The sequence below is a fragment of the Canis lupus genome, chromosome 2 (genome assembly GCF_003254725.2).
Source record: "Canis lupus dingo isolate Sandy chromosome 2, ASM325472v2, whole genome shotgun sequence".
Classification (NCBI taxonomy): Eukaryota; Metazoa; Chordata; class Mammalia; order Carnivora; family Canidae; genus Canis; species Canis lupus.
The window spans coordinates 35,362,968-35,427,655 of NC_064244.1; the positions used below are offsets into that span (position 1 = coordinate 35,362,968).

The following is a 64,688-nucleotide window of genomic DNA, read 5'->3' on the forward strand; positions in this document are numbered from 1 at the left end:
GTCATCTTGGTGATCTCTAACTGGCTTTTGGCCTGAAATGGAATACCATTTTACTAACTCCTGGAGTTTTTCTTCCACTATCTAATGAATGCTAGTCATAGTGCCAGGCATTGAGGATTCTAGAAAGGCAAGTTCCTGCACTCACAGAGCTCACAGCCTTGAGAGGCAAAAGGCTAAACAGTTACAACACAGAGTGATCAGAGCTGGGAGGCAAAAACCACAGGCTAGGGGAGTGGGGGAAGGAGGCCCCGGGGCCCAAAGGTGGAATCTTTACTAGCTTAGAGGGGTGGTCTGAGAAAGTTTGCTTCCGGATGTCAGAGACCTAAAGAATGAGGAAGAAGGGTAGGGTGTGGAGCTAGGCCAGCCAAGGGAACAACAGCGGGAGGAACCCTGGAGGTCTTAGGTGGAGGGGTGTCAATGTAGAGGAGGCGGGAGGGTGGACAGAGGTCCTGTCATTCATGTTTGAGAGTTTGTACTGGATGCTGAGGACACTGAGGAGCTATAGAAAGATTGGGGGAGGGGTGCCTGGGTGGCTCAGTGAGTTAAGCATCTGCCTTTTAGCTCAGGTCATGATCCCAGGGTCCTGGGATCAAGCCCCACGTCAGGCTCCCTGCTTAGTGGGGAGTCTGTTTCTCCCCATGCTTTTCCCCTCTGCTGTCTCTGGCTCACTCTCTTTCAAATAAATAAAATCTTTAAAAAAAAAAAAAAAAAAAAGACTGGGGGGCCAGAGGGTGAGATGGCTGCCATACAGAGAAAAGATTGGAGACCAGGGGTGAGGGCAGGAGACCTTCCAGGAAGCTCCGAACCAACTATCTATCTTACCTTCCATACAAGTGAGAACAACCTCTTCATCCCCAGTACAAAGGAAGGCAAGACTTTCCTCCTTCCTCAACTTTTTTTCCCAAATAGTCTCCCTCTCCCCAGAACACACACACACACACACACACACACACACACACACACACAGAGTACAGGAGCCAGACCTGCTGTACATCCCCTAAGGGGGAAGGTCAGAGGCTGGGGAGGCACCTGGAGCCATGAGCCCTAGGAAGGAGCTAGAGGGAAGGTGTCTGGAAGTTTGACAACCAGCTGAAGCTCCAGGAGGGAGAGCTTTTGGTCACTTCCAGCACAGCAGTACTCCTGCCCTCTCCCTGAGGGTTAACCTCCGCTTGAGCCAGGGAGGCTGCAGCTGGGAGTATCTTCCCTACCCAGTCCAGTCCCTCTTTTCCCTCCTCCTCCTGTGCTGCCTCCTCTCCTGGATGCTCAAGGGCCCTGCCCCTCGCTCTCACCCCCTGCCAACCCATTTCCCCCTGAGCTCATCCCCAGCCTGAAAACACTGTGTGTGTCTGCATCTGTGTGTGTGCACATGCGCACATGGGTGGGCTAGAGGGTGTGTGTGTGTTTATGAAGCACAAGGGAGGTGCCATTAGCCCTGCCACGGGGCTGCCATCGGGAAGTACATTTAGGGGCCACTCAAGGCTCAAAAGGGATTTCCAGAGGATTCAGAGATTAGGAAACTAAAGGTCCAGCTGCAGCCTCTGGTAAGCCTGGAATCCTTGTGGCCCCAGCTGCGTAGAGCCCTGAGCGGGGCCAGGCCAGGGTGACCTGAGACCCCTGGGCTCCTGCTCTAAGCCCTGTCTCCCCCAGGCAGCTTCTTAGATGGAGACCTGGGCAACAGAATTCCCCTACCCGGGCCCAGGCATGCAGTGTACCATTCTGTCCCTGGTCCTTGTACTTCTACTGGCCCCTACCCCAAACCTCTACTGGCTCAAGCCACACTGCAGCCAACCGTCATTTCCACTACCCTGACTGTCCGTCAGGATGGCCCTGCCCAGGATTGCCTCTGTGATGCACACATCCACTTTTCTCCAGCTCCTTCCCCGGCCCGGGCCCCACCCACATTCTCACTATCTCCCCACATCAGCCCTTGCCCCCTGGTCCCCACACTGCAACCAAATAGATGTTTCTCTAAGAAAACTTAGACACCTGGGTGGCTCAGTGGTTGAGCACCTGCCTTTGGCTCAGGGCCTGATCCCGGAGTCCTGGGATCCAGTCCTGCATCAGGTTCCCTGCAGGGAGGCTGCTTCTCCCTCTGCCTGTGTCTCTGCCTCTCTCTGTGTGTCTCTCATGAATAAATAAATAAAATCTTAAAAAGAAGAAGAAAGAAAGAAAACTCAGGTCATTCCTTTCCTCAGTGTCCTTCATTGGCTCCACGTTGCCCTCAGGATAAATGCCAAACTCCCTCTCACGGCTCACCATGCCGGGTTTACCCCTCTGGGCTCGGCTCCTGACGGCCCCTCAGCACCTCTGCAGAAAGAGCACTCCGCTAGGAGCTCTCACCTCCAGGCCTTTGCCCTGACAGTTTCCATCCTCAGTACCTCCTACTTATCATCTCCAGGCAAACTCCTCATTGCTCAGCTCTCAACACAAGTCAGCTCCTGCCAGACCCTCTGATTTCACACAGGCATCCCATTTGGGTTCCCATATCCCTGGAACTTTGCCTGTCATAGCTCTGATCACACTGCAAAGGCCTGTGTAACATACTCATCATCCACACTTCACTGTACCAATAAGCAGTCTTTATATTCCAACTGGATGAAGGAAGGAAAAAGGTGAGAGAAAGGATGGTGGGGGGATCCCTGGGTGGCTCAGCAGTTTGGCGCCTGCCTTCTGCCCAGGGCATGATCCTGGAGTCCTGGGATCGAGTCCCACATCAGGCTTCCTACATGGAGCCTGCTTCTCCTCTGTCTGTGTCTCTGCCTCTCTCATGAATAAATAAAAACTTTTTTTTTTTTTTTTAAGGATGGTGGGTACCATGGTGCAGGATTCAAGTGCAAGAGACCCTATAACCAGCAGTGTGCTTGTAATAATCCATATCAGGCACTGTGCTAAACGTTACCTCCTTTCATCCCCTCAGTGGCCTTGAGAGGAGCATTACTGCTATGATCCCCATTTTACAGGTAAGGAAACTGAAACCCAGAAAAATTAAGTTATCCAGGGTCATAGAGGCAGAAAGTGGTATAGGCTAAATCTTCCTAAGTGAGGTGCCTGGGTGGCTCAGCAGTTGAGCATCTGCCTTTGGCTCCAGGGCATGATCCCGGCATCCTGGGATCAAGTCTCACATCGGGCTCCCTGCAGGAGCCTGCTTTCTCCCTCTGCCTATGTCTCTGCCTCTCTCTGTGTGTCTCTGATGAATAAATAAATAAAATCTTTTAAATCAATCAATCAATCAATCTTCCTAAGTGCTGGGGTACGGGGCCATTCGGCAGTCCTGAGGAAGAGATTGCCAGGGCCCTCGTCTTCCGCTGCACCAGAAGTCCTGCCTCCCTGGCCACGGAGTAAGGAGTTGCTGAGTCCCTAGGGGAAAATGTGTCAGCCCACTTTGGAACCTTCCAGGAGGTGTGAGACAGCCAGGCCCTCATGATACCACCGCTCCTGCTCACATCTCTTTCAGAAGCAGGAGAGGTCCAGAAAGTCTGGAGCACATCCCTTCATCATCAGGGCAGAAGTAGGTGCTGAATTTAATAGGAAAGTAAATTTTGCTTGAGAGGAAATGAGATTTCTTGGTCAAGGTGAGTGTGTCTGAGAGTGCCAGGAATGGGATAGAGTGGGGAGGATGGCGGCCTTTTTTTGCGGGGGGAGGCTGCAAAATTGGGGGAGTGCAGATCTGGAATTATTAGAATGTTGATTATGTCCTCTTGATTGTTAATGAAATTCTTCACCTTGGATTTCTGGACTAGGGGGAAAGCTCCCAGAGCTCATTTTCCTGCTGATGAGAGCAAAAGAGAGGGCAGGGGGGCACAGAAGACTCTCAGCTCAGGGAAAAATTAAATTCCACCTAAACAAATGGGACTGAACAAGCCTGGCCACTGCCATTTGGAGGCAGAGGCTTGGGCTGACCCAAGGTCCCCTGTGGAAATGGGATGGAGACTCCTGGATGGGGAGTAACCGAGGAGCCCCCCTAACACAGCACAGTATAGTTCCCAGAATAACAAGAGCCAACAGTATTGAGCATCTTCTGTGCAGTTCAAGCTAATGGCATGTACTGTGCCATTTAATTCTTCTAACAGCCCTTGGATGTGGGTACTGTGATTGTACCCATTTTGTAGATGAGGACATAGAGGCACAGGAAAGACAAATCTTGTCCAAGGTCCTGTAGACGGTAAATGGAGGCACCAGGCATCAGCCCACACGATCTGGCACCAGCGCCTGTCCTGAGATCAGCAGGATGTCCAGCTCTCCCACCTCCCCTTCCACCTACCTGAGCCTCAGCTGTGCCATCTGGAATATGAGCCCAACAATAGTTTTCACCATGAAGGGCTATTGTGAGGAGCCAAAGAAATCACAAGAATTAAATTAAGAACAAGTCATCCCAGAAGTAGTATTCCCTTTGGCACCTTGCTCCTTACTCCCAGCATTGGGAGGTATCCCTTCTTATCCAGCTAACTAAAGCACCCATGATGGCCTAGGCACTGTTGTAGCCAAAGGGGATGTAACCGTGAACAAAATGGACAAAATCTCCACCCTGTGGAGCTTACATTTAGAGAGGGGAGGCAGACCACAAGCAAAGTAAATAAGTACGTTATACCTGTATTAGGAGTGAGAAATGCCATGGAACACAAGCAGGCAGCAATGGGTGGGGGGCTGGTGGGGAGGACCGCAGTGCAAACAGGGTGGTCAGAGAAAGTGACTCTGAGCAGAGACTGGAAGCAAGTGAAGGAGCGAGCAAGCACATATATCGAGGGAAGAGCACTGCAGTGAGTGGGAACAGCAAGTAAAAAGTGCGAAGGTGCTGAGGAGGGACCATGGCCGGCAAGTGGCTGCCACAGCAAGCAGGCCCGAGTAACTGCGCTAGCAACGGTGGAGCAGAAGGACTTAGAGCCACAGAGGAGTGGGGAGACTGTAAGGCCTCGTGGGCCTCTGTAAGAACTAGCTTTTGTCTGAGTGAGACAAGAATCTACCAGAGGGTTTTAGGCATGATGTGCTTTATGTTTTAAAGGGATCACTCGGGCTGCGGTGTTGAGAATAGAAGGTAGGGGGTCAAGGACAAAGGCAGAGACAAGAGGAAGGAGGCTCCTGGGTAATCTGGGGGAGAGCAGCTGCTGGCTTAGTTCAGGGACGTGGCCGTGGCCGGCGGGTAGAGGTCTGATTCAGGATGGACTGCCGAGGTAAGCCGGCAGGATGAGCTGACGGATCAAGTGTAGGGCGGTTTGAGGAAGAGGAGAATCCCACATGATTCCAGGGTTTTGCCTTCTCTGGCTCTAAATTCCCTGAGGCCGATCCCCATCTTTAGCGTCCACTGCATCCTCCCGAGTCCTCCTGAAACAGCCTCAGCTCATGGGGCTTTGTTTCACGTTCACTACTTCCCACCCCTGTCTCCTGGCACAGCCTGGGAATGTGCCTTCCAGAGCCCAGGCTTGAGGACACCAGATACATAGAAGTTAATCCAGAGTATACATCTGCCTCATGGCCCTCTAGGGCCCCCCCAAGTCGTTCCTCAGCTCAAGGGGTCCCATCATCCCTGCTGTCCACCTCAGCGGCCCCTGAGGTCCCTGGCTCCTCCCAACTTTGTTTTCTTCTCTTGCTCCCTAGAACCAACCATCTCTTGCTCCTAGGAACAAGGCTCCGTGCTTCCTAGTCAAGCAGCTGCCTCCCATGCTTCCCCTCGCTGGTGGCACGTCCCCACCCGGCACAGGAAGCCTGCCCCTCTAGATGAAGCCCCCCGTCCCAGCCCTAACCCCTACCATAGATGGTAGGTTCATGTTGACTTGTGTGATTATTGATGAGAGCCTGTCATCCCACTTGACTGTAACCTCCACCAGGGCAGGGGCTCACCTGTTTCCCCAGAAGCAGGCAATTCACTAAAAGAGACATTCAGTAGATTTGACATGGAGCCTTAGGCTTTTGGTAAATTAGCTTTCATTGACCAAAATTCTCCAGCTGCTAGGTAAATGCCTGGCACATAGCAGGTGTTTGACATATATTTCTTGAGTGAATCAGTCAATGAGTCAGAGTTCTCCTGGAAGACTGTGGGCATGTGACAAATTTTCCGAGCCTCAGTTTCCCCATATGTGATGATGGGAATAAGAATGTCTACTTCGTGAATTGTGAGGATTAAAAAACATAAGGCATAAGCTGTGCCTCACACTAGTAGCTGCTCAATAATTGTTCCTCTGATGCGTGTTCAATCACCACCTTCCAGCTCCCCCATGCTTCCTCTTCCCCTCCCCCATCCCAGCCTGTCCTCCCTTCTTCAGCCCCCTCCCCCACTCCCCTCTCAAGGACTCCCAGTGGTGGAATCACCACAGCCTCCAAACACTCCCCTTCTCCCCCCAGATCCCCAAATTCACCACTGGTTACATATTGATCCTGTTTAACTTTCCCAATGGATGATAAACATGAAATTAAAATGACTTCCTGGAATATTAATATAGTAAATGGCCCTATTAAAAGAAAGAAAATACAGCTGAGAAAATTTGCTTTGATGTAGCATTTCTGCAGGAGGCTCATTTATCTGCAGCTCAGACTCTCAAAATGAGATTCTGAAGGTTTCTCTGATGTCTCTTATTTTTCCCTCACCCAGAATTTAAACAGAAAATAGAATCACAAGCTGGTGTCATAAAAACCCAGGCCTTTTCCCTTCTCAACTAGAAAGCAAATGAAAACAGGGCCAGGTAGGTGTCAGTCTCTGTAAACACTGGTCGGAGCACTACACCTGCCTTTCCTGGTGGCGCCAGCATCTGGCCTACAGGAGCCTGGTCCAGGCTGCCAGGCTAACCTTCGAGGCTCAGCAGGTGCTCGGAGACCCATGCAGCTGCTGCTGAAATCAGGAAGGGGGCAGAGCGGCACACAAGGCTGCATCCTGGGGTGGGCCAATAACTCTGGTGGTCTTGAAATCTTGGCTCTGTCACTTACTAGTGATTCGTTGTCGGGCACCTTTCTGAGTCTCCATTTCCTCACCTGTAAGATGAGGGTTATAAAGCTGAGAAGATCTATCTGGCATTTGGGAAGTTTCTCGGGGTTGCTATTGTCTGTTGCTATGATTACAAGTAATTATTTGTGTTATTATTACAACCAGTCATTCAGGCCTGGGCTGAGACACCACCCTCTCCGAGAAACCTTCCCTAAGCTGGGTGATGTGCTTCATTTGGACAGCCACCTCCCTGAGCTCCCATTCCCTTTCCCAGTGCTGGCTCTTCCCCTGCAATCCCAGCAGCCTGCTGCTCCATGGGGGGCTGCCCCCCGGTCTTGCTCACGTTGATGTCCCAAGGGCACGCAGGAGAACTTGAATGTCTTGGAATCAGAGCCAAGGTTCTGGTAGGTGAGGTCCCTGCCACCTGGCATGGTCTACAGATTTGCGTCGTGGCATAGGGTCCTTCCACACGGCCACCAGAGCTCAGAGCACCCAGCTTGGAGGTGGCTGTCCACCCACCTCCCTCAGACCTGGGGTCCCTTGTCTGCACCTACCCTGGGCTTCATCTGGAATCTCTGGAGCCCACTCCTTTCTTCCTGGCCTCAGGGAGGTGGCAGGCAGAGCAGTTCAAATCAAGGCCTCCTGGGATTAACTCCTTCCTTCACCCTTCTCTCACCTATCCTCCTGCTTCCCCCTCTCCTCAGCCACCTCGGTTGAGATCCTGGAGCTTCTTTACCTGGATGGGGCCCTTTGAGCAGAGAGGGGACGCTACATGCCCTCTGCCCAGGCTGAGCTTCCCTCGTTGCCCTCGGATAAGCCTCGGGTGGACCCATGACTTCCCCAGCTGGGAAAAGCCACTTTAGACTATTTGGGCCCTTCTGTGCTGCCAGGGGAGCTCAGGACCCAGGTGCTGCGACCCTAAAACTGAGAGAGCATCCCCACCCCTCCCAGGCAGCCAGGGCCCTGTCACAGTGCTTCTGATCCATTCCCATCCTAGAGCCAGTCCCTTCCTCTCCCACCTGATGTGTCACACACGCATGTGCACAAACACACACATGCACATACACACAAACACACATGCAGTCACAAGAGCAAACTGATACCCAATCATACTATCCCTGTCCTCCACAGCAACAGGAATGAAGAAAGAAAAGGAATCCCAGTGGACTGGGGGGTGGGGGGGGCTGGGGTCCGTGAAAGATCAGCTTGCCTGCTGGGGGACTGCCCTCCCGAGACCCCTCCCCAGCCAGCCCAAGGTCCCCCAGCAGGAAAATGAGAAGATGAAGCAGAGGGGTTAATTTGGGGGAAAGCAGCAGCTGCTTGAAACAGTGAGGGCGGGACCCAGGGCAAGAGCTGCTCCTGCTGAGATAATGATGGTGAGGGATGCTGGGGTGGGGGCCACCCGCACACCATCCCCCAAGCCAGCACACCCCCCAAAGCCCTCATGTTCAGGCAAGTTATCTGTTGGGGCATGCACACATGCATGTACACACACACACAGAAAAAAAGAAGCATCATAACCGTCTGGGCAGAAAGCACAGTCCCTTACACACAATTATACCAGCACTGCGGTTGCTCCCTGTGTTTGAACATAAACCCATTCAGACACAAGCTGCAGGCAGGCCTGGCACTCAGAAGCCTGTAACGGACACACACACACACACACGGAGCTACACCTTCCCAGTGTCCTTGTGCCAGGTCTGACAGCATGCCAGGGTGACCCCCCATCACTTACAGGGCAGAGGATGCCTCTATGTGACAGACAGCCAGCAGAGAGTTGGGGACCAATTGGCTGGGTCCTCCTGCTGGAGCTCAGGGGACTGGCCAGGGCTGTCTCTGGATGTTCTTGGGTCTTCTTCCTCCTGGATGCTATCCATTCCATTTCATTTTTTTTTTAAGATTTTATTTATTTACTCATGAGAGACACAGAGAGAGAGGCAGAGACATAGGCAGAGGGAGAAGCAGGCTCCCCGCAAAGAGCCTGAGGTAGGACTCAATCCTGGAACTCCAGGATCATGCCCTGGGCCAAAGGGAGGTGCCAAACCGCTGAGCCCCCCAGGCGTCCCTATCCGTCCCATTTCAAACACAAGAAAGCACAGCCAGATCCCCCATCACAGATCATTTCTATATAACCCATATGAGCTGAGCAGCTTTGCAGGTGGCACAATGTTACATTTTGGAGACATATAATTAAGCATTTATTACTTGCAGCCTCTTCATGTGATTTCTTTTCATATTTGAGGGCCTAGCTATTTTTCAGCAGAACCCTCAAAAGCCTTTGGGCTCTGGGTCTTGGGCCTCTGGCGTGTGGGTGGGCAAGTGTGGGCCCCCGTGAAGAGAGAGGGGGGATGGAGTGGGGAATGCCCAGCCCGGCTTTGGTGGCAGCTAGCATGGATAGACCAGGGACTCATGGGTGGGAGGCCCTCTTACTCCAGGACCCAACTTAATCGTTACCAGTTCCTATCTCTTGAAGCCAGAGAGAAAGCCAGATAAGGATTACGGGCCAGAGGCCTCCACCCTGAGCCATGCTCTACTCACCTGCAGACACCTGCTGCAGCCTGAGCCTAGACAGCTGTGTGCAGACAGCAAAGAGTACACTCTTTGACAGATGCATAGCCCCGCCACTTGGATGCATATCCCAACGGATTTACATCACCCGGTACCTAGGTACACACCTGTGCAGAAACTCTGACTCAGCAGATTCACTCCAGATTCACCCCAAAACACAGAGAGTTGCATGGAGTGGAACAGAGGTACTCCTTGAGGAAGCTTACCTGTGGACACCCCAGTCCGACTTTTGAATCCATACGGTAAGATGTAATATGGTGGTGGCAAATCATTAGAGAGACACCCATTTACCCATCCTTCCTCCTCCTCTGTGTGACGCCCACCTGTACATGTTCCCTGTCCTGTCATGGGGAGATGGAGCATCCCAGCTCCACAGAGCCCAAGGGGCCTGATTAACAGGAAATTCTACGAATGCCAATTAGAGCAAAGTTTACTGAACAAATTGTTTGCAGTTGTGCCCCGGAACCATCATGAATTTTAATCTTGCATTGATTTACACTGATGGGAGGTTTGCAGATGCCAGGGCCTTTTGTGCCTCCTGCCCCTCCCCCTGATCTGGGAGGAGTCATCAGGCTTCAGACTCAGGAGCTTGGTCCAGAGGTACCAGCGTGGGGCCAGCACTCCCAGAGAGACCCAAGATGCCCAGAAGATGGGCAAGAATTTTGGAAACACACAGAGTATACATATGTGGTACGGAGGAAGAGATCCTAGGTTTTTAAGGATCCCAGTAATCTGGGAAGGGGCTGGGGACTGGAGTTTCTGGCGCTGGACACAAAAGCAAGGACAGAGATATGGATATGGACACAGAAGTAGCAAAGACATGGGAATCCCTGGGTGGTTCAGTGGTTGAGCGTCTGCCTTTGGCCCGGGGTGTGATTCTGGAGACCCAGGATCAAGTCCTGCATTGGGCTCCCTGCGTGGAGCCTGCTTCTCCCTCTGCCTGTGTCTCTGCCTCTCTCACTCTCTGTGTCTCTCATGAATAAATAAATAAAATCTTTAAAAAAAAAAAAAAAAAGAAGAAGTAGCAGAGACAAAGAGATGGGCACAGATGTAACAGTTCCAGTACCACCTCAATTAGCATAACTACCAGGATGTATTCAACCTCAGTCCAAATGACCTCTTCCTAAGTGAATTTCATTGTGTCCTCTTCTGTCTTTGACTAAACCTTCCCAAAGCTTCCCATCACTTTAAAAAAAATCCTTGCCTGATCTACAGCTCCCACCTCATCTCACACTTGTCTCTCTGTTATCCAGCCCCCTTGTAGGAGCCATGGTCCCTCCCAGCTTCAGGGCCTTTGCACATTCCATTCCTTTGTCTGGAGTTTACCTAGTTAACTCTGTTCATCTTTCAGGTCTCAATTCAAGTGTCACTTCCTCAAGGAAGCTTCTTTGACCCTCTACCTAGATCAACCCTCCTTGCCTCCCTGCTCTCCTAGACTTTTGATCATTAAGAGTATAAACTCCATGAAGGCAGGGACTGCATTTGGTTTACTTACTATTGTAGCCTCTGTACCTAGCACAGGGCCTGCCATAGAGTTTTTATAAATCAGCTTTTGTCATAATAATGTTGTATAATAAACCACTCCAAAACTCAGGGTTAGGGCAGCCTGGGTGGCTCAGCAGTTTAGCGCTGCCTTCAGCCCAGGGCCTGATCCTGGAGACCCGGGATCGAGTCCCACGTCAGGCTCCCTGCATGGAGGCTGCTTCTCCCTCTGCCTGTGTCTCTGCCTCTCTCTCTCTCTCTCTGTGTCTCTCACAAATAAATAAAATATTAAAAATAATCCCCCCAGCATTTGATTAAAAAAAAACCTCAGGGTTATACCACAGTAAGTATTTCTTGCAAGCTGACTAGATTTCAGTTGATCTGGACTAGGCTCAGGTAGGCTTGGTTTTAAACTGTGGATGGTGGGACACCTGGGTGGCTCAGCAGTTGAGCATCTGCCTTCGGCTCAGGGATGATTCTGGGATCGAGTCCTGCGTCGGACTCCCTGCAGGGAGCCTGCTTCTCCCTCTGCCTGTGTCTCTGCCTCTCTTTGTGTGTTTCTCGTTAATACATAGATAAAATTAAAAAAAAAAAAAAAACTGTGGATAGAGGGGTGTCTGGCTGGCTCAGTAGGTGGAACATGTGACTATTGATTTTGGGGTAGTTTTTGTTTTGTTTTGTTTTTAAAGATTTAATTTATTTATTCATGAGAGATACAGAGAGAGAGAGAGAGAGGCAGAGACACAGGCAGAGGGAGAAGCAGGCTCCATGCAGGGAGCCCGACGTTGGACTCGATTCCGGGTCTCCAGGATCAGGCCCTGGGCTGAAGGCAGCGCTAAACCGCTGAGCAACCCAGGGATCCCCTGATTTGGGGGTTGTGAGTTCAAGTCCCATACTGGGTTAAGAGATTACTTAAAGATAAAAGCTTTAAAAAACTGTGGATTGAATACAAATCCGCTGCATATTTCTCTAACCATTGCTGGACCAGCAGCTACTTAAGGCATGTTCTTCTGCAAAAGGCAAAAATGCAAGAGAACGTGGCTAAGCACGCCAGCACCCTCTCTGCCAAAGCAAGACATGAGGTTATGGCAAGGGTGTGGATATAGTAGAGGGGGAAAGAATTGGGGCCAATTAGAACTACAACATGCTCAGTAAATATCATGGTGCAGAACTGAGTGCTTGCTCTGTGCTACGTACTTTACATGTATTAATTTATTTAATCCTTGAGTCAACCCTGTAAATCTGATTAACCTCATTAAGAAAAACTCTAATTGAAAAAATAGAACTTGCACAAAGTAAACACTTCAAATAGTACCAACGGTAGTCAATGAAAAGTAACTGTTCTACTCCCACCCCTCACTCTCTGCCCCAAAGGGAAAGCACAGTTTCCACTGTCTTGTGGACTTTCCAATATAATCTATTCATAACAGGCACACACGTATATGAGGACCCCTTTTTAAAAATTCAAAAAATTTTCCTCGGTGCATAGTTTTGGGGCACCTGGGTAGCTCGCTCTAGTTAAGCATCTGAGTCTTGATCTCAGCTCTGGTCTTGATCTCAGCGTCGTGAGCTCAAGCCCAGCAATGGGCATAGAGCCTACTTTAAAAAACAAAACAAAAACCTGTTCTGCATTTTGGTTTCTTCTGTTCTGCATTTTCTTTTCAATGAGTAATGTATCTTGGAGCTCCTTTACAGGTTGCTTTCTCTACATTATTTTTTACTTCTTTCCAGACTTTTACAGATGAGAAAACTGAGGCTTAGATGAGTTAAGAAATTTGCCCAGAGTATTATACCAGGAAAGAGGCAGGGCTGGGATGGAAATTCAAACCCGCCTGACTTCAGAGCCTGTGTTCACAGCAGCTCTGTCCTGTTGCGGCTAGGTCTGGGCTCTAGCTGGGGGGCATCCTCAGGGGGCGGGGATGGCAGTGGGGGCCCTTGTGGGGGTGGGCCTACCCAGAGTCACAGGGGACCCTATGAGTAGTAGGGCTGAGGAGTTGAGCCCTGGGCCTCATAGTTCACCTGAGACCACCCACCCATGTCGGTGGCCCAGCTCTGGGCAGCTGTCCCCACCCCAGTCAAGCCTCATTTTCCCCTCCATCCCCTGTGCAAGAAGAAATTGCCTTAGGCAGGGAGCAAGGGGGCCCAGGGCCCTTCTTGACTCTCTCTCACTTGTGTCCAAGGGCAGGCTGCTTCCCGTGGCTATGAATGCGAGCACCCCTCCCGCCTCCTCTTTGCTTGGGAGGAGCAGGAAGGCCCCACTGCACGGGTCAGAACTCAGAATGCTGTGGTCTGACGCGAGCCTGGGGTGTGGTAAAGACTCTCAGGCTTGGTCGGGGGCTCTGATCCCCGTGCCCCACCTGGGTTCCCCTCGGTGCACCCACAGGGACACCTCCGGATCCAGCATCTCTCCACGGAGCTCGTCTCTGTGTAATGGCTGGAATCCTGGCTCCGCCGCTTACTGACTCGGGGACTGTGGCTCTGCTAATATTGGTTGTGATAGATGGAACTCTTAGCATGTTCAGGATGTGGGCAAACCTGCCACATTTCACTCTCCTGATGATTCTATACAAATGCCATCCCCAGTTAATATAGAAACAGACTCAAAGAGACTTAAGTGATTTCATCAGGGCCAGGAAGTAGGGAAGCAAAACCTTTGAGCCTGTTTGCTCCTCTGTAAAGTGGGTGCAAGTAAGACCCATCTCTCACAGTTGTGGTGAGGATGAAACTAGTATCAGCCAATTAAACTGGCATAGTAGGTGCTCAGAAGTGTGACTTCTCGCCGTCTTGGAGATGGAGCCTGGAACAGTACATTGGGGTCACCTGGGATGTTTTACGAAGCACTGGTGCTAGGTCCTACCCTCTGGGACTCTGATTTAAGTAGTCTGGGGTGCAACCAGGGTACCAGGATTCTTAAAACTCCCCAAGTGAGAGAATCTTAAAAGCCACTATATTCTAGATCCTAAGGGGGTAGAAGATGGACATTGAGGGAGGCTGTCTACCCTGTTAGCTCCTGAAATAACCTGCTCACCACTTGCTGCTTGCACTCTCGTCCCTCTCCCTAATCCATTCTTCCATTCTTTACTCAACTGCCAGAGAGGTCATTAAAAACTTAAATTGGATCACTTTTCTTCAGTAACTTCCCATTCATGCCTGGGTCCTGCTGACTCTGTCAGTGGGTCTACTTAGAACCTTCCCTCCCCAACCGGCCCTTGGCCAATTCCTGCTCAGCCTTGATACTTTATCTTAACCAGCATTCCCACGAGGAGGCCTCCCTGGCCAGCTGTCTAGAGTTGTACTCCTTAGTTTTGCTCTTCCAGATATTGTCAAATGCATGATGGAATGAAGAAGATGCTTTTGAAATCATTTCTTTATTTGTGTGTTTGCCTATTTAAAGTCTTGGCTCCCTCACTGGACTCTATTTTTTTTTTAAGATACTTATTTATTGGGATCCCTGGGTGGCGCAGCGGTTTGGCGCCTGCCTTTGGCCCAGGGCGCGATCCTGGAGACCCGGGATCGAATCCCACGTCGGGCTCCCGGTGCATGGAGCCTGCTTCTCCCTCTGCCTTTGTCTCTGCTCGCCTCTCTCTCTCTCTGTGACTATCATAAATTAAAAAAAAAAAAAAAAAGTAAAAATAAAAAAATAAAAACGCTCAAGTGTTGTTTAAAAAAAAGATATTTATTTATTTATTTGTTTGTTTATTTATTTATTTATTTATGAGAGAGAGAGAGAGAGGGCATGAGCAAGCGGTAGGGAGGACAGAAAGAAGCAGGCTCCTCACTGAGCAGGGAGCAGGATGTGGGGCTCTGTCCCAGGATCCAGTGATTATGATCTGAGCTAAAGGCAGACTCAACTGAGAGAGTCATGCAGGCACCCCTCTCACTGGAATCTAAACTCTATGAGGGCAGGGTCCGTATGTGTTATTGTTCATTGCTGTACCTCAGTGCCTTGCAGAGGGTCTGGCACAGAGCCAGTGCTTAATAAATATTTATTGAATGAATGAATGGTAGATGAAATGGATGGATGGGTGGATGGATGGGTGGATGTATGTTAGGTAGGTACCAGTTCTACAATGTCTTAAGAGGGCTTGGTGTTTGGGGAATTTCTTAATTAATTAATTAATTAATTATTTAATTTCTTAATTATTTAAAAAACATTCGTAGAAAAAAATGTGTGTGTGTGTGTGTATGTGTGTGTGTGTAATAGCTCCCATCTAGTGGGTACCTACTATGTCTTATGTCAGTAGGAAGATGTGGAGAGCACTCCAGGGCCTCCCCCCTCTCAAATTCTCTCTCCATTCTTGAAAGCTTCTCTGCTCTCTCTCTAGCTTCTCACTGTCCTGAATTATACTGTCCCTCCTCCCTGATCTCCCCTTCACACTCTGGTCTGCAACATTACTTCCACCTCCTATGTCTTCCTTTGGGCTCCTTGGAGGATACCCCACACCTGTCAAAGCAGCAGGAGCCCCAGGCCTCCTCTAAAGACTGAGCCCACTAAGCAGCCTTGTTAGAGCCCCAGTGGACACTCAGGGAGAGGTGCTGGTGGGAAGCTGGAGCAGGATGCAGCCAGCTGGTACCTCAGGACCAGTTAAGCTTGCAGGGGAATCTTTTTTTTTTTTTTTTTTAATTTATTCATAGACACAGAGAGAGAGGCAGAGACACAGACAGAGGGAGAAGCAGGCTCCATGCAGGGAGCCCGATGTGGGACTTGATCCTGGGTCTCCAGGATCACACCCCAGGCCGCAGGTGGTGCCAAACCACTGCGCCACCGGGGCTGCCCCCTTGCAGGGGAATCTAAGGGTCCTGGGGAGAGAGCAGCCAAGGGGATTAGGATAAGAGCCATGGTCTGGTAGGCCTAGTTTGGGGACAAGATGAAGAATATGTGCCTCAAAGACCATCATGCTGGGTTTCTGGCCTCTGCCTCACCCTCCCCACCCAAATCCGCGGCCTGCCACTTGCCCTTGAGGGAAGACAGGTCTTTAGAAGAAGCTCAAGGAGCAGTGTCTGGTTGTCTCAGTCCCTGGAGCATGTGACTCTGGATCTTAGGTTTGTGAGTTCAAGCCCCATGTTGGGTGTAGAGACTACTTAAAAATAAAATTGTAAAATCTTTAAAAAAAAAAAATTAGAAGAGGGCACCTTAAGTGTCTGACTCTTGATTTTGGCTCAGGTCAAGATCTCGGGAGTCATGAGATCGAGAACCCCCTCAGTTCAGGCTCCACACTCAGCAAGATGTGATGTTTGAGATTCTCTCTTTCCAGCTCTCTCTGCCCCTCCCCCATGTGTTTTTTCTCTTTCTCAAATAAATAAATAAATCTTTTTTTAAAAGACAGTTTTTTATTTTTTTATTTTTAAAGATTTTATTTATTCACTCATGAAAGACAGAGAGAGAGAGAGAGAGAGGCAGAGACACAGGCAGAGGGAGAAGCAGGCTCTATGCAGGGAGCCTGACGCGGGACTGGATCCTGGGTCTCCAGGATGGTGCCCTGGGCCAAAGGCAGGCACTAAACCGCTGAGCCACCCAGGGATCCCCTAAATAAATCTTAAAAAAATAAAAGAAGCTCAAGGCAAAGGTAGCCTTATAAAGGGTTCTAAACCCAATTCCAATACAGGAAAGGGGCTTTTCCCACACCAACAATTCTCTGACGTAGCGGGGTATCCTGCAATTCAACTGAATTCTGACAGGATCAAGCTGGAGACAGCATCATATTCCACAGGTTAAGGCCTCAGTGCTACAGGAGAGGCTCACAGAGCTCAGAGAAACATTTTACTTACTAGATTACTGTTTTATTATAAAAGGATATACAATTGATCCTTGAAGAATACAGGAGGTTAAGGGCACCAACCCCGCCCCGCTATTGCAATTGAAAATCTATGCATAATTTTGGACTCCTTGAAAACTTAACTAGTAGCCTACTGTTAATCACAAATTCTACCGGTAACATAGTCAATTAACACATCTTTTGTATGTTGTATGTATTATATAAGTATTTTATACTCTATTCTTACAAAAAAGTAAGCTAGAGAAAAGAAAATCATAAGAAAATCATAAGGGAAATACATTTACAGTACTATCCTGTATCTATCCCAAAAAATGTACACGTAAGTGGACCTGTGTTGAAACTGTGTTGTGGGACACCTGGGTGGCTCAGCGGTTGAGCGTCTGCCTTTAGCTCAGGGCCTGATCCAGGGTCTGGGGATTGAGTCCCGCATCAGGCTCCCTGCATGGAGCCTGCTTCTCCCTCTGCCTGTGTCTCTGCCTCTCTCTGTGTCTCTCATGAATAAATAAAATCTTAAAAAAAAAAGAAAGAAAGAAAGAAAGAAAGAAAGAAAGAAAGAAAGAAAGAAAGAGAAAGAAAGAAACTGTTGTTCAAGGGTCACCTGTAACACAGGAACAGATGGAGGACACAGAGGTACAGGGCAAGGGAACAGCGGTGGGGGTGGGTCTTCCAGGCCACTCCCCAAGCACCTCCCCCATGTTCACCAACTAGGAAGTTCCCAGAACCCTGTCTTCTTGGGTTCTATGGAGGTGTCATCAGCTAGGCACAATTCATTAAATCATTGGCCTTTGGTGATTGGAATCATTCTCCAGCCCTTCCCCCTTCCCCAGAGCTGGAGGTGGTTGGGGGTGGGGGAAGACCCAAAGTTCCTATCCCCTAATCACAGGATTGGTTCCCCTGGCAACCAGCCCCCATCCTTAGGGACTTTCCAAAAGTCACTTCATTAACATAACAAACAACACCTTTGTGCCACTCCTCACTTCAGAAATTCCAAAGGTTTTAGGAACTCTGTGCCAGAAATGGACAAAGACCAAAGATTTATTTTAAATCGCAATGGCATACCACATCGTCAGCATCATCGTCCCCTCCTCTTCCTCTTCGCCACCTTCATGGCTGACTGTGGCAGACACTTCGCAGACATCCTCTCAGTTCATCCCCAAGCCTCCACAGAAACCAGGCACTACCACTATCCTTGAACAGATGAGGAAATTGAGGCTCATGGTGTTCATGTCCTTTGCCCCAGGTCACTGCACTGTCTGACCTGAGTCCAGCTCTTCAGCACAATACTTTACTGGGTCTCTAAAAGGCTATATAGCCTACAACCATCAGGAATCCCTAATCCTAAAAGGACAGCCTCAAACAGGGTGGGGTCTGCATGCTTTCTTCTCAGGAAAAGAATGGCAATACAGTAGAGCTCTCCTGTCATTTTGATAGTAGCTTGCCCTTCCCGCTTAGTGAAGGTGCTGCAGTTACTGTGGCCACCTCTGGCAAGGGGAAATTTAAAGGAAGACAGAGAGTCGTAGGATATCAGGCTGGGAGAGCCCTAATGCCACACCTCTCAGCTTGCAAGTTTAAAAAAAAAAAAAAAAAAAAAAAGTCCACAGAGACTTCCCACACCCACCTAAGAGCAGATACCTAAATTTGCAGTTTGGGTTCTCTGGATATTTCTGCCCATGTTCTCATGCCTGAGCAGCCGGCCTAGCGGCTGCTTTGGCAGATTTCCATTTTGAATTTCAGCTCTCTTACCCGCAAGCCCCTGGGAGCCTCCTGCTTCCTCTCATTTCTTGTGTCTTTAAAGAAAACTCTCCTTGCCTGAGCTTCCTCCCATTGGATTTTGTCCTTTGGAGTGGGGCCTGACTCTCTCCCTCGCTCCCTCCCTCTTGTCCTTCCCCTCTCCCTCTTCCCACCCAGACATCATCCTCTCCCTCATTCAGAAGGGGGAGCATGACCTTCAGAGGCTTCTGACTCCAAGCACCCCCAACCCAACCTTGACCACACAGACGCCCTCCCGTCCTTCAGGGCGAGGGGTGTGGGGGTTCTCTGGCTGCACTGCAGTGCCTCTAGCTGCAACTTCTCCCCCTCCCTCAGAGTTGCTGGAAGATTATTAGATAATTTTCAGATTTGTAAAGCGCCTTAAGCTCCTCGGAGGAAAGGTGGTATATGAGTGTAATAACAATAACAATCCTATCTGTCAGAGCCATTGAGAAAATGAATCTTGTTATCCTCAGGAACCAGCGGTAGGAACCTCAGCAAGAAACACGAAAATAAAGCGCAGAGTACAGTCTCCTGATCAATCAGATGAGGGGAAAGTGCCACCCCCGGGGCCAGGGTGGCATTGGAGGACCCCCCCCTCCAGCTCAGCGCTGGTGGAACAGGGCTCTCAGAAAGTTACCCAAATTGCCTCTGATGCTTCACCAATTAAAATGACTTTAGGACAAGTTGAAATCAACTTAGGGAGCAAAGCATTTTGATTCCTGAAACTCTCCGAAGGCAGCAGGGGAAGGCAAGTGTCTGAGCTGGTTGTCACTCATTCAGGAGTAATGATGGGAAAATCCATCACAGTAACGTGATTGAGTTTGGTGAATTAGCGAGGATGTTTACACTGTGCGATGGAAGTCCACGTGGGCCTGGCCAGGCGGCCGGGGCTTTTGACATGTGGCAGCTTCACTCCTAATGAGGTTCTCGGACTCCCCACTCGCCCTGGCTGGACTCACTGTCGCTGACTTCAAGTCAGCCTGTCTCACTCTTCGGGCAAGTGGCTGCGGGCAGGGCAGGGGTGGGCTCTGGTCACAGGGCTGCTTGGGTACTGGCTCTATCAGCAGCAGCCCTGCGACTGCTGGCAGAGCACTGGGCTTCTCCAAGCCTCAGTTTCCCCATGTGTAAGACCTGTGGTGATGTCATCCAACTCATAATGCTACCCAAGGGGGAAATGAGATGAGCTTCCTTTTAATTTTTCCATTCACCTCCCAAGCTCAGCCTGGTCACAGAGAGAAAGGAAAGTGGATTTTATGTCCTCTTACCTGGGGTCTTCATTCCCCTGAGAAGCAAGAGGAGTCAAGGAAGACAGAATCCTATGGGAAAACATAATGCGCTCGTCAAGTCCTGAGGTTGCGTCTTGACAGCTGTGTGATCTCGAACAAATCACTTAACCTCTCTGAGCCTTGGTTTCCTCATCTGTAAAGTGGGGATAATAATACAACGCCTGTGACTGAACAGAATTTCTAACGGTTCCAAACAGATATTTGTCAGTATGCGAGGGAAGACAGCAGGTTGTCCTTCCTGCTCACCGTGGCTGCCTGATGGAAGAAGGAGATTCAAAGGACAACAGGGGAGATTTTGAAACCCAGAGTAGGAAGCAAGAGTGGGAAGGGCCTGTAGAATTCATGGACCGGCTTGCTAAGAACTCTCCAGAGGAAATGACACAGTACTGCAGTATGAAGGATTCAAGTCAGACTGCAGACAGACTTCCAGACAGTCGGGCAGCAACAAGCCCACTCCTTCCTGGGGGTCTTTGGCTATACCTGAGGAAAATCTCTGCCACAGAGATGCTCAACCTGACTGTACCAGAAGCCTGAAGATGCTTCTGTGGGGCCAGAGAGGGGGCACACGGTGGTCCAGCAGGTCCTCCTCCAGGTTCTCTTTCAAGCCATGTCCTCTGGAGGCCTCTCAGAACCTACTCTGACCTTGAAGGGAAGTCACTGGGCCTATTCCGGAGCAAGGGCCATGTTCTTGCAGACAAGCCCAGGTCAGCCCCAGGCCACAACTCTATTATTTAAGGATTTCATAAAAGAGCAAACCTCCGGGCCTGGAAGAATGACCGGGATCCTGACTCTTCCTGCACAGGAAATGCAGCAGCTGTGCCAGAGCCCCGGCTTGACCTGCTGAGGACTCAGAGCCCCTGCAGACCATCCCCAGCCCAACAGGGCCCCACTGTGGCTTAGAGGGTGACACCTGGACTGGACTGGGCTTCTCCCTTCCAGACGGAGCTGGGACCTACCACCAGACCAACTGCTTGTGGACTCTGCAGTGATTTTATTGTAATTTCCTCTTGTCGCAGTTAATAGCATTAGTTTGTTAATTACTGTATATTTTAAAAGTAAGAGAAAAGGGAATTCCCACCGGAGATTTGTTCTTGGCTGAAACAATGTGATGTGAAGGGAGAGAGAGTATACGCAGGGAGGGGCGTATGAGCATATGAGCATGCTCTGCTGGTTTCAGCTCCTCCGACGGGGCCTGGGGCCAGAGATGGGGCTGCTCCTAGAGGCAGGGCTGCCCTCCCATCCTCCCCCCATCCCTCCCCTGCAGAGCCAAGCCCCTCCCTCCTTGCAGCCCAGCTCCTCAGCCCCAAACCTCTGTGGCAGCCCCCTATCCTCTAGCCCTGCACTATTATCAGAATGAGGCATCAGGCAGAAGAGGTTTGATGCTGCAGGAAGAGCCCTTGGGCTGAGGGAACCAGACTTGAGTGAATTTAGACATGAGGAGGGGCGCCTGGGGGGCTCACCTGGTTGAACATCTGACTCTTGATTTCAAATTTGGCTCAGGTCATGATCTCAGGGTCCTGAGATGAGCCCTGGGCCAGGCTCCCCACTCAGTGGGGAATCTGCTCGACCTTTCCCCTGCTCTCAAATAAATAAATAAATCCTAGAAAAATAAAGAAAGAAGAAAAAGAAAAAGAGACACTGAGGAAACCAGGCTGTGACCAGGGGCAACTGGTTAAGATGGAGTTTTTCATTAGGAAACAGAGCTGGATGGGACACCTGGGTGGCTCAGCGGTTGAGCATCTGCCTTTGGCTCAGGGCGTGATCCTGGGGTCCAGGGTCCTACATCTAGCTCCCCTCAGGGAGCCTGCTTCTCCCTCTGCCTGTGTCTCTGCCTCTCTCTGAGTCTCCAATGAATAAATAAATAAAATCTTAAAAAAAAAAAAGGAAACAGAGCTGGAATTTGGGGAGAGGCTCTTGCATTCATCTTGGGCAGGAGACTGCAGGCCTAGGGGGAGAGTGGGGGAGCAGCAGTTGTGATCGTACACGGAGACTCGGCTCAGGGGCCACGCAGGGCCTGATTCTCAGCCCTCCCTCCTCTGGCCACACAGGGACTGGTGAGCCACGTCTGCCCAGAGCAAAGGTGCCTTCTGGTAGCTGGCCCAGCTGGAGGGTTTCACTGCATGTTGCAGGGTTCACTGCCTGCATGTTCAAGCTCCCCCATTCCTCTCACCCAGAGTCCTAGAAGAACGGGAGCAGAGATGGAGCCAGGCAGCCCAGGAGGAGTTGGGGGCAGAGCATGGAGAGGACTGGTTAGTGAGAGACAGGGGAAGGGAGGGAGGGAGACGTAAAGACAGAGAAGGATGGAAGATGAGAAAGAAGTTCATACAATCTAGAGGAGCTGATTAAAATCCTGGAAGAAAATGTGATGGAAAGACTTTCTATCTTCCTATTGAGACATTTAACCTAAAAGAAATGAGTTAAATAATTTATACAGAGAACAAGTGAAATTTGCTTTGATCAAATTAAAAAATATGACTCTGGAAATAAAGTGTCCGCCGCGTCCTTTCCAGGCGGCAGAAAGAGCTGCCGAGAAACAAAATGACAAAGACATAAAAATAACTAACCCTAACCCAGCGAATATTAGTACCATATTTTTTGGGAGATTACAGGGCGTCACTGTGGGGCACGCAGAGAAATCCTCCCTAAGCACCAACAGGAGAGGTTTTGCTCATTGAGGAAGCCCCATAAAAACCAGAAAATGGATAAAATTTTCCTTTGCAAAAGCTATCTGACTTCACTCAGGGGTTGGCCCAGAAACCACGAGGGATCAAGTTAAATTTCCCATTCGTGTATTTCAAAAGAGGAAGAAAGCTGCTCACCTCCCCTCTCCAATTCAGTATATCTCAAAGCCAACCCATGTTCCTCTCATTTCCCCTCTACACACACACACACACACACACACACACACACACACACCTCTAAAGAAGCAACACAGTCTGGGGCACCTGGTTGGCTCAGTTGGTAGAGCATGTGACTCATGATCTCAGGGTTGTAAGTTCAAGCCATACATTGGATGCAGAGATGGGTGGAAGGAAGAGAGGGAGAGAGGGAGGGACGGAGGATGGATTACAGTCAAGCTCCAAGACTCCTGAGGAAGGGGTTAGCATGGATACCATTGACTGAACTGCTCTGAACCTGTTTGCTACTCTTTTAAATAGGGCTAACACCCCTTGTATAACATTGTAGTGAGGAGGGGCAGCCCGGGTGGCTCAGCACTTTAGCGCGGCTTTCAGCCCAGGGCCTGATGCTGGAGACCGGGGGTCAAGTCCCACATCGGGCTCCCCGCATGGAGCCTGCTTCTCCCTCTGCCTGTGTCTCTACCTCTCTCTCTCTCTGTGTGTCTCTCATGAATAAATAAATAAAATCTTAAAAAAAAAAAACATTGTAGTGAGGTTTAAAGAGATGATGGAGCCTGGCATGCATGGGAGCTGTCAGTAAGCATTAGGGGCCATCTCTTCTACCCTGGCCTGAAGAAATGTCTAAAATGTACAAGCAGAGCCTCCAGGAATCCTCCACTTGATCTGTGTCTCTACCTGAAAAGCCCACAGTGAGACACTATTGATCCAATCCTTGAGAGAGAGTTTAGCTTCAGTAACACCAGTCCCTCTGATTTTGGGGGTCCAGTGGGCCAAGAAGATACATTTAGTCCCAAACAGCTGGGAAGAAGATCTGAGGTTAGCCTTCTAGGGCTGCAGTCTCCAGCTGAATTTTTTTTTTAATTTTAATTTTTTAAAGATTTTATTGATTTATTTATTCATGAGAGACACAGAGAAGCAGAGACACAGGCAGAGGGAGAAGCAGGCTCCCTATGGGGAGCCCTATGTGGGACTCCATCCCAGGACCCTGGAACCACACCCTGGGCCAAAGGCAGATGCTCAACCCCTGAGCCACTCAGGTGTCCCTCCAGCTGAATTTAAATGCTTCAGAGTCAGGCAGCATCTGGCTCAGATTCTGGCTTCACCGCTTACTCAACTGTGTGACCATGGCCAAGTTAACTTAATACTTCCAAGTCTGTCTCTTAATCTGCAAAATGGGGACACTGTAGGAGCGGACCTCATAGGATTGAATGAGGTAAAGGATATACATGACATGCCTAGAGTGTAGTAAAAGTTTGATAACTGATGATGGATAGTATTTTTTACAATGACCTTGGAGAGACATTCAAGATCAGAGTGAGTTTTCTTCCCACGCCTTGGGTTATGGTTTATGATCCCCGCTTGGGAGGAGGGTCTAACTGACCGCTGTTCTGGTTGCACCACACAAAGGGCTGCGGTCAGCTTTGGGACCACCTTTAACAGTTCTCTGAGCCCAGGAACCAGGATGAAGAGGGAACTCAAACCCCTGATCCATAAGGGCTAGAGGAACTGTTCAGCCAGTGAGACTGGGGTGTCTGCGGGCTGGAATGGAGGACTTCTGTCACTTGCTAGAGGGGGTCTGGAAGTGAATATGGGCTTCTGCTGAAGGCTCACTTGAGAAATAGGAGCTTTGCAGCAATAAAAGAGACTGCCTCCTGGGGAAGTGAGTTCCCTGTCCCCAGGGGAGTGTAAACAGAGCATGGAGGTAATAGAAAGGGGCACTAAGCATCCCTCAGGACTCACTGGGTGTCTCTGGGCAGCTCTCAGGGTGCGTCAAGGAAGCTCAGGATCAGAAGTGGCCCAGCCTCTGAGCGGGGGGTTGGGGGGGTCTCGGGGGTTTTGCCCCCACTCTTCTTTTCTGTATTCCTTTTTTTTTTTTTCAAGATTTTATTTATTTATTAATGAGAGACACACACAGAAAGGCAGAGACACAGGCAGAGGAAGAAGCAGGCTCCATTCAGGCAGCCCGACTTGGGATTCAATCCTGGGTCTCCAGGATCAGGCCCTGGGCAGAAGGCGGTGCTAAACCGCTGAGCCACCCACCCAGGCCGCCCCCTATACTCCTTCTTTTCCTTCTCGGAGTTCTGTTTCCTTTTCCCCACTCCACCCTGCAGAGGACCCCTGAGAAAAGCCAAGTCCAAATGGGAATGGAGTCTGCATACTGTGGAAGTGTTTGGTTAAATGGAGTGAAGATAAAGGAGAGAGAGGCAGGTGATACACGTGAGGGAGGGTGACAGAGGGAGGAAGGGAAGGCAAGGGGGCAAGAGGAGAAAAAAAAGGAAGAAGGGGAGACAGAGAAACCAGAGCAGTGTGCGGAGAGAGGGAGAAGCAAGACCAACAAAGAGAAAAATCAGGAAAAAAGGCTGAGAGGGAGAAACAGGAATGAGAGACAGAGAGAGAAGGCAAGAAGGAGTGGAGGCCGCCTCCCCACCTGCAGCTCTGCTCCTCTCTCCTGGCTCTGACGCCGGCTGGTGGCTGGTGGGTGGGCCCCAGGCACACGCGTGTGCGCACACAGGCCTGGCCGCTGAGCCACCCTGTGTCACTGCAAGCGTGTCAGCCCTGGGATGGGGATGAGCCGGCTTTTATCTCCTCCGGCTGCACAGGATTTACAAGCTTTTGAAATGCAGGATTAATAAGAAGAGGCCGGTGTTTTAATCTATAATGGAACAGAAAGTATCATTATTGTTAAATAATGCACAGCCTGTCGTTTATTAAGAATTAATGGCTTATCGAGTGCTCAGGTTGCTGCAGCCGCCTCTGCCCTCCCAGGCCTGGGCTCCTAGCTGCTGGCCTGGCCGTGTCTCTTGAGTCCTACTGGCCAGGAGCAGGCGGGAGGGGCAGCAGCCAGGCAGCATGGGCCTGGAAGCCTGTGTTTCATTCCCTGGCTTGGCCTTTCTCAGTGGCCTCCCGCCCCCCCCACCCCCCCACCCACCGGCTATAGAGTTGTGGGGGAGATATGATGGGCAGAGTCCACCTCCTGCCTTCAGCCTGGATACATCTGTGCCTTCCGAGGAGACAAAAAATGTCCTGACCACATGGGGCTTACCCATTCCACCTCTTTTTCTAGGCCTATGCAAATTTGGCTTCCACCTCTCACACTGAGTACTCTGGCAGTGGTGACCATGCAGACACCAGGGAGGAAGGAGGTCCCTTCTCCCCTCTGAGACTTGGAGACAGAGAAGCATCTATGGATGCACCTTGGCCCTAGGAGCAGGGAACCAGCATTTCTGGAGAACTTTCTCCATGCCATTCATGTCACAGATATCTTCTAATCTGCATCACCACCCTAGGATGTACTGTTTCCTCCATTTTATAGATGGGAAAACTGAGGCTTGGGAAATTTAAGTCATCTATCCAAGGCCATACCACAGATGGCAGAGCCAAGTTCTTCTGTTACCCCAAGGCCATTTGTACTCCAAACTTTGGGCACTGGCTCTGGTCTCTGTCTCATGTTGGGTGGCCTCAGGGATGGTACTGCAAGAACTGTTACAGTGTCCGTGTGTCTGTTGCAGGGAGGGAGCTGTGACTGCAGTGATGCCCCATGCAGCAGCAAACCCAGCATCTTTACCAGCTGGGAAAACTGACTCAAGGAGCCAGGGAGTGAGTGGGTCAGGGATGACACCACAGGAGCCGGACACGCAGCTCAGCTATCACAGCCACACTCCATCCTTGAGCCCGTGTGACAGAGAGCTCCCTGTCCTCCCCTGCTACCAATCCCGTATGGTTTGGGTCTCTGGCCAGAAATGCCCATGTCTGGACACAGAGGCTGACCAGGTCTCGACCATATCTGAGACAGGGATCAGAGCTGTGTGACCTTGGGCAAGTTACTCTGTGTCTCTGAACCTCTGTCCAATGGTAATCGTGCCTGCCTCAAAGAATTATTGGAAGTACTGAATGAGAAGCCATCATTACTGATACTGGCAGCTGAGAGTGGCACTGGCAGTCATTGATTCCAATGCGAACACACTTCCAGCACCCACAGCCCACCGGTTTCCACCCTAGCTCTTCATTCCACAGACAAGTTGTGAGTATCAGAGACTATGTGACAAGCCTCTGCTTACTGAGCGCTCTGGCCAGGCTGTGGGGGGTGGGGGGGGCATAGGTGGTGAAGGAGCCAGAGGCTGTACCTGTCCCCACAGCCCCCTGGCCTCACCCTCACGCGCCTGCCCGCCTGCCCATCTCCTCCCACTCCATTCTTGGTCATCCTAGCCTCAGCTCTCTCCTGTCTCCGTCTCTCACTGCCACCTGCTTCCAGCAACCCCATGTGCACCCTCCCCGAGCGCCCCTGCGTTCTCACCCCGGGGCCTCATCTCTGTGTCCACGATCTGCCATCCTCCACCTTCCATTCCATCCCCCTTCCCTCTCCCCCGCCTCCCTGCCAGCTCCTTCCTCATTTCCTTCATCTTCTTCTCCCTTCCCGAGCCAGAGCCCAGCTTCCCTCCCCCCTCATCCCCATCTCACCCAATCGCCTTCCTGATTCCCGTTCCAAGGGCTCACTGCCTCTTCCCTCCTTCACCCCACGTGCACGTCTCTCCGCTTCCCGGTCCCCACCCCCAGGATCCCTGCCATTCCAGATACGGGGTGCCGTGGTCCTGGAGGCCGCGGGGCTACTGCCCCCAGAGGCCGCTGCAGGGAGGTGCACAGCAGGGGGCTGAACCCCCAGCACCCCAGGGCGGGTGCAGCCCCCCCCGAGCCCGCTGTGGCTGGAGTCGCCCGATGGGCTGCCTGGGCGGCGGCCCCTCCCGCTCCCGCTCGCACCCGCAGCCCCCCCCCGCCCCCGCCCCCGCCCCGGGCGGCCACCACGCTGGGACCCCGGCCCGCAGCCGGCCCCTCACGGGGCTCCCGGTTTATTAACCTGCCTGTCGCTGCTCTCGCCGCTGAATAGGGCCTGGGGGGCGGGGGGGGACGCTGGCAAGGGGGCCTCCGGCTTTGCCGGGGTCGCCATGGCAACGGGGCCGCGGCCACCGGCTGGGCGGGCAGCGCCGGGGGCGGCAGGCAGCTCGGTCCTGAAGCCTCGTGCAGCCCGCGGGCTGGCTCCCGCCTGACAGGAGGAGGGGGGCCCGGCCCGAGCCGCGGGAGGCGAGGCCAGAGGGTGTCCGCACCGGCGCCAGGCAGCTCTCCGCGGCACGGGAGCGCGAGCCCCTGCGGCCTCGTCCCCGCTGTCGCCCAGCGGCCACGTGCGGCCTCCAGGCAGCGCCAGCTGTCCCGCGGCGGGCCAAGCGCCCTGGCCGGCCAAGCCCTCCGGGCTGTGGTCGCTGTCGGTGCCGCTTGCTCTCTCAGCCGCTTCCCTGCGGGGAAGAAGGAAGGAAGAGGAAGAGGAAGGGGGAGAGAGAGAAAGGGAGAGGAGGAGGGGCTGAGGAGGGCCCGAGACGGGGATCCCGGCAGGTGGGAGAGCTCCCGGAAGTGCGGATGTGGGAGACGGGTGCCCTAAGGGGGACCCAGGGCTGCCCGGCTAGGCTGCAAGGATTCAATAAAGAGCTCGACATGCGTTTCCTCGTTGAAGTTCCTTCTACCCGGTACTGGCCCTCCCCAGCAGTAGAATCTGTCCTTCCTTCAGGCTCACATTAGGCACCACATCCAAGAAGCCCTCCCTGATTCTCTCACCAGATCCAGTTGCCTCTTTTCCGAGACTCCTTGCCACTTGGCCTCTAGCTCCACCCTAGCACTGCGGTTCCCTCAGAAGAGCAGTAATGGCTTGGACTGGGGTTTCCCATGACATGACGTGCACTGAAGGCTTTACGCCCGTTTTCTCATTTAATTCTCCACACAACTCCATGAGCTAGGTGCCCTTATCATCGCCATTTTACAGAGGAGGAAGCCCAGGTTCAAGTTAAATAAGTTGCCCCACATCACCCAGTTGGAAAGTGAGGGCTCAAGGCCAGGTTTTCATGACTCCAGGGCCACCAGTTTTTCTTGCCACAGGCAAGCAGCCTCCTCCTCCCCTCTTCCCGACTCCCTTCCAATGCCCAGCACAGTGCTGGTGAGGAGTGGGTGCTTGAGAGCTGTTTTAAATTGGTTGGTGGTTAGGGATCCCTGGGTGACTCAGCAGTTTGGCGCCCCCCTTCAACTCAGGGTGCGACCCTGGGGTCCCGGAGTCAAATCCCACATCTGGCTCCCTGCATGGAGCCTGCTTCTCTCTGTGCCTGTGTCTCTGCCTGTCTCTCTCTCTGTGTCTCTCATGAATAAATAAAATCTTTAAAAAAATAAATAAATAAATTGATTGGTGGTCAAAAAAAATTGGTTGGTGGCCAATAAATAAATAAATAAATAAATTGGTTGGTGGTCTCTTTTTTTTTTTTTATTTATTTATGATAGGCACACAGTGAGAGAGAGAGGCAGAGACACAGGCAGAGGGAGAAGCAGGCTCCATGCACCGGGAGCCTGATGTGGGATTCAATCCCGGGTCTTCAGGATCGCGCCGCTGCGCCACCCAGGGATCCCTGGTTGGTGGTCTCTAGAAAGGTCTGAGCATGTGGCTGGGCATCGGGCTTGAGAAGGCCAGGATGGAATGGGCAAGAGCTGGGTGCCCTCAGGTTTTGCTGGGGCCTGAATTAGCTGAGCTAACCTCATGAAAAGCAAATGCCACTGAGCCCTCATTTCCTCCTTACACTGCCTGGAGGCCACCCTGGGTCTCAAAACTACCCCCTCCCTGAATTCCTATGGCTCCTGGGCCATGGCCCCCCCTGGTGGCCAGAGGGTCACAGTGGTGGGTGGTGGGAGAGTACACAGGCTGAGAGCTTGCCTGTAGCCCACTGGGCTTCTCTCTATACCTTCTCTCGCGGGCTCCCTTGGGGAATGGAAGCCAGGAGCCTCAGATAACCAAGTCATTGTGGAGCCTGGCCCTTAACCCAAGCCTAGAAGACAAAGTCCCCTCCCTCCTTCCCCTCCTGCCCCATTTGAAGTGTGCGGGTAGGATGGTGTTGGCAGAGGACCTGCATCACAGCCTCCCCCCAGTGTAGATTCCATCCCCATTCCTGCCTTATATCCAACAAGAGAGGGTTTGAGGCTGAGGGGTGTCTGCCAGGAAACATCACGAGAGCCGCTTCCCTCTCAGGTTAGGGTTTTGATCTGGAATCCAGGAGCTGGAGTCCCAGGGGGGCTCACATCAGTACTGCTCCTCCACCCCAGACGGGTACACGCCATCCACCTCCCCCCGTAGGAACCTGCAACACCCGCACCTCAGCTTTGAAGGCAAGGCTCCTGACAGGCTGCTGTTCCCATGGCAACCCCATCCCAGGCTGCCCTGCCCAACCGTCCCTCCGCCTGCCTTCCCCCAGCCTGAACACACATCACCTTCATTCACAGAACAAGAACTGCTTAACCTGGCAAAGTGGACCGCTTCCTCCTAGCTTTCTCTCCCCCATTCCTCCCATTTTTTCTTCCTTTGCAGTGGAGATCCACCAACCAGAGAGAGAAATGCTGAGAGTGGCAGTGGGAGCAGGCCTGGATTAGAGTGGGTAAAGAGCTGAGATGGGGATGGGAGGAGCCATGGCTCAGTGTCTCCCCACCCCTGGGCCCCCAAGACTTGTACCTCTGCTCTCCCATTCCCAGTTCTGTCTTGATTCTTGGACCTCTGTCTCCGCCAGCCCTAGTTCTGTGACCATCCAGGCCCCAGACAGGCGCCCTGATGAGCCCAAGACCCTAGAGCACAACAGTGCCAGGTCTCAGCCTCCAGCTCAGGTTTTTCTCTCCAGTACCAGCCAAACTGGAGCTCAGCTCTGGAGCTCAGCCCAGGAGCATTAAGGCCCCTCCTGACCCTGTGCCCCTCCTGTATAAGACACTGCCTTGCAAATGCAAGAGGGGTAGGAGGATTTTAGTTTATAGTGTGATTTTTGAAAAGATTTTATTTATTTATTCATGAGAAACACACAGAGAGTCAGAGACACAGGCAGAGGGAGAAGCAGGCTCCATGCAGGGAGCCTGATGCAGAACTCGATCCCAGGACCCCGGCCGGGATCATGACCTGAGCTGAAGGCAGACAGTCAACCACGAGCCACCCAGGTGCCCCTTATAGTATGATTATGACAAGAGCTGGAGGGAATCTCCCACACCCCAGCCCTGGGGAAACAATTCAACTGCCCTGGCTGGGAGAAAAGAATCTTGGTTTCTGGCACTGGCAGGTGCTGTCAGAAAGTCAGGAGGAGTCTGCTTCTAGCAGTCCCATCCCTGCAGGAGGCCCTAAGCATGGTCAGCAGCTCAGCTTCAGAATCAACCAGCCTGGGTTTGAATCATAATGCCCTAATTTACTCACTGTTTGATACTTTCCTTCTCTGAGCCTTGATTTCCTTATCTGAAAAGCAGAGATAATCATATTCAAGTATATGGCGAACATCTATGAGCCCTACATCCCTTCCAGACACAGGGCTTTATATATGATGTTTCATTCTCAGAACAGCTCAGTGAGGTAGACATTATTGCTGTGTCTCTTCTGCAGAAGGTAAACTGAGACTCAGAGAGGTTAAGGTGAGACTGCAAGGGGGAAAGCAGGGTTTTGATTCCAGGCAGTGTGAGATAATGTACATAATAAGTCGGGATATTCTTAGTAGTGAGGTTCTGTGACCAAACTTGGGGCTCTGTCTCTCACTTCCTTCACTCTGAGGAAATGCACGGGCTCCTCTGGGCTACAGGCTGGAGGTCAGGGGGGTACCCAGGCTAGGTGAGGTTGGAGATGTGGTGGCTATAGGAAGGCAACTAGCCTTGGTCCAAGGAATGTCTGAATTGGCTTTGTTGTGAGATTGTCTCTGGGCCCAACCCTCAGCCTTGGAAACAAAGTGAGGAGGTAAGACCTCAAGGAGAAAATGACTAATCCAAGGTCACTTGATAAATAGGCAACTCTACTGCCCCACCCCCACCCCCCATCATATGCAGCCTACGTCTATTTTAGAAGCCTTGGAAAGTTAGAATCCCCAGGGAAGGGTGGGGAGGAGTGGAAGGGAAGCAATTCTTTCTGTTTATGAGGCTTCCCTGGAACTCAGACCCACCCAAGCAGACTTGCAGTTTCCCCACCTTCCTTGTGCCCACCTTCAGCAGCCCACCTCTCAAGAACCTAACTCTCCCTCACCCCCTACCTTGGGTGAATGTGCAGAACAAACAGCATTGTTCTCTATACAATGGACAAAAAGAACTTGGGAATTCACAGAATGGTCCTGAATTTCAGCTTCCTTCCCCTGCAAGCCCTAGAGAGATCTATTGTCTGTAAACTCCACTTAAAATATGCACTATGCTCCAGCTGGGGAGCCACTTAAGATGTCCCGGAAGAGCCTCCCCTACCACTACCCCCTTCCCCTCCTTCCCAGGCCCTGTTAGAACAAAGCAGGGAAGAGGAGGAAGAGCAGCTACCAAGAACCAAGCTGAAAACAACCCTGCCCCCCACTCGGTGCTGTACCCCTTGGTGCCTTGGGCCTCTATTTTGCAGCTGAAAGGACTGTCTAGCCCTGGGGTTGAGGGGCCTGACCCACTGGAAACCCTTCATTGCTGTGCCTTGGCATGGAAATGAAGGCTTCAGGGTCCTTATCCTCTCCTGTCTGCTTACAGGGACCTCCAAGGACAGGGAACTCATCACCTTATAAGGCACCTGTTCCACTCCTGACAAGTCTCACTATCATAAGACTTTCCTTAGAAGGAGCCCCTCCCACCTCCCCAGAAGGAGCCCAGTCCTTCACCTTCTGGCTCCCTATTAATGTGGTCTCCCTCTGGCATGTGACAGGTTTCCTGGAATTTGAAGGCTGCCCCAGCAGCCCCCTGAGGCTTTATTTTTCCTGGGCTGAACACCCCTGCACCCTTCCCCCAGGCCCTCTGAGTCTGTGGTTTTGAGTCACTTCACCATCCTGTTTTCCTCCTCTGTGCAGCCTGGTGTGTCACTTAGGGCTCTTAGTGTTGGAGCCCAGAGCTGACCCCAGCAGCCATAGGCATTTATTCAATAAATATTTGTTAAGTACCTTCCAAGTACCAGGCACTGTGCTCACAGCCGGGGATGCAGACAAGATCCTAACTCTCCCAAGGCTTGTAATTCTGGTGGAGAAGTCAGATACTGATAACAGATAAGCACAAAAATGAATGCATAATTACCAAGTGAGATAGGGATCTGACTAAAGCAACTTGGTAATGTGAAAGCATCTAACAAAAGAATCTGATTTAGTGTGAAAGGGAAAGGAGTGGACCACCCTAGGCTTCCTGACATGTAAAGGATATAGTTTTAACTAGAGAACAAGGATAGGGAACAGAATTTTAGGGGGGGGGAGACTGTGCAAAGGCACTGTGGCCAGAAGGAATTTATCTCATTCAAAGAACTAAAGAAAAAAACAAAAACAAAAACAAAGAACTAAAGAAGCCAGGGGGACACCCCGGTGAGGTGAGGAGTTGCACTTAATTCTAAGAGCAATGGAATGACCCAAATGTATATATGCAATAAAAGCTGATTAAAATTCGCCTAAAAGGGATCCCTGGGTGGCGCAGCTGTTTGGCGCCTGCCTTTGGCCCAGGGCACGATCCTGGAGACCTGGGATCGAATCCCACGTCGGGCTCCCGGTGCATGGAGCCTGCTTCTCCCTCTGCCTGTGTCTCTGCTCCTCTCTCTCTCTCTGTGACTATCATAAATAAATAAATTTTAAAAAAATTAAAATTTGCCTAAAAAAGACACAGATCCCTAGCATGGCTGGTCCTAAAGCAGTTCTCCTAAAGCTTTTGTGTGTGCTGTTCCCTCTGCCAAAGGTGCTCTGTTCCTAGGTTTTTCTGAAGCTGACCTGTTTTCATCATTCAGGGCTTTGCCTAGCCTAGCCAGCCTAAAGGAGCTCTGGCTACATGCCCTGTCACTCTCTACTCCTTTAGCCTGTCTTATTATTTTTAATAGCCATTTTCACAATCTGAAGGTGAACTATTTATTTCTTTGCATGTTCACTTTTGTTCTCTCACTAGAAAATAAACTCTGGGCGGGAATTTTGTATGTCTTAGTGGCTTCAGCCCCCAGTGTAGTGCTAGCACGTAGTAGGACCTCAATAAATAATAAATGAACAAATGAATGAATAACTGAATGGACTCCAAGATGAAAGGACCTGTGTTTACCCACAAATACACATATATAAATTCATAGATACTAAAGGGCAAATGCATATGTGTCCGAAGTCACACAGAGACGTCCTTTGCCTACGTAGCCACCTCTCAAGGGGCCTCTTAAACAATTCAGAGTCATGGCCTGTACAGTTCATTGCACTGCTTCAGCTAATCAATACCTATACTCTCTGGCTGGACGAAGACCTGTACAAACAGACATGTGTCAGGTCAGCTGTTGGTTAATCAAAGATGAGGGTGGAATTTTAAGTGCCCTATGAGAGGGGCAGTAGTAGAAAGAGATGGACGATGTGGCTTAGAAGCAGTAGAACAACTCATAGGCTCCATCTCCCACCTCTTTCTGGGGCCCTAGCCCAGTCCCATTGCTCCCCATGTCCTGCTCTACTGGGCAAACCGGCATTGTATGGGAGCTAGAACAGAGAAATTTGAATTTAGTGGCATTTACAGAGCTTGGAATTGGACTACTTAGGCAACTTTTTTAACAAGTATTTACTGAATACCTACTAAGTGCAAGGGACTAAGTGCTAGGGACTATCACATTTATACATAATAGCTGATTCAGGGCAGATTGTGAAAAATGATTGAGGTTGAAATTTTAGGGATGCCTGGGTGGATCAGTGGTTGAACCTCTGCCTTTAGCTCAGGGCGTGATCCCGGGGTCCCAGGATCGAGTCCCACATTGGGATCCCTGCCAGGAGCCTGCTTCTCCCTCTGCCTACCTCTGCCTCTTTCTGTGTGTCTCTCATGAATAAATATATAAAATACTTTAAAAAGAAATTTTAGAAGTAGAAGCTTTGTGGGGCTCCTGGCTGGCTCAGTTGGTAGAGCATGTGACTCTTGATCTAGGGGTGGTAAGTGTTAAAAAAACTAAGTAGAAGCTTTGTGTTCTCAGAGTCCACATGGACTGGGGGGACAGGGCATGGTTATTTCCCAGAGAGGGAGCTCACGGATAACTTCCCAGAGTATTATTTAAAATAATGACTGCATTGATTGAGCACTTACTATGCGTTAGGTACTTTTTACATGGATTCTGTCACTTAATCCTCACTATATATCTTTGCTAGGGGATTGCTCTTTTTTATGGGAAGAGTAAGTCTCAGGGGGGTTAAGCAACTTGCCCAAATTTTCAACAACTATTAAGTGGCAGAATGAATATTCAAGCTCAATGGGAGAGTCCAGAGCTCCTACTATTAACCATAAGGGTGGTCATAGCTATGCTGAAAGCAAAGGTCCTAACTCAAGTAGGCAGGTACGTACAGTCCATTCTAGGAAGAAGACAGCTTGAGCAAAAGCTGGTAGGCATCGCTGCCAGGTCTGTCTGTTTTGGAAAAGCTATGGTAGCCTGAGATCCTGGGAGATTAAAAAAAAGCAGCAGCAGCAGCAGCAGCAGCAGCAGCGAGATTTTGTCAACTGGCCTTTAGTGTGTTAGCCCCATGGTAGTTTCTTGCACTAGGTGTGTCTTTCTCTAGTCCCCAAACAGAATTTAAGAGTGGACAAGGAGGTGGCCGGGATGGTGCTTCTGGTGAATTGGTCTTCTCCCTACCCTGGCTGGTGGGGGCCACTTGGGGACACTCTCTGGGCCAAGCGCCTCCTCTGCCCATCTGCATCCCTGCCTCCTGACTCATTTCATTCCAACCAATAGATTTGTAACATGCAAATTTAATGAATAGGCAAAGAAATGATTGGCTCATTTTCCCCTGATGTAATAATGCCACTATTCAAGTAACCCCTAGGTACCTTCCCCCCATCCCATTTCTGGGCATTTGATCATGTTTCTGGCAAGAAACTCCAACTCCTCTATTTCCCCTTTTCTTTTCCCATTCTGAGTTGGTGAATCACTTAAAAACACCCTACTCATCTCCTAAGGAATAGGATGTGTGGAGGACCAGAAGAACCCTTAGGCCCAAACCATCACAGTCCTCCTGAGAGGCCCCGTGTGCATCTGCTGGCTGTGAGCAGCATCAAATCCAGGACAACAGAGCCCATTTACTAAGAGATTTTGTGAGAATCCATGTCCAAAAGCTTCCTGAAACCAAACCCCGGCATATCGGCTGTTCCTTTCAGCCCCTAATTTAGTAATTCTATTGAGAAAAAGAGATTGTGGGTTTTTTTATTTGGTGTGATTTATTCTTTATCATATAAATAATAATAATTTACAAAGCTCTTCCCCAAACAGAAGAGAATCTGTACATAAAAATAAACAAAAATTAAACTGAGCTGGGCCTGGTGCCCAGAAAACCAGCCAATTCCAAACACAACCGGGGGGAAAATTCCTCCAGGTCCTGGGAGCTCTGAGGACTTGGCTGAATTCTGGGTGGAGGCTCTGGTCTGGGAAGCCATTGCCCCCTCTTCCTGTGATCTTGTGCAGGACGATGGCTCCCCTGGCAGCCAATCATGGACAGCCAACCAGCAGACTTTATGGGCTGGGATGTGGGTGGAATTTGGACCCAAAGGCATAATCAATTTTTAAAACTCCTGGGCAGTGTGCTTGCTGCTGGCTTCCAGGGACTGCAAGAGCTACTGTGCTGGGAAGATGGGGTATTTACTGGCCAACACCCAAAGTAGGTGGAAGCTGCCTATGATTCCATTTTTCCCCAGTAGTTCATTAGATGATTGGGTTGGGCAGCATATCCTCTGATCATCTTTTCCCCTGGAGCTCCAACCCCCTCCCTGGAGGCTTGTTATTGCTATAGATATTGAAAGATGACAAGCAATCTCCTTGACCATTGATTAATTTCCCTCACGAGACATTCTCTGGCTGTTTGCAACTTCTCTCCCCCACCCCTCTTTTTTCCAGAAAAGTCTCTAAGAACAAGACTACCTTCCCACATTCTGGCTTGTACCTTTACTTTAGAGACTTTAAATATATGGGGATGCCTGGGTGGCTCAGTTGGCTGGGCATCTGACTCTTGATTTCCACTCAGGTCATGATCTCAGGATCATGGGATCCAGCCCTGCATTGGGCTCCATGCTGGGCGTGGAGCCTACTTGGGATTCTTTCTCTCCCTCTCCCTCTGCCCCCACCTCAGAAAAAAAAGAGGGGAACCTGGGTGGTTCAGTCAGTTAGGCGTCTGCCTTCGGCTCAGGTCATGATTCCAGTGTCCAGGATCGAGCCCCGAGTCGTGCTCCCTGTTCAGCAGGGAATCTGCTTCTCCTCCCTCTGTTGCTCCCCTGTTCGTGCTATCTCACTCACTCACTCTCTCTCTCTCTCAAATAAATAAATATTTTTTAAAAATAAATTACAAAAAAAAATTTTTTTAAAGATTGTATTTATTTATTCATGAGAGACACAGAGAGAGAAAGAGAGAGAGAGAGAGAGAGAGGCAGAGACACAGGCAGAGAGAGAAGCAGGCTCCATGCAGGTAGCCCGATGTGGGATTCGATCCCAGGTCTCCAGGATCACACCCTGGGCCGAAGGCAGGCGCTAAACCTCTGCGCCACCCAGGGATCCCTAAATTTTAAAAAAATTTTAAAAAGAGCTTTTATATGGCTGGAGGAGACTAGAGACTGTAAGTACTCTCTTCCTGTCCCAAGGCAAGAGTTATGTCTGCATTGATCTCCAAGGTCACAGTCATCTGCAATTAAGAATTTTATAGATGGTGGGATGCCTGGTGGTTCAGTGGTTGAGCATCTACCTTTGGCTCAGAGCATGATCCCGGAGTCCTGGGATCAAGTCTCACAATGGGCTCCTCATGGGGAGCCTGCTTCTCCCTCTGCCTATGTCTCTGTCTCTCTCTGTGTCTCTCACGAATAAATGAATAAAATCTTAAGAAAAAAAAAGAATTTTGTAGATGGTGAAGGTGGTGCTGATAGTGAATGCTGACGACAATGATGGCAAAATGATGAGGAAGATCCAGAGAAAAGGGAGGATGATCACAATGCTAAGCATGCCCTTGTGGCAGAGGTGATTATCTGGCTTAGACTGAAATCAGAAATGAGAGAATAGAAGGCACCTGGCTGGCTCAGTCAGAAGAGTGTGCATTTCTTGATCTTGGGCTCATGAGTTTGAGCCCCACATTGGGTGTAGAGATTAAAAAATCTAAAACCGAAAACAAACCTAGAGTCCAAAAATGGGAAATTGATGCATTATGAAGGTGGCGGTGGTGGCAACAGTGATGGTAAATGCAAGGAACCCGAGAAGGGAAAAGTGAAGGCAAATGTGTGCAGGTGAAGAGCTATAGGATAAGGGGGTTAAGAGCCCAGATTCTGCAGCTAGATGTTCTGGTTTGAAATTCCAGCTCTACCCGTTTGGCTAAGGTTAGTTACTTCACCTCTCTGCCTCCCATCTGTAGAATGGAGATTGTAACAGTACCTGCCTCATGGGGTTGCCTCATAAAATGCCCTGCTCATGGTAAGCACCGTGGAAGGGTGAGTGATACAAGGTGTAGATGGGAGTTACAGCTACATCTGGAGGAGTGAGGCCCAAAAAGCGTAGCAGGCAGGGATCAAAGAATCAGGAGACCTTGGTGGGGCTCAATCATTCTTTACTCCATGTGACTCTCCACTACCCCCTGGCCTTAGTTGCCTGGTGAGTGAGAGGATAATTGAAGTGAGTAATATTCACACTTCAGAAGTCCCCTTGAGCAGTAAAGCTCTACATGTATGACCAATACATGGCCCTGTGGGAACATCCAGGCCCAGACAAGACCATGCAGGTCTGTAAGTCCAGGTGTAGATTCATCAAGCATTCTTGTAGCAGGGGTCAAACAGAGGAAGGTACTCAGCAGGTTGGACCAGCTTCCTTCTACAGATAATGGAAAGGTGAGACGTAAGCTCCTGCCTGGGGGAGGGGACCCCAGCTGCCTCTCACTCCAAGGCAGCTGCCAGGCCCCAAAATACAGCCCTGATGGGCTTGTGCAGCAAATTTCAGTTATACCGTGATTTCAGCTATGTTGGCCTCTGGTCCCAAGCTGAGCACATGTAGGATTTCATTACAGAACCAGCCTTTCCCAGTTCTGCCCTTTTTTCACATTCTCCACCAGTCTCTTCCTCCCAGGGCTGGAGGACAGAAATGGGAAAAAAAATTCATTTATGCACTGCACCTAATTAAAGCTTTATAGGCTCTTCCTGTTTGGACCTTACCTAAGAAGGTTAGAGCCCATGAATGTCTCCAGAACCAATAGGTAGCTACCAGGAGGCTGCCAGGGGGGCAGGAAGTTCTCCATCATTCCTGTCCCAGAGGGAATCCCCCTTCAGGCTCCTGTGCCCCTGAAAGTCAGGGGTAGGGGAGTGGGCTCGGCCTTCAGTATCTAGGAGCCTTCATCAGTCCCTTGCCTCTCCTCTGGTTCCCACTACAAGCCCCTCCTGAAGTCCTACCATGGCCTGAGTTCCAGTCTTGGAATTCTCACTCATATATATGGCCTATGGGCCCGGCATGATCTGCATCCAGGAGCTGAGGGATGCCTGGTGCAATCTGCCCTCTGGCCTACCCCTTGGCTCAGATCACAGTCCACCTCAGCTCTATGTATGTGTTTGGTTGGGGCTTAGAAGACATAATACATATATTAACAGTCTCTGTATTGAGCTCTTACTGTGTGCCAGGCTTTGTGCTAGATGTTCTACATGCATCATATCACTAAATCCTTATTTATAGAGGAAGAAACTCACTCAGAGAGGGTGGTCACACAGTTAGCATCAGCGTCTGGATTCGTAGACCTCCCTGATGGCAAAGGCTGTGCTCTTCCCCACTAAGCTATGCACCACCCTCCGGGACGGACAGGGCCCCCTCTGGATACTCAGAGCAAGTCGCACTGAGGACAGTGTAAAGAGCCAAGAGGTTGCCTCAGATCTACCCGTCCACCCGTGATTGTATCCACCCGTGATCATGTCCACCTGAGACTATGTCTGGGGAGCCTCCCAGGAAAGCTGGAGCAGAGCCCAGGGCTGCCTAGACAGCTCAAGGAAGCTGCCAAGTCTCTGCTGAGTCAGCAGGCCCCCATCTAGAGGCGCCCATAGTCAGCTCACCACGAGAACACCCCAATACCTCCCTACAGCTTCTGCCCCTCCATCAAAATGACCCTCTGACCCCTCTCTTCCCTGCACACTCTCCTATCTCTAGAATGTTCCCTGTGGCTCCCCCAGTCTCCCTTCCTCCTGAAGCCCCAGGCCTGGATGGTTTGTCCCCTCCGGCCTGCAGATCTCCCAGTTGGGCTTCTCTTTGGGGTCACCGCTTCAGGTGCAGCTCTGCATCTTGCCCGGACTTGTATAAATCAAAGGAGGACCTGAGTGTCCTAGGCGCTCCCCTGGCCCCCCTCCTCCCTGCTCATCAGCCGCACAATGGAGTCAGGGGGCTGGGGGAGGGCTGGCAGAAACCAGCTTCTTTCTGAGGATGGAAAACAGAACTGCAGGAAATTCGCAGGCTGAGAAATGTCTGCTTGGCTCCGTGTTTGTTCTCCGCTCTGCGTCTTCCCCTGCGCGGCGCCCCTCCTGCCCCGCCCCCCGCTCCCCGCTCCCCGCCCCAGCGCTCCGCGTGGGCGCCGGGGTGCAAGGTCGTGGCGCTGGGGCTTCACACGAAGGTGCACCTTGGGGGGCGGGGGGGGGGGGGCGTTGCGCGTGTGCGCGCACGCGTTCCTGGTGTGTGCGTTTCCGCGTGTGAGCTTAGGGATGGCTGACCTGCCCCTCCTTTCCAGGCAGCTGAGCCAGAAACGCCAGCGGCAGAGACAATTGTGCGGGTGGGGATGCTGCGCGCAGAGCCCGCGGAGCCCGTGGGCAGGCAGAGAAGCACCACACAAGAAATTGATTCCATTAAAAAGTAATCTTAAATTTAATAAAAGTTATGATTTGATTATAGCCACAGAACCTACAGGCAAGAGGAAAGGGGGGTGGTGGATTCTAGTGATGGATAAACAGAAAGGAAAAAAACAAAACAAAACAAAACAAAAAAAACCAAGAAGAGAGGGGGGAGGGGAGGAGAGAGAGATGCTTAGGTTTGGATGGATAAGAGGCTGGAGAGACCTGGGGGTGGGGAATGAGACCATTTTCTATCCCTCGGATGGAACTAAAAAGCCTGTGGCTTGTTTCCAAAGAGGAAGCAGACTGAGGAGTGAGTGAAGAGATTCAAGGGGCTCTGGGGAACAGAGCGCGGGTTGGAGGGGCTGGGGCAGGGAGGCAAGGCCAGGGGAGGGGGTCTGAGGAGGGCTGGCCCTGAGGCCTGGGAACAGGTGACAAACACAAAGCTCCAGTTCAGCAGACAGACAGGCAGGCAGTCGTGGGTTTAGATTCCAAGTCAGCCTTTTCCTAGTAGCGCCATCCTAGCAGCACCACTTAATCTTTCAGACCCTCAGTTTCTTCATCAGCTAAATGGAGCTGTGGAGACAGCCTCACCAGGCGGCCCTGAGGAGGACTGAAGCGGGGCAGGAGCTGTATCTGGCATCTCCTCAGTGCCCAATAAAGGATGGTCTGCCCACTTTCCCTCCCCTGCCAGGGCCTTCACCCCCCACACCACCCCCTTCCATTTATATGCAAGCACTGGTCAATCTTACTCCCTATTTACTTTTTAAAGTTTACTCATTTGTTTTAGTAATCTCTACACTCAACGTGGGGCTCAAACTCAATACCCTGAGACTGAGAATCACATGAGCCAGCCAGGTACCCCCTCAATCCTATTCCTTTTCTAAAAACTGTATTTGCAATGGTGGGGACTGAGTGGCCTTCATCTCCCTTCTCAATGTGGGGAGTTTGTTTTCCTGGACAGAGTCTCACACTTTGTCCTTTTTTTTTTTTTTTTTAAGATTTTATTTATTCATGAGAGATGGAGAGAGACAGAGAGAGACAGAGACATAGGCAGAGGGAGAAGCAGGCTCCCTGCAGGGGAGCCTGATGCAGGACTGATCCCAAGACCAGAGGATCATGACCTGAGCCAAAGGCAAATGCTCAACCATTGAGCCACCCAGGCGTCCCTCATACTTTGTCCTTTGCCCACCTCTCTAGAGCATGAACAGGGCATGGACAAAGCAGGGAACCTACTTCCATTATAGGCTAAGGGACCACCTGGAGGACACATCTCCCTGCCTAATCCCCGATCCCCGACCCGCTCATCCCAGGACCCGCTCATCCCAGGATCACGCTGAGGCATAGAGCCGAAACTCTCTGGGCCCCTTGGGTGAAATATTCCTTGGGTGACACTGCTCAGGCCCCGCCCTCAACCACCACAATCAGCTCCTGTCATGCACAGCATTTGGCTTTTCATGCAAGCCTCCTGCTACTTCCTTCCAGAGAGTCTGGGCCCTGTCTCCAGGTTGGGCGGAGGGAGCCAGGGCCCTACAGGGTCAGCTCCAGCATCAGTGAGTAGGGCCTGGGCAAGAAGCCAGGACATCATTGTAAAATGCTAAGTGAAGAGAGAACCAGAGATCCCAGCTACCCTAGAGTCCAGGAATTGGGAACCAGGAAACATAATCACAGTAACAGGAGCCTCCAGGGGACACAAGAAATCATTCTGGGAATAATGTGATCGACCAGTTCTGCTCAGTCATCTTCTCCCCTCCCAAGCTGTTTTTAGCAAAGTAGCTCCATCTGAATTCTCACTCACCCTCTGGCATGTTAAAGACACCTGCTGCTTGGAGAGATTGAGGAAGATAGGACTGGTGGTATGAGCTTCTCCATTTTACTGATGAAGAAATTGAGGTCAGAAAGGATAAGCCATTTCCCCTAGACTACACAGCTTGTAATAGATGGATCTGGAACTGAAAACCATGTGTTTAGACTCCTATTACAGAGCTCATTCTTACCAGACCCCCCAGCTTCCCTAAGCAAGCCATCATTCATTGTGACTACACCTACTGGAGGCCTCGTCACCATTGCTGTCACCAGGCTGCTCAGCTTCACATCTTTTGCCAAAATCACCACCGTGATCCCCAGGGCAGCAGTCTCTGGGCTCATACACTCATCCTCCTCCAGGAAGGGAGCCCAGTCTTGTATTCTACGGCCCATGTAGTCTCCAGAAAGAAGAGCCGATAGTCCTGAAGTTTGGAGGAGGGTGCCTCAAGAGAGTAAAACACAGTGACCTGTAGGGGCTCTAAGATTGCTGCCATCTGACTGGGACTATGGCACAACCTGGCCATTACCCCCTGAGGGATGGCCTCCTCCCGCCCCCCTCCAGCTTTGCACACCCCTTCATGGAACCTGAGATGAAATGGATGGGCCACCTCCTGGGCGAGGGTCTTCAGCAGGGCAGCCCTGCAGCTTTTTGCGAGCATGCACATTGGGTCCCCAAGACAGAGATCTCACTCTGCTGCCCGACCTTGGTCCTGTGTATTATCCTCGTCCTTGTTCTGTTCTCTGTGCACAGAGCAATCCAGCCACTCCCGGTGATAAAATCCAGCCAGCTCACTCTTTCTTGAGGAAGATTTTCTTCCTCCTCCTCTGCAGAGACAGAACACAGAGGGCAGTGGCTGGGGTGAAGGGATCATTTAGTGAAAGGTCCTCCAGTAGATGGCCCCCAGGCTGTGTTCTCAAAAGCAGACCTTTATGCTTTACTTGCAACAGTTCCCAGCTCCAAGTGTTGCCTGGGTGACCTTTTAGAAGGAGCCACCATGGAGTCCTGACTTCTGCATGACATTCACTAATAAATCACCTTCTCAGCCTCTCCCCAGAGCTGGCCACCCATGATGAATGAGGTAGGGAGTCTGTGCTGGGAAAAGGTGCTCACATTGCCCAAGAACTTCCTGTGTGCCAGGCCCACATTAGAGTCTTGGCCTAGAAGATGCCAGTTGATCCTCACATCAGCTTCGTGAGGCAGTTCTTACAGTCCCTCACTTTGCAGTTAAGGAAATAGCAGCTCAGAGAGGTTAAGTGATTTATCCAAGGTCACACAGGAAGAAGATGGCAGAGCCAAGATTTGGACCTGAATAGATCTGATTTGAAAGCCCATGCTCTTTCCACCCTGGGTGCCTTTAATCTCTGCTTCAGCCCCAGGGAGGGTTCTTCACAGGAAAAATGTCTCCACTCTAACTTGGCAGTTTCTTTCGGGGTGAAAAACACATACACGCTTTGAGCCAACAATCTCTCTCCTAGGATGAATCCTCAAGAAACACTCATACATGTGCACAAGGTGTATTAGGTGTTCACCGCACAAAATATATTAGATATTTAGAGCAGATACATGACAGAAGAAAAAATCCTCAACAGGAGTACCTGCCTGGCTCTGTTGGAGGAGCAGACAGCTCTTGATCTTGTAATCTTGAGGCCCTGAGTTCGAGCCCCATGTTGGGTGTACAGATTACTTAAATAAACGTTAAAAAATAATTTTAAAAATAAAATCTTAAAAAAAATCCAAAACAATCTTAATGTCCATCAATAAAGGGATAGAAAAATAAACAGTATTACCATGAAGGCTGTAAGGAAGATGAGGCAGGCCTTACTTGAACAGCAGGGAAATCTCTATAGAACACAGACGTAACAGAGGAGAAACACAACATTTGAATTCTGTGCAGGTTTATATACACACATATATTACATATATGTATTTCATTTGTGTAGGGTTTTTTCCTTAAAGCATTGATGGTTTCTCAGCAAGGGGAGATGGAAAAAGGTGGAGAAGTGTGAAGAGTTAAGTAACTCTCAAGCACCAGGAATCAGACTCTCCACCCTGTCTGTCTTTTTTTTGAGGCTGTGTCCCCCCTCCCCCCGAGGGTTCCCAGCACAGACATCCATGTGCCTGTGACAAGAGAAAAGAGTTTCTTTTTTTTTTATGATTTTATTTATTTATTTGAGAGAGTGAGCAGGAGAAGGGGGGAAGGGGAGAGAGAGAGAGAGAGGGAGGAGTAGACACCCTGCTGAGCAGGGAGCCCTACCATGTGGGGCTCCATCCCAGGACCCTGACCTGATCATGACCTGAGCCAAAGGCAGATGCTCAACCTACCTGAGCCACGCAGGTGCCTGGGAAGGGACCTGTGCTGGGCACGGCTTCCTCCTAACATTCCCTTCCCCACCTGGCACCTCCTGCAAGCAGTGCAGACAAGGCCCCAGGAGATCATTTCTTAGGTTATAACCAATAGGGTTTCCACACATCTTGCCACTCCAGGGTGAAGAGGAAAGCCGGGGTCACCTGATGATGTGTTGGAGTTGTGCAATCTGGACCATTTACAAGTCCAGCTTGTGACTTTGTTCCTCTTGTCTCTCTTGTCTATCACTAAGTTTAGTATTCTGTAAATTAGATGAAATCTGGAAACATCTGATAAGGAAGGGGTTGGAAAGATGCTGAGCGTGTATGATAAGCAGGGATTGGTTGAATGTTTTCATTTGTCTTTAAATGTCTGTCTTGGAATGAGGTTTACATCATAAGAGCTGTTAGTAGGGACATCCGTTGCAACTGGGTGCTGTCAAGATAAACTCCACCTGACCTTGCCTTCCTCCCCACACCACAGGCAGACCAGGGGTCAGATGGACTTTCTGTCATGACGCAGATAGTGTGTATATAGCGGTATGGAAGTTTTCATCCCACCTCAGGTTGGCCCACATGGAGAATCAACTTTGGCTATGTGTTCTCTCCAGTAAATTCTGGTATCTGGCTTCACTGTCACATGCAGGTTCAGTGATCCTAATGTACCAGCCCCCACCCCCCATACACACACTCCTGCTTTCCCATCAGATGAAGCACTCGTTCCTGCAGTTGTCTCCCTGCCTCTCTCCTTTGATTCTCTAAGTTGACTTAGAATCTCTTGGATAGAAGTCCAACTTGAACTGGCTTGAGCTTTTTTGCACACATAACTGAAAAGCCCAGATGTAGACTTCAGGCACAGCTGGATCCAGGCACTTGATCATTTGGCTGCTCTCTCCAACTCACGGGTCTGTTCTCCTTTGTGTTAGATGTATACTCTGGTAGCTATTTCCCAAGTGGTTTTGTTTTAAGATTGATTGATTGATTTTTAGAGAGAGAGAGGGCAGCCTGGCTGGCTCAGTGATTTAGCGCCTGCCTTCAGCCCAGGGCATGATCCTGGAGACCTGAGGTCGAGTCCTAAGTCAGGCTCCCTGCACGGAGCCTACTTCTCCCTCTGCCTATGTCTCTGCCTCTCTCTCTCTCTCCCCCTCTCTGTGTCTCATGAATAAATAAATAAAATCTTTAAAAAACGAGAGAGTGAGCATGTGAGCATGTACACATGCACTAGCAGGGAGAGAGGCAGGGGGAGAAGGAGAGAATCTCAAGCAAGGAGCCCAAGGCAGGGCTTGATCTCACCACCCTGAGATCATGACCTGAGCCAAAACCTGAGTCAGACGCTCAACCAACTGAAACGCCCAGGCACCCCATCCACTCCCCAAGTGTTTTAAGCAACTCTAGGCCTAAACCTACCAATGTGCCCAACCCCATAGAAAGCACACCTTTTCCCATAGTTTAGTGTTGATCATACTGGATCAGCTTTTATTGAATCAAGGGGCACAGGGATGAAAGGCGCAGCTGGACCAGCTCCAGTCCCATGGCCCACCCTGAGGTCTTGGCTAGTCAGGTAGAGTGAGCCCTTCCTACACCACATGGACCGAGATAGGAAAGGGATGGCTCCCTTAGGGAAGTGTGGGTGAGCTTAGCCCCAGAGCGAAGATGGGAGAGTGGGATGACAAATGAACGTGACACTGACTTGGAGGCAGGATTTACTCCTAGTTGTCTCTCTTGAAAAACTGGGTGGAGGGATCCCTGGGGGGCGCAGCTGTTTGGCGCCTGCCTTTGGCCCAGGGCGCCATCCTGGAGACCCGGGATAGAATCCCACGTCGGGCTCCCGGTGCATGGAGCCTGCTTCTCCCTCTGCCTGTGTCTCTGCCTCTCTCTCTCTCTCTCTGTGTGTGACTATCATAAATAAATAAAAAATTAAAAAAAAAAACTGGGTGGGGGGTGCCTGGGTGGCTCAGCGGTGGAGCAGTTGAGCATCTGCCTTCAGCCCAGGGCGTGATCCTGGAGTCCCGGCATCGAGTCGCACATCGGGATCCCTGCACCGAGCCTGCTTCTGCCTCTGCCTGTGTCTCTGTCTCTCTCTCTCTGTGTCTCTCATGAATAAATAAATAAAATCTTTAAAAAAAGAAAAAATAAAAACTAGGTGTGGTGTCCAGATGGATTTTCTCACTCTCCCTTTTTTTTTTCTTAAAGATTTTATTTATTTATTCATGAGAGACACACAGAGAGAGACAGAGACACAGGCAGAGGCAGAAGCAGGCTCGGTGCAGGGATCCTGACGTGGGACTCGATCCCGGGACCCCAAGATCACACCCTGGGCCGAAGACAGGCGCCAAACCGCTGAACCACCCAGGCATACCCCAGATGATTCTCTGCTCTCAGACACCTCGAGCCTGGTTTCTTGTCGTGGCCTTGGACAGGTGATATGGGTTAAAGCAGCCCTCAGGTCTTTCTGTATCACCATTCTCACTACTCCCTTGCCCATTTCTGCTCCCAGTGGAGACTCTGTGGTGCAGACAAGGCAGGGAGAAAGGTAAGAGAAAGGCAGAGAAGGGGAGAACAATAGAGATAGAGAGAGGAAGAGAGACAGGAGCTCAAGAACAAGCTTCCAAGGCTGTGCTGGTGCTGGGCACCTCGGCCCCCCTGCTCCTCCTTGCCTGCATCCCCCAGCCTGTGAGAGGTGTGTCATGGTTGAGCTGTGCCAGCACCCTGGCCGGGCTGGGCTCCAAACACCCAGTGCTTTGTCAGGGTGTCATTATCCCCATTCTGCAGCCCTTATCACCTGGAGGGTCTTTCTTCTCCTCTGGCCCACATGCCAAATCTGCACACAAGTGCCTCTATGTTTGTCTCCTGTCTGGCTCCTCTAAATTGCTGCAACCTTCGGGGCCTTCTCCATTGGTGTCTTTGCCCTGATGTATGCCATCCTTGCTCCAAGCCCATTTCTCCCCTCTTGTCTCTTTTTGACTGGCTTTTTTTTTTTTTTTTTAAGATTTATTTATTTATCCATGAGAGACACAGACTGACAGAGAGGCAGAGACACAGGCAGAGGGAGAATCAGGCTCCTCACAGGGAGCCCAATGAGGGACCCGATCCGGGATCCTGGGACCACAACCTGAGCTGAAGGCAGGCGCCCAAGCGCTGAGCCACCCAGGCATGCCTCTGACTGGCTGCTCTGACCAGAGAGTCAAGACCTCTGCTCCAGGGAGCCTCCTTGTCCTCCTTGGGACTGGTGGAGAAGCTAGAGGTCAGCGAAGTCATCACCAGGCTTCTGGACCCATCCAGTCAACTGAACAACCAGTGAGAAGGGAGCACTCACCCTGCATCTAGACTATAATAACCACTGTCTTCTCCACAGCTTCAGATTAGCTGCTCCTTTACCTACCATCCCCTATGGAGGACCCATTTTCCCTGGGCTCCTTGTCTTCGTCGAATTATACAACTTTTTCCTGGAGTTTAGGAGATAGCAAGGGCCCTGAGTGAGATCTTCTACCAATTCACTGTGGAAATCTTGGACAATTTTCTTGCCCTCTGGGCTCCTCAGTGACTCCACATTAAAGAGGTTGAAACTAGATCAAGGAAGTAAATTCTGGCACACATACCACCGTGCCTAATCCAGCGCCCATGGCAGACATTGCTAATCAATAGCAGCACTCTCTTCCCAGGACACACTGTAGGCAGCTGCTGCTCATCATTCAGTATTAACTCGTGACTTGAAACTTCTTTGCCACTCTGGACTGGTTGATCTCTAAGGGCCCTTCCAATACTGACCGTCAAGGATGCTTTGGGCCTGGTTGAATCAATATCACTCCCCTCATTTCCCATTTCTCCCTCCAGCTCATTCTTTTGATCATCCTAATTCCTCTCTCTCTCTCTCTCTCTCTCCCTTTTTGCCTCATTTCCAAGTTCCTGCTGCTGAGTCCATGTAAACCCTAGATGATGTCTGGGTCTCCAAGGTTCTGTTTACTGTCACTCAATTTCAGGCTCCTTGAAAGTTACATTTTCCAGGCAGTCACACTTACACATGTTGGGCGGCTCCGTGGCATTGGCTCCAGGGAGGGGGACAGTAATAGAGACACCAGAGACAGTCAGAGGAGGAGCGGGAGTGACGTGACCAGAGAAATATTAAGAGGAGATAAAGGGTGGGCAGACAGAAGGGCTAGAATTAAAGTTATGTATCAGGACTACTAGGGTAGGGATAAGGAGGGGCGGTTTGAATGGAATTTATCCTGGACCCCTAAGGTCACGGTGGGAGGGAGGATGAGGTAGCATCTGAGAGAGAAGGTCAAAGGGAGCATATAAATTAGTAGCTCAGCTGACAAACATTAAGTGGGCAAAGGGATTCTCTGCTGGGAGGAGCGATCAAGAACTGTGATAATGACATAGACTTTTGGTGGGTGCTTCCTGCACATAAAAGCATCCACTAGTTATTGATCAGAAGAGTTTGGTACGAGAAGGGGAGTGCTGGCCCAAAGCCAGTTAGAGGCTTAAAGCAAAGCCTCACCTAAGTGGCAGGACATGTCTATTCCATCAGAACTGCTTAGACCAGTTTAAGAATTTCAGAAAGTGCTGTCAACTTTATCTGAAGAGCATATGAACATGCACAGGAGCCAATCAGCCAGGAGCCAAGTGACCACGAGAAAACCACATATCTACATGCCTGGGTTCTAACCCCAGCTCACTTACTTAGTAACTGTGAGACTTTAGCCCCAGTCTTCTCATCTATAAAATGAGGATGACAGCATCTGACTCATATGGTCATTGTGAATATTAAATAAGAATGTGTGTTGCGGGGGCACCTGGGTGGCTCAGTTGGTTAAGTGTCTGCCTTGGCTCAGATCATGATCCCAGGGTCCTGGGATCAAGTCCCACATCAGACTTCCTGTTCAGTGGGGAGTCTCCTTCTCCCTATCCATTGCCCTCTCCCTCTGCTTGTGCACTCTCACTCTCTAAAATCAATAAATAAAACCTATTTTTTTTTAATTTTTTTTTTAAAGATTTTATTTATTTATTCATGATAGTCACACAGAGAGAGAGAGACAGAGAGGCAGAGACACAGGCAGAGGGAGAAGCAGGCTCCATGCAGGGAGCCCGACGTGGGATTCGATCCCGGGTCTCCAGGATCGTGCCCTGGGCCAAAGGCAGGCGCCAAACCGCTGCGCCACCCAGGGATCCCAATAAAACCTATTTTAAAAAAAAGAATGCGTGTTGGAATGCTACTGGCTGGCTCCGTCAGAGGAGCAAGCAGCTCTTGATCTCAGGGTCATGAGCTTGAGCCCCACGTTGGGTGTAGATATTACATAAATAAACTTTTTTAAAGAAAGGAATGTATGGGGGCACCTAGGTGGTTCAGTGGTTGAGCATCTGCCTTTGGTTCAGGGTGTGATCCTGGAGTCCCGGGATCGAGTCCCGCATCGGGCTTCCTGCAGGGAGCCTGCTTCTCCCTCTGCCTGTGTCTCTGCCTGTCTCTATGTGTCTCTCATGAATAAATAAAACCTCAAAAAGAAAAAAAAAAAAAAAGGAATGTGTGTAAAGCACTCAGCACAGTGTCAGTCTTGTGACTGATAATAAACAGGAGCTGGTAAGTTGGTGATGTTGGCATCATTATTATCATGATGATGTATCTAAGGGGTCTCCTGAGTGAGCCCCTAATTCACTCACCCTATATATGCCGGGTGCCCGCCTGTTTGCCTGTGTTACGGACTTTAATGATGTGATTCTCCCAGGCACATCATCTAATTCCCCTGTGTCAGATAAATCTTGTCTGAACCAAAAAGGCTGCAATTTTAAATGCCTGCTCTTGGGTGGGGATTACAAGTGGTGTAGGGAGAGCTGGACAGCTCCCCTCAGGCCTGAGAGGAAGGGTATGGGTGGGGCTGGGCAGCAGGCAGGCAGGCCAGGCAGGGGCCCCGAGATGTGGGCAGGGGGGCGCCTTCTCAAGTCAGTCTTTGTTTCCTTCACAGTCGGGCTGTGGACGTCCCAGTCCAGGCTGCCAGCCTGTCAGACCTCACTGAAGGAAATAGGAAGGAGTGTTGCTGCTGCTGCTGTTGCTGCCCAAGAGAGGCTGGCGCAGGAGTGTGTCTGGCTGGGGTGAGCGGGGACTGGGGGGCTGGGGGCCAGCAGTGGGGATGCTGGGGACCCAGATCCCAGGATGACACTGATGAGGCACTGGTTGCCCCAATCCCCGAAGCTGGCCTCTGCCGCTTTGCCCAAGCTTGAACTGAAGGTGGCAGGGATGGAATGAGCCAGAGATCATCTAACCCTGGGTGTTTTGTTCAAACATCTCTGCCGCGTGCAGAGAGGATGCCCAGGCTCAGTGGAAAGAAAGCCTGGCCTCCCGGGAGGCCTCTACCCACAGGATGCGAGTGGTGCTCACTGAGGCCTTGAGACCACAGTTACTTAGAAGATGTCCCTCCAGTGGGGCACCCTACCCTCAGACCAAGTGGAAAAGCCAGCCGGGGAGTCATACAGCCATGAGTTCTCGTCCCAGCCTTGTCATTAACTAGTGTGACCTAAGGCTTGGGCCAGCTCTGTGAGCAACCCATACCTCAGTCTCCTCACCTACAAGTATGGATGATCAAAACGGGCTCCTGACAGGATTGAGAATGATGCAATGGGTTGTATTTGGCCCAGGTCTGGCACAGAGCAAGTGCTTGAAAAATGTGAGCTATTATTCTTCTAATTATTACCATTGTTCATGAGGTCCCAGGATGTACTGTTGTTGAGCAGTTACACCAATTCCAGCCGGAAGTTCATAAGGCCCAGTGTGGGAGGGGATCTTACCAAATCTGGTATGATTTGATTCTGGTCCTTCGGCCACCCTGAGGAAGTGGCTGGGGCCAGCCGCAGAGGGGCTGGAATATCCCCTGCAGGATCCTGCAAAAACCCTTCTCCTATGGCCACCTGATCACACAGCTGGGGCAGAGAAAGGGATCTCAGATGATGCCACTCCTAGACCCTGCTGCTGTCCTGGCCAGGGTCTGAGAGGAGGTGGAGGGGTGAAGAATAGATGTCTCTGAAGGGTGTTGCTCAGAGAGGCTGTCTGCCTACTGCTGGGAAACAGAGCAGGGAAGAGAGCCCAAACCTGCTGGAATTTCCCTGAATTTCAGTCCTGACAGGACTTCGGGGCTGGCCATGGGGGGGTGGGGGGGGTGGACAGCCCGCCACTTCTCCAAGCAATGGCTGAGAATGTAGAAATCACTTCTGATTTCAGATGGGGAAGGCCAAGAGAAGAGAAGCCTCCAGACCCTGTCCTCCTCCTCTGCCTTCTTTCTCCTCAGGAACAGACTGGTTCCTGTGTTTACCTGAGGGGGTGGGGTGTCGCCTTATCTGGGTATTTCTCTGTGCACGGGTCCTCCCTTGTCCCACAGGGGCGGAGGCCTGGGCTGGACTGTATATTTCCGGAGTTGCCTACTTGAATCCCAAGCTTTTATTTTTAGATAATTACACATGCGGGGGGGGGGGGGGGGGGGGACTGGGAGGAGATGCCTGGGGGCCCAGAGCAGGGTGGGGGAAGAAGTTCAGGGGTCTGACTATAGAGACTGTGGGACCCAAGTGGAATTAGGCACCAAGGGGAATGTGTGAAATGGTGGGGGAAATGAGGGGAGGAAGTAGGGGGATCCCACTTTCCCAACAGCACAATGCCCCAGAGCAAGGAGTGGAGTCTTTACAGACTAGGCAGGGGAGGGCCGCCTGGTGGAGAGGGATGGGTCAAGGGTCACCTCTATGGCATGTAGCTGGATCCCCAGGGAGGCTGAGGAGCCTGGGAAAGAGACTGAGAAAGTCGCCCCCCTCTCCCTCCCCCTCCTCAGACCTTTGGGACTAGGAGAGCAGCTTCCGGACTGACAACTCCTCAGGCCCCCCGCTGGGGAGAGGATGGGCTGGGGACAGCTTAACCCCTCTGGCGCTGGTATTCAGGAAAGGCAGAGAGCAACAGATGTGCCTACATCTTCTCACACACATGACCCAGATGCCGTGTCCCTGCTGTCCGGCTCAGTATGCTCGTCCCTGAGTCCTGACCCCCCCAAACCCATATTGCCTGAAGTGGCCAGAATCCAGCTGATTCTCTTCCCCCAGAGCACAGACAGAGGGGAAATGGGGTCGCCTCCCCAAGGGATGGTTGCCACTACATCTGCTCCCTCACTAGTGGGTAGTGGGTGCCAGACAGAACTCAGAGTTTATAGGGTTAGTAAGTCACGATCCTGCAATGAATGGGAGACTTCAGGGCTGAGAAGAAACTTCACTGACAGAGGAGCCAGTGTGTCTGTGTGACCTTGGGTAGTCACTTAACTCTCTGGGCTTCAGTCACAGCTTCTGAAAAACATGAGGAAGTCGGACCGGAATGGTCTTTCATTCCCTGGAGTCCCGTGACCAAAGCAGCCCCAAGTCCCCAGACAGAACTTCAGAGCCTTCCTCTCCACCTGCTCCATGAAGGCAGGAAGCCATTTGCTTTTTCTAGGCCTGAATAAGCCTGCCCAGCATGGTGCCACACTCTTCCAACTAGTTGTGACAGACAAGCAAATAGATGAAAGACCCACCCTTGACTTAGGGACTATTTCCACTGTCTCCTCAAAAGTATTGAACTTGGAGCCATAAAGACCTGACCTGGGTTCAAATTCTGACTATTTGTTACCAACTGTGAGGCCTGGGGGAGCACAAGCCGCTCCAAGCCTCAAGTTCATTTATCTGTAAAAGAGGGGCCAGAGGGCACCTGGGTGGCTCAGTGGTTGAGCCTTTGGCTCAGGGTGTGATCCCAGAGTCCTGGGATCAAGTCTCGCATGGGGCTACCCACAGGGAAACTGCTTCTCCCTCTGCCTCTCTCTGTGTGTCTCTCATGAATAAATAAATAATATCTTTTAAAAAATATATAGGGGACAAAAGTAAAACATTTACCTTATGGACTTGTCAGGGTAAATCCAAAGAGCCTTTGTAAACTCTAAAGTGGTATATAAAAGCAAGAAGTATTGTTATCAGTCATATTGTTGTTAACCCTAGACCTGGTTCAGAGGTACTGTAAGGAATGGTGGTTTTAAGCCCAAGCTATCTTGATAGTCTGGTAGGTTTCTTAACCTCTCTAATACTCATTTTTTTTCATCTGCAAAATGGGGATTATAATAGTACCTACAGCAACAGGTGGTGAGTGTCTGTGAGGGAGTACACATAAATGGTTTGCAGAGTGTCTGGCAGCTGGCAAACTCCATAAATAGTGGCTCCTATGGGGGTGCCTGGCTGGCTCAGCAGAGCATGTGGCTCTTGATCTCCAGTCGTGAGTTCGAGCCCTGCATTGGGTGTAGAGATTACTTAAGAATAAAATCATTCTTTTTAAAGATTGTATTTATTTCTTCATGAGAGACTCAAAGAGAGGCAGAGACACAGGCAGATGGAGAAGCAGGCTCCATGCAGGGAGCCTGACATGGAACTCGATCTCAGAACTCCAGGATCACGCCCTGAGCCAAAGGCAGATGCTCAACCGCTGAGCCACCCAGGTGTCCCAGGATTGAAATCTTTAAGACCAATATAGTGGCCACTGCTATCTCCACCCCCCCTCCCCATGAATTCCCCCACCTGGAGGACGTGGTTGCTTCACCCTCACCTTCTGTGCCTGACGCCGGATAGTGGATGAAAGTATCTTGCAGGAGCTGCCTTCCTCACAGTCCAGAGGATGAGGAGGGGCCAGAGGATGAAGGCTGAGTGTGTGTGTGTGTGTGTGTGTGTGTGTGTTCAGGGGGGAATCGGGGTCGGAGGCTGTCCCAGCCCCCCACCACAACCCAGGGTTGAAGCCCTCAGCCTGCCAGGCGGGCGGCCGTGAGTCGGGAGCTGCTTATCAGGTTAGCGCGAGCCGTGGGCTCGGCTGTCTCCGCACATTACCCGCCCCATCCGTCCCGCGCCGCGCGCCCTGCCTGCCCCCGGCTCGGCCTGCGCTAACCAGCTAATTGGATCTCGGCTAACCTGGTTACGGCCAAGCTCCCGGCCTCCAGGAGCCCCGGCGGGGGCGGGGCAGAGCGGCTGCGCAAGTGAGCGCCAGCCCGCGTGCCTGTCGGTGGGAGCCAGTCTTGGAGCTCTTGTTCCAGGCCTGCGCGGACCCCCGGCCCGGGCCCGTGGAGATGGGATCTGGGTGCCGGAGGTGAGCCCAGAGCACCCCAACCTGCTGTGAGTGGTTGAGGGGTTGAGGGCGCCAGCACGGAATCACACGGCCCCACCGCAGAGCTCAGCTCTGCCACCAGCATAATCCGTGTGATTTTGAGGTGGCTGAGCCTCAGCTTCCTCCTCTGTAAGTTGTATTACAAAATAATGAAACGTACCACTGAGGGGGGTTGTGAGGATTCAGAGAAACAGAGCATTCACTTCAGTGCCTGGCACTGAGTAGGCACTCTGGACCGATACCCGGGGTCACCGTCACCGTCACTCACCCTCACCGTGAGGCCCTGGAGTGGGCTCCAGCCACTTCCCCCATCCTGGTGGGGGTGGGGGTGGGACCTCAGTGGGGGGCGGGAGAAGCTTTCGTTCACAGTTGCTTGCAGGTGTTTCCTCTGAGGCGAGACTCCAATCTCCTCAATTGTTCCTTATGCAAATATTATGCTAATGACACGTCAGCGCACCCCTGGGCCCAGCTTGGGGAAGGTGAAGAGTGGGTTGATACCCCAGGTTTCACTTTGGCCCAGATGGTCCTCTTCCTCCTCCAAAAGAGGAGCAGATGCTGGTCCTCTGACAATACCAGTCCTGGGGCAGAGAGGGAGAGAGGGAGAGGAAAGACCCTGATGGTGAGAGAAACAAAGAAAGGCCCCAGTCTTGGTAGGAGACGGACAGCCTCCTCATCGCCATAATCATCGACATCAAAAAGGCCTTTGGAAACGTCAGATTCTTCCCCGCCCTGTGAGGACTACTCTACAATTACTGAGGCCCAGCTTCGGGCCCTGGGGAGCTGGGGCGGGGGTGGGGGGGGGTGGGGGGGCGTTGTTGAGGAGTGAGAGGAGGGAGGGGAGAGCTAGGGTCTGCTCAGAGACAAGTGGCCATTCTCTTATTGTCCTGGAGGGCAGGGGCCTCACTTGGGCCTTCCCAGTGCCCCAGCTTCTTCCAGAGAGTGGGCTCACCGTAAAGCAGGGAGACCGTAAAACAGAAAGTAATCCTGATCTCTCTCTTCTGTGTCTCTTATGAATAAATAAATAAATAAATCTTAAAAAAAAAAAAAAAAAGAAAAAAGAAAAGAAAGTAGTCCTGATCTGGCTGCGGTTCTGGTCTTGCTCCTTTCACTTTCTTTCTTTCTTTTTTTAAGATTTTATTTATTTATTCTTTAGAGACACAAAAAGAGGGAGAGAGAGGCAGAGACACAGGCAGAAGGAGAAGCAGGCTCCATGCAGGGAACCTGAGGTGGGACTCGATCCCAGAACTCCAGGATCATGTCCCAGGCTGAAGGCAGGCACTAAGCCACTGAGCCACCTGGGCTGCCCCTCCTTTCACTTTCTTACTGGCTATGTAGCTTCACCTCTTTGATTTCCCCAGCTGTAAGATGGGCATCCTCATCCTGCTTCTCTGTGTTCTTGCAAGAATTAAATAAGATCCCATAGGCCTCAATGAAAGATGATCCTGACTGGCAAACACAGTGATAGCCAAGAATAAAGCCAGTGCCCATCCTGCTCCATGGCCCCACATTTGGGTGGTCAAACAAAACTGGTCCCACCTGCCACATGGCAACGTGATGTGGGATTGGTTTTCTGAATGGAGGTAAATAATAAAGTCAAATGGTGTGTGCCCTCCCCAACTAGCGGGTTGGAGATCGAAGTCTCCACTGAACATTTAACCTGCCCTGGGAGTTAATGTTGGACGAGATTTACAGTTGAACTTTAGTCTTCTGAGGCTGTCGTCCGGATGGTATAAAAATAGAGACAGGAGGGGATGTACTAAGATGACACTGCAGGCACAGCTACAGCAGCAGGCAAGGGGTGCTGACAAAGCCAATGTGAAACCAGCCCCTTCCCGATAGGGAACCCCTGTGAATACTGCCCTTATTTTGCTGAGATGTCCAGGCCTGCGGGCAGCTCTGCCATGTCCCCTCCAGTCCCTGTAGAGAGGAACTCCAGCACTTGGAGTCTACTCAAGGGCAGACCCTGCCCTCGAGACTTAATAGGTGCTCAATAAATACAAATTAGATGGATAGGGGAGACAGCCATGAGGACACTGCCAAATAAATACCGAATTGTGCAAGCAGCAGGCCACTGTAATTAGACCAAGGAGGATAGTCAGTTATTAATATCAGACACGCGGCAGGGTTAACAGCCACTGAGGGTGGCTATAATGAAGAGAGAGAGAGACACCTCCTGTGCCCTCAGGGCCTTCCCTCCAGCCGAGGGCCAGAAAGGGTTGATCGGCACCAGGTGCCCTCCCTGCCTCAGAATCTCCTGCTTTCATGGTGCCCCCAAGTGAGGGCCCCAGCCTCTCCCATTCCTGCCTTCTTCCAGGAACCCCCACAGCCCTTATCTCTAGCTCCATTATGATGCCTATCAGTATGGAGCCCAATTAGTGTTTTTTTATACCCAAGCCTTATCTCCACCACAGGATCCTAAACTCCCGGGGGACAGGATTTATCTTGTCCCTATTGCTGTGTCCCCAGTGGTGGAAGCCAGCACCCTCCCAACCCTCCCATAACAAGAAGGAGAAGGGGAGTTAGAAGAGAGATAAAGACTCTAGGGAGAGGGAGGACAGGCTAGCTCAAAGAAGGAGGGAGAGAGGAGACTCAGGGAAAAGGAAGAAGAGGGAGATGGGAAGGCAGCAATGTCTGTTCTCTGGATTAGAGGTCACAAACCTAGCCCTGCCTTTGTTTTTTTTTTGTTTGTTTTGTTTTTGTTTTTTTAAGTTTATTTATTTATTCATGAGAGACCCAGAGAGAGAGGCAGAGACACGGGCAGAGGGAGAAGCAGACTCCACGCAGGGAGCCCCATGTGGGACTCTACCCCGGGACTCCAGGACCACGCCCTGGGCTGAAGGCAGGCGCTAAACCTCTGCACCACCCAGGGATCCCCCTAGCCCTGCCTTTGGTGTGGATGGTCTTCCTGGAAAGATGAGGAGGCCACACCAAGAGCCCTGCCCCCGTGTTCCTGGCCTGGACCTGCTCTTGCTGCCCTGTCCAGGTCCCCTCACTCCCCAGCTCCCCTTGGCAACCCGCCTCTGAGGAGGTGCTCCTGGGTGCCATCCAGCGGGGTGGGGGCCCGGCAGGAACCATGCCAAGCCAGGGAGCACGGCCAGGAAGGAGTCCGCAAGGCAGATGCCGCCCCTCTCCTGCTGCCTTGATTAGAGAAATTGAGATGTTAATAATATTCCGAGATGCAAGGTGCTAATTAAAGTTAATTACTGTTTCCTTGTGAAGTAACCTCTCCTCGTGTTTACCAGGAGCAAGGCTGCCAGCCGCTCCCCTGGCTCGTGCCAATCACTGTGCCCACTGCTCGGTGTCCCCACACCCTCACGGGTGCCCTCAGCTGCCCCAGCCCAGCCTGGCCCGGGCAGGCACCACCTTCTGAGGAGTAAAGAGGCACCTGAGCATGTATGTCCCGTGGAGCCCGGGGACAGGACCAGTGGCTTCAGGGGCTGGTACCCCTTCCCCCTGCTCCTCCCCTCCTGCAGAATCTCACACCATCTCTTTCCAGCTTCTGGATCTGGAGCTATTTACTTAACCTCTTAGAATCTCAGTTTTCCTATCTGTAAATAGGGCTAATTCCTACTTTGTCTAGTTGCTGTGAGGATCACACGAGACACGGCCTATAAAAATGCTCAGCACAATCACATAGCTGGAATTTAATAAGCTCTCAATTAAGGTTAACTGTGATTATTGTTGTCTTTGTTAATAATCATCTCCCTTCCAAATCCCTCTTCTGTGTGGTCTGGCTTAGGGACTGAGAGTGGGGTGGGGGGTGTCAGTTGAGTATACACATGTTCTCTACACACGCTGGGACAGCACCCAGGCACACCACACACAGAACCCCACACCAACACACTTGGGAACACACACACACACACACACACACACCCATTGCGGAGGGCTGCCTCACCCTCCCTGGCCCCAACACATCCTCTTCTCATGGCGCCATCTCTGGTCTCACTCAGCCTCACCCAGAGAAGTGGAGAGAAGAGAGAGGAAGCTGATAGGCCTCTCTCAGAAACAGTTCTGTAGACCCGGTTGTGTGTGTGTGTGTGTGTGTGTGTGTGTATCTCCACTCTTGTGTTCCAGGCTGCGGAGGGCTTTGGGGGATAGACCACCCTCTTGGGAACCAAGTGAGGTTGCCATGACAACCACTGCAGGTGTGCACCTCCAATCCCTTCCACTCCCACCCCCCCACCCCCCCCACCCACCCCCCGTGACACACAGCCACTCTGGCCAATTCTCTCTGGCCAATTCTAGGGGAGACAAGATCATTCTGATGAGAGTCTCTCCGGCCTCACCCCAGCTACCACCACTGTCCCTTGCATGCCTTCTCATGAAGCCCCTGGTGGGGAGAGGGCCAAGGAACCAGGCAGAGCCCTGTGAAAGAACTCCTCCTTCACCCCCAGCTTGCTGTGGGGGGCTTAAAGCTAACGAGTGAATTTTGCTGTCACCTTTGATTTGGGAGGTTGGAGGCTTCTAAAGGGGCCTCCCTGGATATAACCTGGGTGGTCAAAGGGTTAAAGCTTCCCTGCTGGCTCTATGCACACCCCCAGTACCCCAATCGGGAGTGTCCTAGGCTCTGTCTCTGAGGGAAGCACTGGCCAGTCCACCCTGGGGCATTTCCTGTTTATGAACCTAGAAGGGTAAGGGGAGGGGAGCTGAGGCTGGGCATCGGGGCCAGATTTGGGGGTGAGGGTGGGTCAGAGGGACATTGATGGCACCAGTAGGCGCTGGGAAACTGCCAGTCTCCGCTGTTTCTACACCCCACCCACTGTAGCCCCAGACTCAAATTCCAAGCATAGCCTTGCTGAAGCACACCCTGTCCTTATCTCCCAATTCCAAGCTTGACCTCCTCCTGCCCCAAAGCCCCTGGCTCTAGCCCCTCTGGGAGCCTGGATACCTGCGCCAAATCCCATGCGCCCTGGCTTCAGCTCCATCTCCATCTCCCCCCGCCCCCCCACCTTCCACACCTCCTTCCCACTCTCTCTGAAGCTCAGTCCTTCTGGCCTATATCCCTACTCACCTGGGACCCACCTGCCCTCTGGCTCCCTGGGCATGCTGTTGCTACAGAATCCCCAAGAAGATTTCCTCTCATTCATTCATTCATTCATTCAGCAAACATTTTGAGTGGTGATAAATAAGTTAAACAAGATTGTTGCCTCCTGCAAGCTTTTATTCTAGAGGAAGAGACAAAAATTGAACGTAAACAAATAAATGAAACGATGATAGACTGGGATAAGGTCAAGGAAAGGAACAAAGGGGGAGCTGTGACAGAGCCTCCAAGGGCACCTTCTAATCCTCTACTTAGATATGGAGTCGGGAGAAGGGTCAGAGAGAGTGGGGAACAGGGGCCACCTGGAGGCAGAGATTTGGCAGAGGCAGTCTCCTAGCTCATCTGTAAGTGGTGGACCTGGAAGACCCTGCTGCTAGCCGCCCATTCTCACCTGCTCTAACAGATACCTTCCTCCTCAGTCAACCTCCTTACACCTCCTCCCTGCCACCCCCACCCCTGTTTCCACCCCTGCCCCCACCCCCATCCCCCAAGCTCTTTCCAACTACTGGGCTCTCCAGATAATGCTGACCTGAGGGGCAAAGGGGCCCATCCTTGGGGCATCTAAATGGGAAACTGAGGGGCGCCTGGGTGGCTCATCGATTGAGCATCTGCCTTTGGCCCAAGGCATGATTCCGGGGTCCTGGGATCGAGTCCCACATCGGGCTCCCTGTGAGGAGCCTGCTTCTCCTTCTGCCTATGTCTCTGCCCCTCTCTCTGGGTCTTTCATGGGTAAATAAATAAAATCTTTAAAAAAAAATAAAGGGGAAATTGAATGGGCAAAACAAGCATGACCATGTCAAAATATAGCTACAAACCCGCACAAACTCCCACAGCTGTAAGAAATAAAATCTGCATGTGCTGAGGAAGTTTTGGAGAGATCATGGCCAGGAAGGGGTTCATTGGGGCAATTTTCTGTGGGTGCAGCACTTTGAGGGTTGGAGCATGTGCAGAGGGTGCTGGGCATGTGGAAAGGCTCCAAGCCATGTGGAGTTGCAAGCACATTCACAAACACGGCTCGGGAACTTTACCCTTCCCAGTGCTGCAGCCCCATGAAATATTTAGGTTTCTGGACATTGCTCATCCCTTTTGTCCCCCTCAGCAAGTACGCTTCCCCTACATCATTTATAGTTGTCCCCTTTCCTCCTCTTGGAATACTGCAGAGAAGGCAAGCCCAGACCCCAGACTGGAGGAGGGTCTGACCTACCCCTGTGGCCAGGCGGCAGGATCACAGCCTACCTTGTCACACACCAAGCCCCTCCATGGGTAGCTCCAGAGCAGGCAAGCTGAGAGGTCTTTTTCAGCCTGAAAGACTGGGGAAACCCAATAGGGAGGGAGTTTGGAAGATGCAGATGTCCTGGCTCCAGAAGGGAGAGGAAATGAGTCTGAGAAAAGCTGCATTTATTGATCACTTACAATTTATTGTCCTAAGCCGGTTACATGCACCATCACCTTAAATCTACACTACAAATTTAGGATTTATTCCCCATTTCATAGCTAGAGAAACTGATGCTCAGAGAGGTTAAGTAACCTGTTCAAGGCAGCCCAGACTGGCCCCAGAAGTCAAGCTCCACATGTACCAGCAAGGTCTCACCTTAGGGGTGGGAAGAGAGGGTGTGTGTGTGTGTGTGTGTGTGTGTGTGTGTGTCTGTGAGAGAGAGAGAGAGAGAGAGAGAATGACAGGAGAGTCATGACAGGCAGTGTCTGTCCCATTCCCTCTTACTTCCAGAAGATGAGGTTGCTCTCAATACAATCTCCTCTCCCTGCTTTTCCTCCCCGATTCAGCCCCAGCCAGAATTCCTAAATACTTCACCTGTTTATTAGACAAATATTGTTGGGCAGATATTAGGAGATCCTGAGGAAAGGGGAAAAAGAAGAGGAGGAGATAAAGAGGGGTAGTCAGAGAGAGAAAGAGGGTGGGAGGTAGAGCAAGAGACACAGAGACACAGGGGCCAAGCAGAAAGCAGGGGCATTTGAGAGAGTGCTGGGACAGAGGGCCAGGATGTATACTGACCCACAACCTGGACAGTTAGAGCACAGGCCATCCACTGGTTGGTGATGGAAGGGATGGAAGGTCATAGAAGGAACTCCCACTCCCCACCCCCAGCTCTGTCTCCATCCACCCTTCCCCCTTCACACCCCAGCTTCTCCTTCCCCTCCCCCACTGTCTTCTTGGGAACAATTCTAATTAGACTAAGTGACTAAGAATCGGTTTCAGCCTGAACAGCCAATTAGGCCGGGAAGAAGGGAAAGGAGCTCCCCCAAGTCTCCCACCCCCATCCCCCCTCATCTGTCTTTTACCCAGACCAAGTATTCTTCACCCAAGCCTCCACACTGTCACTCAGGTTTCCCTGTCCCTGCTCCTCCCTCACTGCCCCTGTGTCCCCATTACCTGTGTCCAGACAGCCCCCAGCCCACTGTCTAGTCCTCACCTACAGTCCCTCCATCCTCAGGCCCTGGGTCCATTCAAGCCTCTCTGGCAGGGGGTGCAAGGAAAAGAGTGGGGTCCTCCTTGGGAGACTGTCTTTCTGAGTCATTTTATTTCTGATGTTTCTCCTCTCTCTCTCCCTCTCTCCCTTCTCTTCCTCTGGCACTTATTTCTAACATCCATGGACCAGGCCTACTGGTTGCCATGGAGACGCAGTGTGCAGCTGGATGGTGAGTGTGTGAGAGGAGCTGTGTGCGCTCTGCAGCACAGGAGGGGGGGGGCTGTGTGTGAAACATATCCATGTGCAAGAAATCTTTCTTCCAGGTCTCCCTGAAGAGAGACCCAGGCAGGCCAAGGAGGAGACTCCAAAGGGCCCCAATGATCCTAAAACGCTGGTCCATATTCATCAGGGACACCTCCTAACCCCCTGCAGGTCAGATACTATAAACGCTGTTCAGTCCAGGCTCTGGACTGGCAGATTCTGGAGGGGCCCCAGCCTGCCCCTCCTATCTAAGGAAAGGATCAGAAACCCTGGGAAAGGAGCAGGGGTAGGCAGAGGCCTTTCCTCTACAGAACAGCTTGAGCACAGATTAAGCTGTGCAGATGGACCTACTGATAAGGCTAGCAATCCCCCAACACCACTCCAGGGGCTGGGAGTTTGTGTGTGGGGGGGTGGCCCAGCAAGCTGGAAAATCTCCTCCAGTTCTATTTACTTTACCCTGTATTTGTCCAGAAGGGTGGGAGAGGTAAGAAACCTAGATTCCTGCCCTCAGGAAGCTTACCATCTTACAGGAATCAGACAAATTCTTCTCTTGCCTCCCATCCCAGGGCCTTGGCAGGCCCAGTTTCCTGTCCCTAGAATGCTCTGTTCTGAGCTCTACATCTCCAGGTGCCATCAGAGAAGCTTCTCAGGCCACCGTAAGGCAGCCCCGTCCTCCCCCCCCCTCGTTATCCTCCTTCATGTCCTACTGTTTGTTTCCTTCACAGCACTTTAACACAATCTGTAATTATCTCATTTGTTTGTTTGTTTATTGTCTGTCTTCTCTACTAGAATGGAAGTTCCAAGAGACAGTAGGGATCATGCCTGTCTAATTCAAGACTGCAATGCCAGCACCTGGCACAAGGCCTACCACATAGTAGGTGTTAAATATGTGTTTAATAAAAGAAGGGACAAATTGTTTCACTGAAGCCCCACAAGAATCTTCCATAATGGTAAGATTATTGTCCCCATTTTACAGATGAAGAAATGAAGGTACAGTCACCTGCCCAAGGTCATACCACTGGGAAGCAGGACAGTAAGATTTCTAATGTAGGTCTCTTTGATTCCACGTGTGAGGGAAGGAGGTGGGGACCATCTTTCCTAACCTACAGTGCACTTGGCTCCTCTTCCTGTTTGTCTGTGGGTGTGTCTCCACTCCCAACCTAGGCATCACCAGAGAGACCTGTGCAGAGAAGTGAGGAGGACAGTCAAAACCTGTGAAGAATGTGAATCTGACCTTTTCTTTCAGGGGCTTAGAAGTTCTCCATGGCTTTGCTTTCTCTCCTTAGGTTGACTAGCAGGCCCTTCTAGGCCTGCCCCCCTGCATTCTTCAATTTTACCTGCCCTCCTGCGGATCATCACTTTCTTCTCCTTATACCCCAGGCCCTCCACACTCAGAACTCCCTCAGGCCAGATCTGTCCTTTGAAACTCAGCTCCAGCACCCTGCCTTCTGCCTTCCAGGAAGCCTTCTGGACTCTCCTGGAGAAGACACTCCTTTAGCACTCCAGCCTGAATTTACAGTTCAGGGCAGGGCTGAACACATGATGCAGTTATTATCTATCTGTCTGCCTTTCCCACAGAGACTGCGTGTCATTCTCAGGGTGTCCCAGCACCCTGTGCTGGGCAGGTCAAGGGAGAGGCTCAGGAAATGTTTACAGAATGAGTGAACCAACCAAGGGCAGGATTAGAATACCCACGTTTCTTGACCCCTGATATCTTTTCCAAAGCTAGGCCTTAATAGGAGCCCCTCACCCCCAATTGTCTGGCCAAGTCTGGGGTGGAGATGATGTGAGGTTCTCTGATTCACTGGCTGCCTCCACTGATCAAATGAGGCCTCAGGGTTAGGGGCTGGTCAAGTAGGAGGATTTGTGATTCTTTAACTGGAGGATTGGGGGGCGGGGGGGCGCAGAGGTTGCTCACTGAACTGGAGAGTTGACCTGATCCCTTGTGGGTTCAGAGGCATTCAAAGGGGCCTCAGCCCTTCCTCCACCCGCCCCCCCACCCCCGGCTATAGAGCACTAGATTCAAGCCTGATCTTGGTGGTGTCTTCTTCTACCCACCGCCGCCTCCCCCGGTCTGTCCCTCACAGCACATCCAAGCACAGGTCCCTGAATGTGGTAAGGGGACCTCGGGTGGGCATCAGGCTCTGCGAAGCCCCGTGTATAGGAATGGATGAAGGGGCGCCCGCGACCTCCGCTGTACCCGCGGCCGATCCGGGTTTACACGGAGGCTCAGCCAGGAT

The 64,688-nt window shown here is 51.2% G+C and overlaps 1 long non-coding RNA gene across 4 annotated transcripts; it reads right to left on the reverse strand.

Moving 5' to 3' along the window:
* Nucleotides 1–14,391: 14,391 nt before the first annotated feature.
* Nucleotides 14,392–35,308, reverse strand: LOC112658972 (uncharacterized). Of its 4 annotated transcripts, XR_007406255.1 has the most exons (8): nt 34,958–35,308; nt 32,572–32,663; nt 30,885–30,923; nt 25,065–25,289; nt 21,239–21,378; nt 19,758–19,911; nt 17,800–17,928; nt 14,392–14,560 (listed from the first exon to the last, which is right to left on the reverse strand). It is a non-coding gene; the product is annotated as an uncharacterized LOC112658972 (long non-coding RNA). The 4 variants fall into 4 exon arrangements; XR_007406253.1 differs by lacking the exon at nt 14,392–14,560 and having other exon boundaries at nt 17,758–17,928; nt 19,758–19,808; XR_007406252.1 differs by lacking the exon at nt 14,392–14,560 and having other exon boundaries at nt 17,758–17,928.
* Nucleotides 35,309–64,688: the final 29,380 nt, after the last annotated feature.